At 46.9% G+C, this 72,089-nt stretch overlaps 1 protein-coding gene across 2 annotated transcripts; it reads right to left on the bottom strand.

Moving 5' to 3' along the window:
• Nucleotides 1-12,735: 12,735 nt before the first annotated feature.
• Nucleotides 12,736-64,343, bottom strand: KBTBD12 (kelch repeat and BTB domain containing 12). 2 transcript variants are annotated; one of them, XM_029052255.2, is made up of 5 exons: nucleotides 63,171-64,343; nucleotides 58,813-59,083; nucleotides 54,706-54,856; nucleotides 29,812-30,009; nucleotides 12,736-13,896 (listed from the first exon to the last, which is right to left on the bottom strand). In XM_029052255.2, exons 1-5 carry the CDS (start codon nucleotides 64,238-64,240, stop codon nucleotides 13,721-13,723), a joined length of 1,866 nt encoding a protein of 621 aa, XP_028908088.1. In that variant the 5' UTR covers nucleotides 64,241-64,343; the 3' UTR covers nucleotides 12,736-13,720. The 2 variants fall into 2 exon arrangements, with proteins under 2 accessions (XP_028908088.1, XP_028908089.1); XM_029052256.2 differs by lacking the exons at nucleotides 12,736-13,896; nucleotides 29,812-30,009 and adding an exon at nucleotides 53,784-54,229.
• Nucleotides 64,344-72,089: the final 7,746 nt, after the last annotated feature.

Genomic DNA, 72,089 nt, shown 5'->3' with positions numbered 1-72,089 from the left:
ATGCGATTCCATTTGTGTCTCCTTCAGGGGCTGGCCACCCACCTGCCTGGGCATACCGTCAGAGGGGGTAAAGACAGTAGCATTTCTTAAGCTCTTGGCTCACCCCTTAGGAGAAGCGGGATGGCGAAGTGGGAAGAGCACGGGCCCGGGAGTCAGAAGGTCATGGGTTCTAATCCCGGCTCCTCCACTTAATAATAATAATAATCATAGTAACTGTGTTGTTGGTTAAGTGCTTACTGTGTGCCAGGCACTGTACCAAGAACTCAGATGGACACGAGCAAATCAGGTTGGCCACAGTCCCTGTCCCACGTGGGGCTCACAGTCTCGATCCTCATTTTCCCGATAGGTAACTGAGGACCGGAGAAGTGAAGTGACTCGCCCAAGGCCACGCAGCAGACAAGTGGCAGAGCCGGGATGAGAACCCACGACCTTCGACTCCCGGGCCTGTGCTCTCTCCACTATGGCATGCTGCTTCTCAAGGTAATAATAATAATAATAATGTTGGTATTTGTTAAGCGCTTACTATGTGCAGAGCACTGTTCTAAGCGCTGGGGTATACAGGGGAATCAGGTTGTCCCACATGAGGCTCACAATCTTCATCCCCAGTTTACAGATGAGGTAACTGAGGCACAGAGAAGTTGTGACTTGCCCACAGTCACACAGCTGACAAGTGGCAGAGCTGGGATCCGAACCCATGACCTCTGACTCCCAAGCCCGGGCTCTTTCCACTGAGCCACGCTGCTTCTCTGCACAGGTCACACCTGTCTGCTGTGTGACCTTGGGTAAGTCACTTGACTTCTCTGGGCCTCGGTTACCTCATCTGTAAAATGGGGATTGAGACTGTGGGACGGGGACTGTGCCCAACCCGATTTGCTTGTATCCACCCCAGCGCTTAGTACGGTGCCTGGTACATAGTAAGTGTTTAACAATTGGCACAGTTATTATTATTGTTACTATTATTATTACCCCTTGGAGCCAGAAGGATCAGGGTGTGTAAGTGGAGGCCTCTGCTGACAGGGCAGAGCCCCTGATCTGGCCCCAGGACCTATGGGGCTACCAGGGCCCTTCCCTCGGTGGTGGGCTAAGCCCTCGCCGGCCTCACCTCTCCGCCCCTCAGGCCACCCTCACGCCACCTCCGCTGTTGGGGGCCGCTGTTTGAAAATATTTTTACTTTCCCCTTTGGCTGGCTTTCATGCCATCCCTAACCATTTGGGCAGCAGCGTGGCCTAGAGGACAGAGCTGGGGCCTGGGAGTCAGAAGGACCTGGGTTCTAATCCCGGCTCCACTGCTTGTCTGCTGAATGACCTTGGGGAAGTCACTTAACTTCTCTATGCCTCAGTTATCTCATCTGTAAAACGGCGATTAAGACTGTGAGCCCCATGTGGGACAGGGATTGGGTCCAACCGGATTAGCTTGTATCTACCACAGCACTTAGAACTTGACACGTAGTAAGCACTTAACAGATGCCATCATTATCATTATGATTTGGGGCATCAAGGAAGGAAAGTATCACCTGGGTCCTTCAAACACCCTGGTTGAGACAGAATACTGGACTGGCTAGGCCATTAGCAATCCGGTAGTGGCCACGGGCTTATGTCCAAGGAATGATTGGCTAGAACGAAAGGGAATCTTTCTGAAGTTTAAGATATCTTGTCAGATCTCAAGAGCCTTTTCTTAAAGGGGATTCTTTAGTCCACATTTCTGGCAGTGTTCTCTTTCTCTTCTCAGCCCAATCCCGCCTACCCTCTGAACAAGTTCGCCATTGGGGAAATGCTGCAAATTGCTGAAATAACTGGCTTTCATATTTTCCCACAGTTTGGGATGGCCTCATCTCTCAAACACGACCCCAGCGGGAAAGAGCAAGCTGAACTAAGTCAGAGTTTTGAGGCGGTAACCCCTGTAATTCCTTATGACAAAAATGGTTTCCAGAAAATCATCTTCAATCTGGAACTTCTGGTACTTGTCTTAAATGCCACGTATGACCCTTGGTCTCTTGAGCAGATGGCCAGAATTCTTTCTAGGTGGGTGGTTAATGTTGCTTATTTATATTGCTTTGGCAGGTAATTCAGAGTGTATAAAAAGGTGGGAAAAATACACAGAAAAAAACAACCTCCCATAGGGTTTCAAAGTTAAACTCACAATGGTCAATCTTTATATCAATGATCTCCTGCTTTCACATTCACAGAAATTACCTACCTATTCATCCCAGACCTGTTTTGGCACACAAGCTTGGGCATTTTCCATCTTAAATTTTCGCTGAACGTCAATATGGCCAAATTACTTTCTTTGTCCCCAAAGTGAATGTAGCACTCAATTGAAAATGCCTAGAACTTGAACAGCATCCAGCACAGGCTGGTGTGTCTCTGGATCAGGCTTTGAATTTTCTTAAACACCTAAAGAAAACAGCTACTAAATTCAAGTCACAGTACATCCTGGATAATCTTGGCAGTTTAAAATGGAAGCTCGATGCTTAAGCCCTCAAAATGTCTGCATTTGCCAGTACTTTTGCAGCTGCTCTAGGTTCGGGCCACTCAGCACACAGCAATCGGTGTGGTTTAGTGGTTAGAGCGGAGGGCCGCAAGTCAGAAGGACCTGCATTCTAATCCCGACTCCGCCACCTACCTGCTGTGTGACTCTGGGCAGGTCACTTCACTTCTCTGTGCCTCAGTTACTTCATCTGTAAAATGGGGATTAAGACTGTGAGCCTCACGTGGGGCAGGGACTGTATCCAAACTGATTAACAGCGTGGCTTAGTGGAAAGGGCACGGGCTTGGGAGCCAGAGGACGTGGGTTTTAATCTCGGATCTGCCACTCTTCTGCTGTGTGACCTTGGGCAAGCCACTTAACTTCTCTGGGCCTCAGTTCCCTCATCTGTGAAATGGGGATTAAGACTGTGAGCCCCATGTGGGACAACCTGATTACCTTGCATCTACCTCAGAACTTAGAACAGTGCTTGGCACATAGTAAGCGCTTAACAAATACCATCATCATCATCATTATTATTATCGTTATTATTAACTCTTATCTACCCCAGTGCTGAGTACAGTGCCTGGTACATAGTGCTTAACAAATACCATAAAAAGTGCTTTTTTTTTCCCCGTGGTATTTGTTAAGCGATCACCATGTGTCCAGCACTGTTCTAAGCGCTGGGGATGCCGAAGGAGGAGGACTGTATTTTGACCGATTTGAAGACGATGCTGATGATGGGAGGATGATCAGTTTTCTGGTTTTCAGCCTGTCTCTCCCTTGCCCAGTATGGATTTGGCATTGGATGTCTCTATGTCTGGTATTTTTATGTTCAACGCCCAGCCTCAGAGCAAGTAGGTGGCTTGTTTTGGTAGTAGAGGTGACGGTTTGCATTGAGTCACCCACACACTCTCTCCCCGTACCCCTGGGCTCTTTCTGGAGTCCCAGAACAGAACATCTCTGAGACCTCAACAGCAGTAGACACCACCGTGCCCTTCGCCCATTTCAAAAGTCATCTTGGTACACAGAGTAACCTAGGAGGGATCGGGGGGGGGGAGGGGGTCTTTTCCATTTATTGCAGAAAACAAAACACAGAACAGCCAGAACAGCAACAGTAATCATCATCATCATCATAATTGTGATATTTGTTAAGCACTTACTAAGGGCCAAGCACTGTACTAAGCACTGGGGTAGATACAAGAAAATCAGATCTGACACAGTCCCTCCCGCATGGGACTCAGAGTCTAAGCGGGAGGGAGAACAGGTGATTCATCTCCATTTTCCAAAGGAGGAAACTGAGGCCCAGAGCAGTTAAGTGACTTGCCCAAGGTCACACAGCAGGCAAGTGGCGGAGCCGGGATCAGAACCCAGGTGCTCTGACTCCTAGGCCCGGGATCTTTCCACTTGGTCCCGAGGCAGGAAAAACATGGAGTCATCATCCATACAACCAGATCGGAAAGCAGCAGGATCCTCAGAGCCTCAGCAGTGAAAGCAGTTGTTTCAGAAGGCAGTAGCGCTTAGTACAGTGTCTGGCACATAGTAATTGCTTAACAAATACCATCATTATTATTATTATCATTATTGCAACACCAGAGAGTCACACCTACCGCTGGGCAGGCCCGGAAAGACCATACCCAGCAACTGTTTGACTTAATGTGTCTTTCCCCACACTAAGGTGCATCCAGCTTGGCTCAGGGAGCCAGGCCAGGCGCCCTCGCCCACGGTTGGGATTCTGACTCCACATCCGGTCACCTTGCCCGGCGCCATCCCTCAGTGTTTTGGTCAGAAGGGGGTATAATATGGAAGTGGCACTTTTGGCTGTAAAAGCAGCATGGCTCAGTGGATAGAGTACGAGCCCGGGAGTCAGAAGGACCTGGGTTCTAATCCCGGCTCCACCACGTGTCTGCTGTGTGTGACTTTGAGCAAGTCACTTCGTTTCTCTGGGCCTCAGTTACTTCATCTGGAAAATGGGAATTAAGACTGTGAGCCCCATGGGGGACAGGAACTGTGTCCAACCTGATTAAGTTGTATCTATCCCAGGGCTTAGAACAGTGCTTGGCACATAGTAAGCGCTTAACAAGAAGCAGCATAGTGGATAGAGCGTGGGCCTGGGAGTCAGAAGTACCTGGGTTCTAATCCCGGGTCCACCTGGTGTCTGCTGTGTGACCTTGGGCAGGTTTTGTTGGAAAATGCTGCCTAAGTAGCAGAATGCAGGGACGGTATTCTGAACTGCCAGTGAAAATCTTGATAAATATCCATTCAGTCATCTTCTTCAATAGCTACCTGTATAGCTTGACATTTTGTAAAGTTACAACTAAAGTACTCTTGATTATTTCCTGTATATTTTTATTATCTGCCCTGCATTAAGACATTGCCCACTGGTCAATCAATAGTTTTTATTGGGTGGCTACCGCGTGTACTCTGGGTTAGGGGAGGACAATAGAATTAGTAGACAGGATCCCTACCCTCGAGGAGTTTACAACCTAGTGGGAGAGACAGACACTAAAATAAGGTACCGTTAAGAAGTAATAGAGTGTAAAGATATATTTATTGCTATCTTGATTCTATTTATTGCTATTGTTCTTGTCTGTCCATCTCCCCCGATTAGACCGTAAGCCCGTCAAAGGGCAGGGACTGTCTCTATCTGTTACCGATTTGTACATTCCAAGCGCTTAGTACAGTGCTCTGCACAAAGTAAGCGCTCAATAAATACTATTGAATGAATGAATGAATGAATGGATATATCTCTAGACTGTAAGCTCGTTGGGGACAGGGCAGTGTCTACCAACTCTGGTGTACTGTACTCTCCCAAGTGCTTAGTACAGTGCTCTGCACACGATAAGTGCTCAACAGATACCATCGTGGATAGATACAGAACGGCTGTGGAGGTGTTTTCAGTACTCACATGCGTAAGTGGTGCAGCGTGGAGGAGATGTGATTTCAGAAGGCCTTTGAAGATGGAGAGATTAGCGGCCTGCTAGATGAGAAGTGGGAGGAAGTTCCAGGTGGTAGGGAGGGTGTGAGCAGGAGCTCAGCAGCAGGAGAGATGAGAACGAGGCACATTGAGTAGGTTGGCTTGAGAGGAACGAAGCGTATGAGCCGAGTGTATTGGGAGAAAAAAAGAGAGGATAAGCTGGAAGGAGAGGGTTGACTGAGCGCCTTAAAGCCAAAGGACAGGAGTTTCCACTTGATGAAGAGAGGAATAGGCAATGCTTGTGGGATTTTGAGGAGTGAGGAGATGTACGCGGAGTGATGTTTTAGAACAATGATCCAGGTGGCAGAGTGCAGTATGGACCGGACCGGGGCAAGGCTGGAGACAGAGAGGTCAGCGAGAAGGCTGATGCGTAGTCGTCGGGACGTGACGAGTGCCTGGACCAGCGTGGTGGTCGTTAGGATAGGGAGGAAAGAGGATCGGGGATGTGTTGCGGAGGAAGAACCTGCGGGATTATAGAGGTCGAACGAGACGGAGGAGGCAAGAATAATGACAATGTTACAGGCTTGAGAGACGGGGAAGATGGTGGTATTGTCGACTGTGATGGGAAAGTCATGGGAGGACAGGGTTTGGTGGCGGAGGGGAATATAAGGAGTTCTGCTTCGGACGTGTTAAGTCCGAGGTTGTCGGCGGGACATCCATTTAACGACGACCTGGAATCAGGAGGAAATGTGAGATTCTAGAGGAGAGAGGTCGGGGCTAGTGAGGTAGATCCGGGAGTCATCCGCAGAGAAGTGGTAGATGAAGCCATGGGAGAGGATGAGTTCTTCCGCAGAGTGAGCGTAGATTGAAAAGGGAAGGAGGTCCTTAACTGAGCCTTGAGGGACACTCACAGTTAGGAGATAGGAGGCGGAGGAAGAGTTTGCAAAGGAGATTGAGAAGGATCAGCCAGAAAGATAGGAGAACCAGGAGAGGACCGTGTCAGAAAAAAACAAAGTTAGTTAAGGTCGCCACTGAATCACGTCGCCATCTAGAGCTACGAGGTGACTGTGGATGAGCAGAATTAAAAATGGTGCCAGGGGCTGTAAGCAGCAAATGTGACATCAGCAAAGGATGAATTTTACATGTGCACAGTGTGGAAGAAGTCGTGGGTGTCTCTGAAAAGACTGCGTGTTCTCGACAATCACCGATGACACCTTTCACTGTCAGTAGCGTCAACTCTGAACCGAAAGGACTTGGGCATAATGAGAAATAAATGGTCACGTTGATGATCGCCCCCACACGAAGGACACAAACCAGTGGGTCCAGAGTGTGAGAAGGAAATTGAGAGCAGATATCATGTTAAGTGTTTTGACAGTCAAGTCAGTGGAAACACTGCCACTCTTCCTAAAAAGGTTAAAGGATCCTCCCACATGAAAGGGTTTTATGAGCAAATGAGACAAGCACACAAAGGAATTCATTTTGCCTGAAATGCTCAGGCACAAAATGAAACAGCTAGAATGGGATGGTCTGGAGCTCCAGGTCAGAACTTTTAGCCATTTTTTTTTAATCTGAACACCACTTTCAGATAACCTTTGAGCACCTGTAGCAATCAGGGCAAATGTAGTCATAATAATAATAATTATTATGGTATTTGTTAAGTGCTCATCATGTGCCAGGCGCCGTACTGAGCGCCGGGGTCGATACAAGAAAATCGGGTTGGACCCAGTCCCTGTCCCACATGGGGCTCACGGTCTCAATCCCCATTTTCCAGACGAGGTAACTGAGGCACAGAAAAGTAAAATGACGTGACTTGGCCAAGGTCACACAGCAGGCAAGCGGCAGACCTTCCGACTCCCAGGCCCGTGCTCTACCCACTGGGCCATGTTGCTTCTCTAGTAGCAGTAGTAGTAGTGAAGCAGCATGGCCTAGCATGACCTTGGCCAAGTCATTTCACTTCTCTAGGCCTCAGCTGCCTCATCTGTAAAATGGGGATTAAGATTGTGAGCCCCACGTGGGACAGAGACTCTGTCCGACCCAATTAGCTTGTATCTACCCCAGCACTAAGAACAGTGCCTGGCACACAGTAAGTGCTTAACGAATACCACAATTATCATTATTAGTAGTAGCAGCTGCCGTAGAAGTCATGGTGTTTATTAAGCATCTACTGTGTCTAAAGTGCTGTACCAAACAGTGGGAAAAATACACGGGTGAGAATAAGACATGGCCCCGGGGCCCCAAGGCACTTACGATCTAAGAATAAGGGTGAGGAGAGGGGAGTTGTGCCAAACATCTAAGGAAAGATTAAAACAGTGAAGGACAAAACAGCATAAAAAAGAAGACCAAAGATAAATACAAGAACTAAAAAGAGCAGTAGGGTACTGGGAGCTTCGAGCTCCTCGCAACTCAGAGCCCGCCGAAGTCAGAACAGCAATAGCCACCACATTCACGGCAGCTGCCACAGCCTTCCCGACATTCTACATTTTATGGAGCCCCTGGGCTGATGCTAATTTTCTTCTTCCAACCCGTGCAGGGGCAGAATGGGGGCGTGGCCCCAAGATAATTGCTCCTCCCCACTTCAAAACCTCATTGAAGGCCCATCTCCTCCAAGAAGCCTTCCCTGACTAAGCCCTCCTCTCCTCTTCTCCCACTCCCTCTGCGCCGCTCTTACTTGCTCCTTCATTCATCCTCCCTTCCATCCCCACAGCACATACGTATATATCGGTAACTTATCTATTTATTTATTCATATTAACGTCTTTCTCCCCCTCTAGACTGTGAACTCGTCGTGGGCAGGAATGTGTCCGTTTGTTGTTATATTGTACTCTCCAAGCGCTGAGCACAGTGCTTTGCACACAGTAAGCTCTCAGTGAATACGATTGATCGACTGATGGTTCGGAGGGTGGGTGGGGGGTGGGGGGCAGTGTGGGTTAACGGCAATGAAACTCAGAGGTCGGATGGGGAGGGAAGCCAAGTTCTCGCCGACACGCAGCAGGTTGTCAAGAATGTAGGGTCGGAGATACCGGCGTTCCCCTGGGCTGGGAGGCTGAGGTCACGTGCCGTTGCTTTTTTGGGAAGGACGGAGGCATGCAGTGTCCCCTGAAGGAAAAGGAGAGATTTTCCTTCCAAATGCCCCAGGAGGAGAGTGCCAAATTAGCCGAAAGATATTGAACATTCACTTCCTAAACCGTCTTCCCCTCCACACCCTCTCCCTTCTTGAAATCAACGGAGACCTCCTGGGGAAGAAAGGGGTGGGAGTAATTAAGGGATAGGTAGGTGAGAGGTGAGCGGTTCTGGCAGCTTCTGAAAGTACCAGGCTTTCATTTTGAGTGTGGGGGTGAACAGGGGGCAGGGATTTTAGGGGGAACTGGAGGGCACTGACTTCAAAGAGCGAACAGGCCGGAAAGCCACCATCATTTCAGTTCTGGGAATCTTCAGTTCTTGTCAGAAATCTGGGGTTGAGTGAGGCAGGTGTTGGGGTTCAGCTCAAAATGCCGGGGGAGGGCCACCGTCCCCATGGAATTGGCACCTCTACTCTGCAGTGACCCTTGTGGAGGAGAGCCAGGTAGGAGTCAGCCATGCCATGCCCCCTGACCTGCGGTTCACCAGCCAGTCAGCCAGTCAGTCATTCGCATTTATTGAGTGCTTACTGTGTGCAGAACACTTCTCTTAGCGCTTGGGAGGGTACACCACGACAATAAACGGACACATCCCCTGTCCGCACCGGGCTCACAGTCTAGAGGGGGAGGCGGACATTAATATAAATAAATTACAGATATGTCTATAAGTGCTGGGGGGCTGGGAAGGGGGGGATGAATAAAGGGCGACGCAGAAGGGAGTGGGAGAAGAGGAAAGGAGGGCTTAGTCAGGGAAGGCCTCTTGGGAGAGATGTGCCTTCGATGAGGCTTTGAAGACGGGGAGAGTCATTGTCTGTCAGATATAGCTAGCTAGTTGGTAAAATCCTTTTCACCCCCTCCTGCACTGTTCACACGTAAGGATAAACTAATGTGTTTTGTATAGAGCCTAGCTCTGTTTCTGAGCCACAAACACAATCTATACTGAGTCTTGACTCAAGGTGAGGGCCTGTCTGCTGCCGTAGTCCTTGTATTGTTCATTCTGTCCTCTTGGCTCGCGTATGCTGCCTTTCAGTTCACCACACAATAACTCCTTAGGTATTCTGTTTGTATGTCCCGCCCACAGGAGCTGTATTGTTAATAATAATAATGATGATAATATTTGTTAAACATTGTGTCAAGCACTGGGGTAGATACAAGTGAATCGGGTCAGACACGGTCCCTGTCCCACGCGGGCCTCACAGTCTAAGTAGGAGTCAAAGATGAGGAAACAGAGGCACAGAGAAGTGACTCGTCCAAGGTCATAGCCGTGAGCAATGATTCGGTGCTGGCCAGCTGACTGCGTTGTAGAACATCATTGTCGGTCATCTCGCCCTGCCGTTTGGTTTTGAGTAGGGTTCATAGGTGACGCCGGTGAAACTGCTCTAGAAGCTCTATGTGTCTTCTTTAACAGGTCTGGGTCTTCTTTAACAGGTCTGGGTCTCCCAGACAATTAGGAGATTGGGCTTCACAGCTCGGCGACTGCTCTAAGGTCTGGGGATGAAAAGCGCCGGTGATGTGTAGAGTGAGGGCCGGAACACAATTGCCGTTTTCTCCACATTTATTTTCATTCCGTAGCGCCGTGCTAAATCTGCAGAGCAGTTCATCATCATTTGCACATCTTCTTGTATGTGTGTGCCTAGAGAGTGTGGTCATTTGCATGGAGAAGCAGCGTGACTTAGTGCATAGAGCATGGGCCTGGGAGTCAGAAGGTCATGGGTTCTAATCCTGGGCTCCACCACATGTCTGCTGTGTGACTTTGAGCAAGTCACTTCACTTCTCTGGGCCTCAGTTAACCTCATCTGTAAAAGGGGGATTAAGAGTGTGAGCCCTATATGGGACAGGGACTGTGTTCAACCTAACTTGTATCTACCCCAGCGCTTAGAACAGTGCCCGGCACATAGTAAGCGCTTAACAAGTATTATAATTATTATAAAGCAGCTCCGGGCCACTGTCTTAAAGACTTTTGAGGATGTCGGTAGCCTGTTGAGATGGAAGGGTTTCCCAGTGGAGCAGAAGCATATTTGGACTCCAGCTTGTAGACACCTCATTGCAGCAGGTTGAATTTCACTCGGATGGGACAAAGATCAGGCGGGACACCGTCAACTCTGACTCTACCAACCACTCCGACTTGCCCGAGGGTCTCGGCGAAGGTCCCAGGGCAGCCAAATGTATCTATTAATAATGTTGGTATTTGTTAAGCGCTTACTATGTGCAGAGCACTGTTCTAAGCGCTGGGGTAGACACAGGGGAATCCGGTTGTCCCACGTGGGGCTCACAGTCTTAATCCCCATTTTACAGATGAGGTAACTGAGGCACAGAGAAGTGAAGTGACTTGCCCACAGTCACACAGCTGACAAGTGGCAGAGCTGGGATTCGAACCCATGACCTCCGACTCCAAAGCCCGTGCTCTTTCCACTTTCCAGGGCCCTGGTCTGTTGATGGGGTTAAACGTTTTTGTAAGATTAATGAACACGGTACTGAGGTCTGGAGACCACCACCTACTCTGCACTTTTCCTGCACTTGTCTCAGTGCAAAAACCACAACCGCTGCTCCGAAAGCAACGCTCTCAGATACCCAAGCACATTCAGCGTACACGAGCACAATCAGTGGTATTCACTGAGTGCTTACCGTGTGTGGAGCTCTGTACTAAGCGCTGTATTAAGTCCAGTATAAAAGAGTTGGTAGATGTACCCTGCCCAAAACGAGCTAACAGTCTAGAGGGGGAGACATTCATACGCGCCATTCGTTCAATTCATTCAATCGTGTTTATTGAGCGCTTACTGTGTGCAGTTGAGCGCTTACACACTCAGAAGGACGAAGCTGGTTCACTGCAGCCCAGAAAGGAGTGGTTCTTTTTGAGCAGAAAAGTTTGGAGAGGACTGTGAGCCTGAGGCAAAACTGAGGACGGCAGCAGGCCCTGCAAATAGCAACACATCAGTAAGGCAGAAGAATGACCTTGGTCTAGTGTGGTTGGGACTGTTGGCCCCACTTTGGCCTTTTCGGTCACCTCCATGGTTTAATTTCACTGTCAGTCGGGTCATCTGTGACTATCAATCAACGGTATTTGAGCGCTTACTGTGTGCACAGTAGCGTACTAAGCACTTGGGAGAGTAAGCTGCAATAGAATTAGCAGACACGTTCCCTGCCCTCAACGAGTTTACAGTAGAGACTACGAAGGACAATCTGGAACTTGGTAAATAGTGGAAAGAGCTCGGGCCTGGGAGACAGAGGCCCTGGGTCCTAATCCCAGCTCCATCACTCACCTGCTGTCTGACCTTGGGCAAGTCACTTCACTTCTTGTGCCTCAGTTTCCACAACCGGAAAAATGGGGATTCACTACCCGACCTCTCTCCTCCTCGGACTGTGAGCCCCATGTGGGAAACGGACTGTGTCCGGCCTGATCGTTTTGCTTTTATTGACCCCAGCGCTTGGTACGGTGCTCGGCACATAGTAAGCACTTAAATACCACAGTTGGGATTATAGGTTGCGGTTGGGGATTGCCCTTAAAAATCAGGGGGCGAAGACCCAGAAAGAATTAGGGGAGAGAACGACTAACACCTAAAGAACTCTGTGGAGTAGTTTTAGTTGGTTGAAATGTTTGGGACCCCTGAGAAAGCAAGTCTGTCCATTTGAGATGTTTCTGTTTCGTGGCCGTTAGAGCCCAGCACCACGACTTGGTTCATTCATTCAATCGTATTAATCGAGCGCTTACTGTATGCAGAGCACTGTGCTAAGCACTTGGGAGAGTGCGATATAACAATAAACAGACACATTCCCTTCCCGCAATGAGCTTGCAGTCTAGAGGGAGTCCCCGGCGCACAAGCGGCTGGAGAAAAACCTATGCCAATCTCAGACTGCTGCTATGGATTTGGAATTCTCCCTAGATCACCTATTGCTCATCTCTCATCATTTGCCTCGGCGCTATGACTTTCCAAACCTGGACGGGTCAGTGAGGAGGGCCAGCCTCAGGGATAAACGGACGGGCCTCTTATTACCAATTCTGCCATCTGTTCTCCCAGTTTTCAATCAACCGTGCCATAAAGAAGATGACACTAAGCAGGTTTCAAACCAGACCCCATCTCCGAAAGCCAACCTTCACAGATGGGGTCAGCATGAATGTCCAGGTGGCAGCTGTGGGCAAGGTAGCTGCAGGCCACGGAGTGCCTTTCGCTCAGCCCGAGGGGTGGTCCGATAACACAAAATTCAGACGGTGAAGCAGCTGCAGCCCACTCGGGCCAAATACAGACTTATTAAGGAAGAGGTGGCGCGATAAAGCAAATCAATTTTCAACCGGTCGCTTTCTCCCGGGGAAGATTCAAACCCCTCCACTCGCGCCAGAGTTTTCCCTCAGGAGGCATTAAAGCCCCTGCCATTTAGCCTTCTGACACTTGCTCACCTCATAACTTAGTCTTCAAATTGAGCATGGTGCCAGCAATTTCTTTTCGATACAGTTGTTCAATTTGAAACTTCATGGTTAACTTCATCCGCTGCCTGAACCACTAGATTACAGCAAGCAAGGCAGTGTTAGCAACCTTTAACTATGCCTCCAGTTGGGTCGGAGGGGGCTATCAAAATGCGGTGTAGCCGACGTGACTCCCAGGTCGCTGGGGAAGGGTTGAGATCATGGGAGGGTCAGCTAAGTCTAGGCCAATCCCAAAGTGGATCTAGGAGCGCCGAACTGGGGCCCTCTCTACCACATCAGTACCCACCCAAGATCCGACCTGCTGGTGAGTTGGCCACACTGATGTGGTTCTGGGCTAGACTGAGCCTTCGGAAAGGAGTCAAGGGTGACCTGTCATTTGCCCGAATCAAGTTTGCCAAGCCATATTGTCACTGCTGCCTTGGTGCCACTTGACGCCTCCCCCCGATCCCGCCTCCTCTTTGCCAACCATCCCCAATGGCACAGTCTGAATGGGACCAGGGCCAGGCAACTGAGTTTATCGGGTGCCCGCTCTGCGCATACCACTGTACGAGGCCCCAGTCCAGAGGATCGTTATTAAAGCGGGAAAAGAATCTACATGAAGAAGATATTACCTAATAGGGAGAAAGCACAACTCTAGGGTATGCTTGTTCTTCAGATGAACGTCAAGCATCCAGCTCCACAGAAAATCCACTTCCAGTCCAGTCCTGCGTGAAGGCCAGATGGGGTGGAGCGCTGTGTTCAGAACTACCCAGTTCAAGCAAAATCTGGCAGCTCTAGAGGAGCATCATGTTCACTTTACTTCTGGCTATTTTCTTTCTTCCACTAAATCCGAAGGTGGGGGAATGAGATCTCTTGGATTCATTTTAGCAACAAGGCAGACATCATAGCTATCGTGCATGAGGACATCGATGGCGATGACATTCCACTGGTTTTCCCAGGGGTCCAGTTCTAGGATTTCTTTAGTGATGACTTCGTGGCGATCTGAAAAACAGCGAAGGTGAAAATCGGCTTCGTGGCTATCTTTTAATTCACTAGGTCAGATGTTTTCAGAGCCCAAATCAGTCGATCGATCGTTATTTACTGAGTACTTACTGTGTGCAGAACACCGTACAAAGCTCTGGGGAGAGGGCAAGAGAGTAAGTGGGCGTGATCCGTGCTCTCGAGGATGTACGTATATGTATGTATGTACATATGTATGTACCTCAGCATGCATACACTCACAGTCCCCATATAACACTGTAGACTCTAGACTGTAAGCCCGTTGTGGGTGGGGATTGTCCCTATTGTGTATTTTACTTTCCAAGCGCTTAGTACAGTGCTCTGCACACAGTAAGCGCTTAATAACTACCATCGAATTAATGAATGAATAACCCAATGATGATGATGAGTTGTTAAGATCTTACTGTGTGTCAAGCACTGTTCTAAGTGCTGGGGTAGTTGCAAGTTAATCGGTCAGGATATTGTCCCTGTCCCACCTGAGGCTCACAATCTAAGTAGGCAGGAAAAGAAGCACAGGAACCTCATTTTATAGTTGAGGAAGCTATGGCACAGAGAAGTTAAGTGACTTGCCCAAGCTCACACAGCAAGTAGTTGGCAGAGGCTGGGTTAGAACTGAGGTCCACTGACTCCCAGGCCCAGGCTCTTCCCTCGAGGTCTTGTTGCTTTTCAATGCGTATACACTGTAACACCAAATTGTTGGAATTTGTAGATCTGAGGATATTCAGTTAAGTAGTCTTGGACTATGCCTTTAATTCCACCTTCCTGTATATTAGCTGTTCTAGTTCACCTTTTTTGGTCAAAAAAGGTTAAAAAAAAACCATTCAGAGCTTTACCTTGCTGAAATCATTAGCTGGCATATTTGCTTCCTATCAAAAAGAAGCAATATTTTGTCATCCTTATCTTGTTCCTGATGTGTTTACTTAACTTTTGGGTTCTTTCTCTTCATTTATTTGACGAGGAACATTTTTCCACCCTCTTTCAATTTTTCCAATTTTACCCCGACAAACTTTAACTGTTTCTCTTTTTGGTATCCTCTGCCACTCTGACCCAAAATTCCATTTTCTGTGATGTGTCCATTCCATTAACTTTTGCTGGTTTTTTTCTTAGCCAATATTTTCCTTCTACTTTTCCCCATCTTATGGGTAGGATTAATTTTTCCTAGGGCCTTAAAATGGTTTCCTTATTATGCTCTGTAAAGAAAGCCGATGGTATTATTTGCACACATTACTAATTCACCACCGATTGCTACTTACAGTGAACAAGCCTTCACATAAAACCTTTCAGGAGAGGAGGCAAACGCATCAGGGAAAATTGAATCTGGTGGTCTGTCAACCTTATTTAATGCATCACAAAATTTCATGATTGACAGTGTGCCCGATAATAATAGAGGACTGGAATACCAAAACATCTCCCAGGTCAGGATATAGACAGTCCGTCGGTCGATCGAATTTGTTGAGCGCTTACTGTGTGCTTACTGTGTGCTCAGGGCAACTGAGCGCTTACTGTGTCCCCTTGGGAGGGGACAGTATAACAATATAAAGGACACCTTCCCTGCCCACAACGAGCTTACAGTCCAGTAAACTGGTATACTGGAAAGCTCTGTGAAGGGTGCTTGTCAATATACAGCCCACTTAATTTGGTTTTCTATTAAGGAAAAGGGAAGATAGCCTGGATGAAAGAAAGCCAAGCCCTGCTTCGATCTGCTGTTTGGTTTGACTTGGTTTGCTCCTGATTTGGTCTGTGGTCTCTCACTGGTCCCCTCTAGAGCTTCGGCAGTGTCCTTGCTCAATCGGAGGGGACGGCGAGGGGAAATGAGAGGCGGCGGGTATTAGATTCCAAGGGGCAGCCGTGGCCACGGTGCAGCTGACACTGCCTCTCTCCACCGCCATCCCAGTCCCGTCTTGGTAGCCGGGCTGGCTCAGCAGAGGAAGGGAATACACGAGGAGAGAAGGGAGGGCCCCAACGAAGATGACATGGCTAAAAGTGGCTCCGTGGCCTGGAATGGATGACGGAGGACATGTGGGATCTGGCGTTTATACCAGCCGCTGACCCACGCCCAGAGGCCACCATGGCAAGAACTGATGGCTTGGGGTGAAGCCGGAGGGGAGGGGAGAGGGGAATGACACCCTCTGGCTTTTGACAGCGATACTCAGCATCTGTTCTAGCGGTTATTTCTCCCGGTGTCTAAAAAAATACCTCAACCTTGGGAATTACTGCAGGGGGATGGGGACCAGACTAGGTAAAGAGGGAGTCGTTCCAGAAATGGGCTTGTCTAGAGTTGAGTTTTTGTGCCGCTTCTTCTCCGGAAAAGCCCTGAATTATAGATTGCTATTGACGATGCGAACGTTGTTAAAAAAGCCAGTGAGGCGCATTTCCATGCAGATGCAGTGTAACGGCTTACCAGTGATTCAGTGGCTTTGACAGAGTATTCAGGGACAGAGTCCATTACAAAAACCCTTGGCTCCTACATCAGATTTATCAATGGGTGATTTATTCAGAGCAAAACTGGTGGCTGGGAGAACTTTGAACATTTGTTTCAAATGGAATTGGACTGAGGAATTTGAATGAACAGCTGTGAGCTGCTTGCTTCATTTTACTTGGTCACTCTGCAGGGCAACTAAGATGCTGTTTCGGTTCCAAGTCTGCATCCTCCGACTTTACCCCTACAGTCGTTGCTGTGCCGAGCCCCTTCATAAGTCTAAATTTAATTGATTTCACTAAGGTGCTGTGAGTACTATAATCAAAACTGAGCTTAACAACGTTCTCAAATCTAAATTACATAATGGATGAGAGGAGGGGAGCAAACCTTTATGGGAGATTAGCCAAAAAAAAAAAAAGATCCTTTAAGCTACTCCTCACCCAGAAAACAGTGATGCTGAGATGCAAACTCGTTACCTTAGCAAGATGTCAGCAATTACAACGAGCTCACAGTGTTGTAAACCAAATGCTAATGCAGTGTATTTTTTCGCTTTCGGGGGGGCAGTTCAACAAGATGGAGAGACGGTTCCATGCATTTAGGTTGGGCCATTTGCAGAGGTAGAGCTACAGTTATGAAATTAATATTTCTCCTGCACACATTTAGTTTCACCTTTTCAAGCCCAAGGAAGATTTTCATCTTCGGAATGAGTCAAACAGAAATTAATCTTGACTGGCCAGTGAGCAGGCAGCTTTGTAAATATGAAACAGAGCTCGTTATGGGCAGGGAATGTGTCTACCACGTCTGTTACACTGCACTCTCCCAAGCGTTTAGCACAGTGCTCTGCACACAGTAAGGGCTCAATAAATACCATTGATTAATCGATTGTAACAGGTATCCCTCAGAACCTCTAGGGAAGTAGGGCAGGTTATTTGTTTGGGCCACAAAGACAGAGCTCCCCTCACCCAATTTAGAGCTGCCAATCCCTGGAGGTGATAATAATCATGCTACTTGTTAAGTGCTTTCAATGTGCCAAGCACTGTAATAAGCGTTGAAGTAGATACAAGATTATCAGGTTGGACACAGTCCCTGTCCCACGTGGGGCTCACAGTCTAAATAGGAGGCAGCAGGACTTAATCTCCATTTTACAAACTGGGAAACTGAGGCAGAGAGAAGTGACTTGCCCAAAGTGGCAGGGCTGGGATTGGAAACCAGGTTCTCTGACTCCTGGGCCCGTGCTCCTTGACGACGCTCCGTTTCAAGTAAGAAAGACAAAGGAAAGATATGTACATAAGAATTTCATGCCACTCGACTGCAAAACGTGTGCTTTCAATCGGCAGGAACTGGGAAAAGACAGCAGAATATTTATTATTAGTTATTATTAGTAATAATAATTATTATTGTGGTACTTATTAAGCACAATGTGCCAAGCCCAGTACTAAATGCTGGGGCAGATATGAGATAATCAGGGCTCACATGGGGTTCACGGTCTAGGTAGGACGGGGAACGGGAATTGAATTCCCATTTTACAGATGAGGGAACTGAGGCACAGCGAAGTTAAGGGACTTGCCCCAGGTCACTCAGCAGACGAGTGGCCGAGCCAGGATTAGAACTCAGGTCCTCTGACTTCCAGGCCCGTTCTCTCTCCACCAAGCCACACCGCTTCCCCTCTGCTTCACTGAATCAATCAAATCAGTGGTATTTTTTGAGCGCTTACCATGGGCTGATAATTCTGATCTGTGCTCTATAGATTTGTCTAAGCCGAGATGGCAAAAGTATAAAGACTCTTGGCTTATGCTGTTGAGTGTCTCCCATGCCGCCGCTGCTCAGCACAGGTGAGTTTTGATTTGTAGCAGGGGGCCTTCCACTCGCTAGTCACTGGCCAAGCTGGGAATGGAATGGACAGGCCTCTGCTTGACTCTCCCTCCCATAGGTGACACTGGTAGAGGACTGGAAACTCTCCAGGTGCCACCCTGAGAGAGGGGAATGAAAATTTTTCCATTTCTAGCAGGGTGGGAGGGGACCCCGCTAATTGCTCTCCCCTCTGCGTCATCTACGCACTTGGATCTGTGACCTCTGGGCATTTGAAATTCGCCCCACTCTCAACCCCACAGCACGCCTTTAGATTTAATATTATATTTTAGATTAGATTAATATTAGATTAATATTAAAGATTTAATATCTTTAGATTACATATTATAATAAATATAATCATATGAAGAAATTCTTTATTCATATTAACTTCTGTCTCCCCCTCTAGACTGTAAGCTCGGTATGGGCAGGGAATGGGCAGGGAATCCCGGCTCTGCCACTTGTCAGCTGTGTGACTGTGGGCAAGTCACTTCACTTCTCTGTGCCTCAGTTACCTCATCTGTAAAATGGGGATTAAGACTGTGAGCCCCACGTGGGACAACCTGATTCCCCTATGTCTACCCCAGCGCTTAGAACAGCGCTCTGCACATAGTAAGCGCTTAACAAATACCAACATTATTATGTGTCCGTTCATCATTTTGGATTATACTCTCCCAAACGCTTACTACAGTGTTCTGCAGATAGCGCTCAATAAATACCACTGATTGATAATCCTGGCTGACGAGGAATGGGGAATAACGTGCGCGATAACGACTTATGAGATGTCCTATCCTGGACAGTAAATTAGCCACCAAATGACTGATTTGCTTACTGGAATTCCAGATGTGTTGAATTTATTGACAATTTTTCATCGGTTGAATATGTTACACTTTCTGGTGGGGTGGAGGGGCGGGAGGGGACCCCACTAATGCTGAAGAGGAAGAGTGTGTGAGATAATGAAATACGAGACGTAAATGAGTTTATCTCCTGCTTGGCTGGTTTCTTTACAGGAATTCCAGATGTATTGAATATTGAAATTTATTGAATATTTCATAGGTTAAATGGAAAAAAATCATCATCCTTAAAAAGTATCTGTTGAGCCCCATGCTCCTGCTACGTAAAAAAAGAGAAAAGAGTGAGGTGGGTGTCATGAATTTGCATGAGACCAAGCCGGCCTGAATAATGCGTATCTGCTCCTCGTATGCCGTGATGTGTTTGGGATGATTGAGGCTTGGGTAATGATTTGTGCATTCGGGGATGAAATATAAAAGGGAGAGAGCCAGATTCCAGTTAGTGTCAAGATGGAGGGATCTCTGTGACCGTGACCACCCCGACATCATCCTGCCCCAAGTCCGCTTGTGGCAGCATCGTCGTGAGCTTCCCCCCCACCCCCCGCCCCGAGGAACGGCGACCGTATCTAATTCCCACCTGGGTATTCTAAATAAATGTTATTACTCGTCGGTCGGTCAGTTAATCGGATTTATTGAGCAGTTACTGAGTGCGGAGCACTTTAAGCACTTGGGAGAGCACTAGATAACTATAAAAAAGACACATCCCCTGCCCACAACGAGCTTATAGTCTAGAGTACTACTATAGTACTACTTTTTTTTTTTTACGGTATCTGTTAAACACTTACTATGTGCCAGGCACTGTGCTAAGCGTTAGGGTAGATATAAGCTAATCAGGGTGGACACAGTCCATGTCCCTCAAGGGACTCACAGTCTCCCAGACTCAAAGTCCCCTTTTTCCAGATGAGGTAACTGAGGCCCAGAGAAGTTAAGTGACGAGCCCAGGGTCTCACAGCGGACATGTGGCGGAGCTGGGATTACTCCCTGAGAAGAGAGAGGAGGCAGGGGAGTCAGCGAGGAAGATTCCCCGACTGATTCCTCATTTACCCTACTTGAATGCACTGTGCCCTTGGATCTGTACCCTTTAAGCACTTGATAGTCCCGTCCCCCCGGTCCCCCGCACCCCACTCGGCCCCACAGCACTTCCGTGCGTAGCCCTAATTTATTTGCATGTCCGTCTCCCTCGCTAGACAGTAAACCCCTTGTGGGCAGGGAACATGGGCCTGCTAATTCTGCTGTACCATAACGATGATGATGTTGGTATTCGTTAAGTGCTTAGTATGTGTCAAGCACTGTTCTAAGCCCTGTAAGTAGAGGCAAGCTAATCAGGTTGGACACATCCCCTGTCCCACATGGGGCTCACACTATTAATCCCCATTTTACAGATGAGGTAACTGAGGCCCAGAGAAGTGAAGTGACTTGCCCAAGGTCACACAACAGACATGTGGCGGAGCCAGGATAAGAACCCAGGTCCTTCTGATTCCCAGGCCCGTGCTCTATCCACTAGGCCACGATGCTTCTCTATTTTAATGATAATAATGATAATTATGGTATTTGTTAAGCACTTACTATGTGCAGAGCACTGTTCTAAGCTCTGGGGTAGATACAGGATAATCAGATTGTCCCACGTGGGGCTCACATTTTTTTAATCCCCATTTTTGTAGACGAGGTAACTGAGGCACAGAGAAGTTAAGTGACTTGCCCAAGGTCACACAGCAGACAAGTGGCGGAGCCGGGATTAGAACCCATGACCTCTGACTCCCAAGCCCAGGCTCTTTCCACTAAGCCACGCTGCTTCTCATTTTACTCTCCCAAGCTCTGCACACAGTAAACGCTCAATAAATACCAATGATTGACTGATCGTCACCGACAGTATTTGAGCGCCTAATGTGAACGAGATGCTTAAGGGATCCTCAACAGCACTTAGGCCCCCGGCTGGAAATGGTTTTGGTTTAACCACGTCTGTGTACGCCGGAGCAGGGGGCTGCTCTGGAATTCCTCTCAGCCCCTCACAGGAGCAAGTGTCCTAGGTGAGGAGAACCCCAGAGCCTCAGCCTGGCAGTTGGGTGCCTCCATTCAATCAATCAATCAATCATCGATGGTATTTATTGAGCACTTATTGTTTTCAGAGCACTGGACTAAGCGGGCAGGGGTAGATACAAGGTAATCAGGTTGTCCCACGTGGGGCTCACGGTCTTAATCCCCATTTTACAGATGAGATAACTGAGGCACAGAGAAGTTAAGCGACTTGCCCAAAGTCCCACAGCTGATACGTGGCGGAGTTGGGATTAGACCCCACGACCTCTGACTCCCAAGCCGGTGCTCTTGCCACTAAGCCACGCTGCTTCTAGCGCTTAACAAAACACCATCATCGTCATGTGGGAGAGTCCAATCCAACAGAGTCGGTGGACACGTTCCCTGCCCACAAGGATCTTCAGTCTAGAAGACTCCTGGGAGGTTCACATTAGGAAGGGGAAAACTTTGCATCTGTCAGGCAGGAACTCGAATACCGAACTAGGTATCGAAGTCAGGCCCGGATTAAAGCCCCAGAGGAGCCGTTCTACAGATGTTAATGGGAGGATCTCCCGACGGGGCAGCCGTTTAATGAGTCAGCCTCAAACGCTAAAATCCCACACATGCACCGCCGTACGGAATGGACCTACTTTCACATTTTGGAAGCTGGTGACTGCCAGCAGGATAAACAGAGATTACCATTTAAATGAAAAAACTTTGTTTTGGAATGGTATTTACATTTGATAGAATAACCTGAGCCAGATTGTGTGTTTTTTTGGAATAAACACGGCAAGAGTATTAACGGGTCTGTGCAACATACGGAGAGCAGAATGTTGATCAAATCACATCATTTGGAAATTGTAGATTTCCGTTTGTCGATCTGACAGTCGCACAGCTAGTAAGCAGTGGCCGTATCATTACAAAATCACCCCCCGCCCCCCCCCCCCCCGATCTCCTATCATACGTCCGTTGGATAGAATACCGGTGGGGAATTAGGGAGAGTCCCTCTAAGACTGTAAGATCCTCTTTTTTATGGTATCTGTTAAGCCTTTACTGTGTGTCAGGAACTGTACGAAGCGCTGGGGTAGATGTGAGATAATCAGTCCCTGTCCCACATAGGGCTCACAGTCTTAATCCCCATTTTACAGATGAGGGAACTGAGGCACAGAGAAGTGAGGTCACTTGCCCAACGTTACGCAGCAGACAACTGGCGGAGTCAGGATTAGAACGCAGGGTCCGACTCCCAGGCCCATGCCCTTTCCACTAGGCCACGCTGCTAACGCTGTTGTATTGTACTCTCCCAAGTACTTAGTACTCCCATGCCATCCCATCCCCTCTCTTTAGGCGTGGCTCAGTGGGAAGAGCCTGGGCTTCAGAGTCAGAGGTCATGGGTTCGACTCCTGGCTCTGCCATTTGTCAGCTGTGTGACTGTGGGCAAGTCACTTAACTTCTCTGTGCCTCAGTTACCTCATCTGTAAAATGGGGACTGTGAGCCTCACGTGGGATGACCTGATTACCCTGTATCTCCCCCAGTGCTTAGAACAGTGCTCTGCACATAGTAAGCGCTTAACAAATACCAATATTATTATTATTATTATTATTTAGGGTTTTCCACCCACCTCTTGAGCTGTGGGCAGGAAATGCCTGTGAGCAGGGAATGGGTCTACCAACTCTGTTACGTTTTGTGCTCTCCCAAGTGCTCAATATAGTGCTCTACACACAGAAAACACTCAAAAAATGCATAAAGCGCTCAATCAGCTCAGTCCATCCCACCTCACCTCACTCATCTATGCATCAATCAACTGATTGATAGGATTAGACTGTAAGCCCATCAAAGGGCAGGGACTGTCTCTATCTGTTACCGATTTGTACATTCCAAGCGCTTAGTACAGTGCTCTGCACATAGTAAGCGCTCAATAAATACTATCGAATGAATAGTATTCATTCGATAGTATTCATTCACTATTACTATATTGAATATTGAATACTGAATAGTGAATATTGAATACTAATATTCAGTAGTATTCGCGGTCCTGGAATGCCCTCCCTCCTCACCTCAGACAATCTAATTCTCTTCCCTTCTTCAAATCCCTACTTAAAACTCACCTCCTCCAAGAGGCCTTCCCAGACTGAGCTACCCCCTTTCTCCCTCTGCTCCCTCTACCCCCCCTTCACCTCTCCGCAGTTAAACCCTCTTCTCCCCCCTTTCCCTCTCCTCCTCCCCCTCTCCCATCCCACCCCCTCAGCACTGTACTCATCCGCTCGACTGTATATATCTTTACCACCCTATTTATTTTGTTTATTTTGTTTAATGAGATGTACATCACCCTGATTCTATTTAATTGCCATTGTTTTTATGAGATGTTCTTCCCCTTGACTCTATTTATTGCCATTGTTCTTGTCTGCCCGTCTCCCCCGATTAGACCGTAAGCCCGTCAAACGGCAGGGACTCTCTATCTGTTGCCGACTTGTTCATTCCAAGCGCTTAGTACAGTGCTCTGCACATAGTAAGCGCTCAATAAATACTATTGAATGAATGAATGAATGAATATAGGCTTGAACCAAATAAGGAAAAGGAGCAAAGAAAGAAAGCCCAAAGAGACGATATCTGAGACAGGCAAGTCCGGAAAAACTGGGGAAAGGATGCATGGACTGGGGAGTGAGGGAGTGGACAGAAGGTGAAAGGAGTAGGTGGATGGAAAAGAGCTCAGGAGGTGGGCGGAAAAACCTAAAGATAATAATGATAATAGTGGTGGTATTTGTTAAGCGCTTACTGTGTGCAAAGCACTGTTCTAAGCGCTGGGGGGATACAAGGTGATCAGGTTGTCCCATGTGGGGCTCACAGTTTTTAATCCCCATTGGACAGATGAGGTAACTGAGGCACAGAGAAGTTAAGTGACTTGCCCAAAGTCACACAGCTGGCAAGCGGTGGGGCCGGGATTCGAACCCATGACCCCTGACTCCCAAGCCCGGGCTCTTTCCACTCAGTCAGAGGAGATGGGATGGCAGGGGAGTATCCAGAGGGTAAATGAACCACAGATTGCTAAGATCCAAGCAATTCCAAGCAGAGCCGATCCTAATATGGTATTTGTGAACACATTCATTTCACTAGCGATGGGTTTGAAAGAATCTATAAGAACCAGTAACTAACTCCTCACAGTCATGACCAAACTCCTTTAATCACTATGGTTAGCCTTAAGGGAATGAAGTTAGGGCAAAGTCGCACACTGGCCCTGATCCTCTCGGGAGGAAGATTGCTGCTTCCCTTCCCTTGGCAGCCCTCCCCATTCGCCTCAAGCACTGTACTAAGCCCTGGGGTAGATACAAGATCATCAGGTCCCACATGGGGCTCACAGTCTAAGTAGGAGGGAGAACAGGGATCGAATCCCCATTTTGCAGATGAAGGAACTGAGGCACAGAGACGTCAAGTGATTTAAGTGCCCAAGGTCCCACAGCAGGTAAATGGCATAGTGGAAATTAGAACCCACGTCCTCTGACTCCTAGGTCTGGGTTCCCTCCACTAGGCCACGCTGCTTCTCATAAACTGCATAAACCAGTGGAGCGAAGCCCCTGCCAGGTTACACATTCTGCGTGGCTCATTGGAAAGAGCCCGGGCTTGGGAGTCAGAGGTCAGGGGTTCGATTCCCGGCTCTGCCGCTTGGCAGCTGTGTGACTGTGGGCAAGTCACTTAACTTCTCTGGGCCTCAGTGACCTCATCTGGAAAACGGGGATGAAGACTGTGAGCCTCATGTGGGACAACCTGATTACCCTGTATCTATCCCAGCGCTTAGAACAGTGCTCTGCACATAGTAAGCGCTTAACAAATACCAACATTATTATTATGGGCCCACAGGGACGGGTGGGTGATTAGGGCTCATTTTTATCATTTGTTCTTTTAAATATTAGGCATTTATTCCTCCGTAAAGTACTTTTGAATTTTGATATCACTACTGATACGATAATATCATTTGGCTGACTTGCTCTGAGGAGGTATTCCAACTCCTGGCAGCCTCGGGCCGAGCACTGTACTAAGCGCTGGGGTGGATATGAGCAAATCGGGTTGGACACGGTCCCTGTCCCACATGAGGCTCACGGGCTCACTCAATCCCCATTTTACAGATGAGGTAACTGAGGCCCAGAGAAGCAAAGTGATTTGCCCAAGGCCACACAGCAGACAAGTGGCAGAGCTGGGATTAGAACCCATGACCTTCTGACTCCCAGGCCCGGGCTCCATCCACTGCACCATGCTGCTTCTCTAAAAGCTCTTACTATGTGCCAGGTGCTGTACTAAGCGCCGGGCTGGATACAAGCCAATCGGGTTGGACACAGTCCCTGTCCCTCAAGGGGCTCACAGCCTTCATCCCCGTTTTACAGATGAGTAACTGAGGCCCAGAGAAGCGAAGTGTGAGGCCCAAGGCCACACAGCAGAAAAGTGGCAGAGCCGGAATTAGAACCCAGGACCTCCTGACTCCCAGGCCGGCGCTCCATCGGCTACGTCGCCGTGCTGCTCCACAAGGCTTTGGGTCTCTCCTCCCTACTCCATCAACTCGATCACCGCTCTAAATCTCAAACAACAGACTATGTCACCCTTGCTGTGGCCGGCTTGCGCTTGGCTTTTAGTTAATTGATTCATTGCCTCCAAATGCATGTGAAATCGAATGTTTGCTCACATCTTTTCCCGCAATTTCTCTCCTCTTGTGGCAGTCTCCTGAAGAACAAAGGGAAAGCTTGCATTTTACGGTTAGGCTCATTTCTTAAATGAATGTAGGCATCTAAAAGGTTCTGACTTTCTTCCAGTATCGACTCTGTCTTTATCTGGCTCCGTGCCCAAACATGTCTTCCTCAAGCATGTTTTTCACGGTTAGGTTAGCAAAGTGCTCCTCTTTAGTGAGGTTAGAATTAAACAGTTAGTCATCTTGAATCTAACTGCTTCATTTACCGCTTCAACTAATCAATCTCGGGAGCCTTTCGCTTACTCCGTTTCGGCTTATTTTTAAATCTGACTGCTACACGTTGAGGGATAATGAAGTCAATGCAAATACAGTGATGTGTCATCCAAATTAGTCCTTTCACGTCATAGGCTCATAAATGAGACATTAAAGAAAGTTGACTAGATGATAAGTACATTAGATATTATTTTAGAGGCAGTTTCAGATAATTCGCTCAATGGTTGTTAAATGAGGCTAAAATAGTCGTGTGAAGTGCTGAAGTTATTGCACTTACAGGAAAAGCCGAGGTGAAATAGAGTGCTACCTCTCACCAGACCTCTATTTCCACACTGCCATTCACTCCACAGGCAAAATAATCCATTTAGAAAAAGCTGGATCTACGAGGCACCGATATTCGGGGACACTATTATCACCCAGCTAGCTATTCTAGGACTTCCAGCTAGTTATTCTAGGACTACAGCAACTTCAGAATTGTTAGCAAGAGAACCAGCAGTAGGTGTCACAGATTCCTAATATTAATTGTGGTATCGGTCAAGTGCTTACTCTGTGCCAAGCACTCTGCTAAACCCTGGGGTAGATGCAAGGTAATCAGTTTGGACACAGTCCCTGTCCCACATGGGGCTCACAGTCTGCGAGGGAGGGAGAAAGGGCATTTAATCTCCATTTTGCAGATGAGAAAATGGAGGCACATAGAAATTAAGTGACTTGCCCGAGGTCACTCGGTAGGCAAGTGGCAGAGCCTGGGTGTCCTGACTCCCGGGCCGGAGATCTTTCTACTAGACCGCGATGCTTCTCAAATGGACAACTCGACACTTTGCACTCTCCCTCCCTACTCCCCTCACTACAGAATCTCCCGGGGAACACTGGAGTCCAAGCAAATACATCCAGTTCTGCCGTAACGTGTATTTTCACTATATTCATTCATTCAATCGTATTTATTGAGCGCTTGCTGGATGCGGAGCACTGTACTAAGCGCTTGGAAAGTACAATTCGGCAACAGACAGAGACGATCCCTGCCCAACAACGGGCTCACGGTCTAGAAGGGGGGAGGCAGACAAGGAAACAAAAACAACTAGACAGGCATTATATATTTTGACTAGAACATTGGTAGGAAATTAGAGAATGCTCATCTGACAGTGCAAGCCTGTTTCAACATGTCATGGCCTAGTGGAAAGAGCACCGGCCTGGGGGTCAGAGGAACGGTGTTCTAAACCTGACTCTGCTACTTGCCCGCTGTGTGACCTTGGGCAAGTCGCTTAACTTCCCGGGGCTTCAAGTTTCCTAATCTGTAAAATGGAGATTAAATACCGGTTTCCCTCCTACTTGAACCGTGAGCCCCACGTGGGACAGGGACTGTGTCCAACCTGATTAACTTGTATCTACCCTGGCACTTAGAACAGAGCTCAACACACAGTAAATGCTTGAAAACAACAACAACAATAATGATGATAACTGAAAAAAAAATCAATCAATGGCATTTATTGAACGCTTACTGTACTAAGTGCTTGGAAGAGTATGACATAGAGTCGGGAGACACATTCCCTGCCCACAAGGAGATCGCAGTCAAGAAGCGCTCAATAAATATGACTGAATGAATTAAGGAATGAAAAAAGGGGAATAATGATAATGAAATTGTCTTGTTCCCCGGGGAAATGGCTTGTCTGCATTTGCACGTGCACAGCTCCGGGAGGGATGAGTACTACAGTGCAAATTTTCCTCAATACGGGGTTTTACACCAACTCCTGGCAACGTATTGGAGAACTGGATACATTATAAGACAACAAATCCCAGAACCACGTGCTTTCCGCTGAGCATGATCGGGCCATGGTCGTGCTTTTGGGAGCCTTCTAAATAGCTGCTGGGAGATGAGGATCTGTTATCCCCATTGCCCCAACTAGGCCTATTGTATTTGCCATCCGGGCAATGATAAGCATAATGGTGGTATTTGTTAGCGCTTACAATGTGCCAAGCACTGTTCTAATCGCTGGGGTAGATATGAGGTAATCAAGCCATCCCACGTGGTTACCCTGTATCTACCCCAATGCTTAGAACAGTGCTCTGCACATAGTAAGTGCTTAACAAATGCCAACATTATTATTTAATAAGGCTTCGAAGGCCGGGGAGAGTAACTGGCGCATTAGAGGAGGGAGGGCGTTCCAGGCCAGAGGCAGGACGTGGGCCAGGGGTCGGCGGCGAGACAGGCGAGATGGAGGCACCACTGAGACCTGGTCCCAGCGGGCAGATCCCAGCCGAGAACCCAGATCTCCAGGTTTCCAGGGTACTGCTCTTTTCACTAGACCAACAACAGGGCTAAGGTCCTTAAAGGAACCCCACAGTGGCACTGCCCTTGGGACAGCTCCGCTTTGCCACCTCAAAAGTTACACTTCTGATCCCAGTTTAGTGAAGTCAGTCACCGTGAGCAGAGAGGGCTTTACCCGACACCGAGAGTTACAAGGACAGCCGAAACACGGTGTCTGCCCTTAAGGAGTTTATAATGGAATGGTGACAGAACTAATGTCAATATGCAAGCATAAAAATAAACCTAAAACATGTGACGGTCATATTACCCGCTCCACACTAGCTACGTTAGCCAACTATTTTTTTTAGGCTTCTTGCCGGGCCTGTCCACTTCTCTGACCGCCCTAGCCCAGACCAGAAAGCCAGTTGGGAAGCGGCATGGCATAGTGGATGGAGCCCGGGCCTGAGGGTCAGAAGGTCATGGGTTCTAATCCCGGCTCTGGCACTTGTCTGCGGTGTGGCCTTGGGTAAACCACTTTACCTCTCTGTGCTTCAGTTACCTCCTCTGTGAAATGGAGAATAAGACTGTGAGCCCCATGCGGGACATGGACCGTGTCCAATCCGATTTGCTTGTATCCACCTCAGCGTTTAGTACAGTGCCTGGCACATAGAAAGCACTTAACAGATGCCATCATTATTATCAGCTTCTCAGGAAGAATCTATGCATATGTGGGCTGTTCAGAAATTAAGCTTCTTGGGGGCAGGGAACATATCTACCAACTCTGCTATACTGTGCTCTCCTAAGCACTTAGTAACAGTACTCTGCACACAGTAAGCGCTCCATAAGTACCACAGATTGATTAAATTATGCTCCACTTTGTAGATGGAGGCAAAGATGCTATCTATGCTGGTATTTGTTAAACGCTTACTATGTGCAGAGCACTGTTCTAAGCGCTGGGTTAGAGACAGGGTAATTAGGTTGTCCCACATGAGGCTCACAGTCTTAATCCCCATTTTACAGATGGGGTAACTGAGGCACAGAGAAGTTAAGTGACTTGCCCACAGTCACACAGCTGACAAGTGGCAGAGCTGGGATTCGAACCCATGACCTCTGACTCTCAAGCCCGTGCTCTTTCCGCTGAGCCACGCTGCTTCTCTAATAATGTTGGTATTTGTTAAGCGCTTACTAAGTGCAGAGCACTGTTCTAAGCGCTGGGGTAGATACAGGGTAATCAGATTGTCCCACGTGAGGCTCACAGTTAATCCCCATTTTACAGATGAGGTCGCTGAGGCACAGAGAAGTGAAGTGACTTGCCCACAGTCACACAGCTGCCAAGTGGCAGAGCCGGGATTCAAACCCATGACCTCTGACTCCCAAGCCCGGGCTCTTTCCACTGAGCCACGCTGCTTCTCTAAGTTCAGTTAACTTGGGCTGGGAAGATTCTAAAGCACCACACAAGCTTTCAGGAGAAAATACAACCATCTATCTGTCACCCCTTGAAAAAGGGTGAGGGAAACAGCCGCAGACCACAGTACATGTGTTTGGGAGAAGCACACTTTTTTTTTTTGTCTCATCACCTACCCGCTCCATGAAATCCCCCGCAGATGTACAGCTTCCCATCCACCGCCCCTGCATTCGTAGAATTGGTTCGCAGTGAGAGGAGAGGAGAGAGCAAAGGGGGTCCCTCCCTCCAAAAATCACCATCAGGGTTATAGATTTCCACAGCATCCAGGCACTTGCGCACCTGACCCTTGTCTCGACCCAGACAGCCGATCCCACCTGCAAAAGATAACGTCCATTAATGAAAGCTTCGCGAAAGGAAGACGGAAACACCCCCACTCCCCACCCCCGCCTTTCCCCCAGTCAGACCAGTGTCATCATTCAAGTGCTCTTTGTTTGTACTGTCAAGTATTTACCGGTAGACTATATACCAATGATGTATGAGAGGCTCTAACATGTTCTTAAAACAAGAAGTAGAATGATTGATGCTCTTTCAAAGAATTTTGCATCTTTGTTTAATTTAATACCTTAGAATCACTGTGGCGGGGCTTTTTACATAGTGGATGCTGTGTAAGAAATAACGGTTCCTCTTTTGGAGTTTCAATACCCACTGTAGCATCCTACCGCTGGAAGAGACCTTGAGAGAATATCTGGTCTAAACACTTAACCAGGTGAACACCTGAACCACCTCAGATGGAAGATCGCCCCTTCTATTTTTTAAAGATCTTCAGGGATTGCAATTCTACTACCTTCCTTGGTCTCCCTGAATGTCAAGAAGGTTTCATATTTAATTAAACTCTGGCTGCAATTTCAGTTCACTTTCTTCTGTCAGGTCCTCTTACCAGTTGTCCTCCACTTTCAAAATCCACCTCATTTAAAACAAAAAAAAGAATCCTCATACACCTATTACAACTTAATCAAAATGTGACAGTTCCAACTCCTTTAACCTGTCCTGACACCTGGGCTTGCCTCCTTCTGGAAGCCTTCCCTGACTAAGCTCTTGGGGGTGTTTGTGATATTTGTTAAGGGCTTGTTTTCAAGACTGTACTAAGCAGTAGGGCTCAGCTCAGGTTTGTCCCTTGGATTCATACCCTTCACTCACCTCATCCTTAGCCCCACAGCACTTATGCCTTGTCTCGGCTTACGCCGTCGAGTCGTTTCCGACCCAAAGCGACACCACGGAGACATCTCTCCCAGAACGCCCCGCTCTCCGCGTGCCATCGGTCTGGTAGTGTATCCAGAGAGTTTTCTTGGTAAAAATCCGGAAGTGGTTTACCACTGCCGCCTTCGACGTGGTAAACTCGAGCCTCCGCCCTCGACTCTCTCCCATGCCGCACAACACTTATGTACACACCTGTACTATATTTATTTATAGCGACGTCTGTCTCCCCCTTTAGACTGTAAACTCCTTGTGGACGGGGAACGAGACTACCAATTCTGTTACACCCAAGAGTTTAGTATGGTGCTCTGCATGCGAAAAGTGCTCAATAAATAGGATTGATCGCTCGACTGATTGGCAGAGTCCCTGCCCGACATGGGGCTCACAGTTCCACCCCCTAAGCACTTAGGGACTGCTCCCCCTGCCCTATTCCTCCAACTTTTATGTACATATTCTTATACTCGGTTGCTTCCCTTGCCCGTAATTTATCTTAGTGTCCGTCTCCCCTGTGTGCCTACTTACTGTACTGTACTCTCCCAAGCACTTAGTACAGTGCTCCGCACAGAGTAAGCTCTCAATATATACCATTGATTAATGCTTGTCCACGGCCTCTCGGCCACCTTAGTAATGGCAGACACAGACAGGGGAATGGTGAGGACCTACGAATGGCAATGGTGAGTGGTGGGATTTTAAGCAGAGTCTAGCCAATGACTAGAGACCATTTTAGTGTCTGAGCCCACTAGATTGTAAATTTCTCCTCTACACTGTAAGCGCCTCCAGGACAGGGACTGTGTCTACCTAGTCTATTGTACCCTCACAAGCACTTTCTTCAGTGGTCTGCCCACAGTACGTGCTTAATAAATACCCCCCACTGACTGATTGATCGACGGATTACCGAAGAGCTGCGGAGGTTTGCTCTGGGGCCTGCTAACAAGGGAAAGGACCTTCTACTTTTGTTTTTTCCAAGCCAGGATCCCAATATTATTTCACTGTTCTCCCCGGATCTTCTTGGTGGTGCCATCTCCTCAGTTGACAGACTAGAATGAATAACGCATCTTCCAAAGATGAGCAACTCCTTCAAGCTTTGCCTACAATTTTCAAATGAATGGAAGAAATCATGGCCACTTTTTAACTAATGGGAAAATGGAGGCAGAGAGAACTTGTCTAAGGTGACATGAGGCCTCGGCAGAGCGAAAACTCCAGCTCCTCAATGCCCAGCAGGGATTTAATGTCAAGAAACTTCAAAGGCCCACATTATTTTTTCAAAATCCATAAAAACAAATGTTTCTCCCGGTAACACGTTGTCAGGTTACATCTTAAACAAAGTACATATTCTTTTTCCTTTCTTCTATCCGTTCCTTCAACTCCACCTACCCCGTCTTACACTAATAAGTCCTTTAATAATAATTACGGTATTTGTTAAGCAGAAACGTTGGGGTAAATACAGATCGACACAGTCTCTATCCCACGTGGGGCTCGGAGTCTAAGAGGAAGGAGAACAGATCTTTTATCTCCATGTTACAGATGAGGTTACTGAGATCAGAGAAGTGAAGTGACTTGCCCAAGGTCACACAGCAGACAGGTGGCAGAGCTGGGATTAGAACCCAGGTCCTCTGACTCCCAGACCTGTGCTCTTTCCACTAAGCCACACTCCTTCTCATTTATTTATTCATTCATTCATTCATTTGTTCATTCAGTCAGTAGTGCTTACTGAGTGTCTACTACGTGCAGAGCTCAGTACTAAAGTCTGGGTGAGAGTACAACCCAGGATAAATTAGACATACTCGCCAGACCACACAGGGGCTCATGATTTAAAAATGACAGGTGAGCGGGGGTAAAGACAGCGGACACACAGGTACACATAGGGGCATAGAGAACAAATAAATATAATGGGAGAGATGGGGTTATGGCCCGGGCTTCATCTTAAACCGGAGCCAAATTCTGGTCAGTTCCAGCTTACGTGAAAGACTGGGTCCTTGTTTTCTTCGGTGGTTTTGTTGCTCACTCTTTTCCTGTGTGTCTGCTGCCTTTCCCCGGGCCCCCCGCCCCCGAATTCACCTGTTATTTTTAAATCATGAGCCAGGGATGGTATCTAATTTATCCGCCGTTGCAACCCTTCCCCAGCGTTTAGTACAAGGCTCTGCCCAGAGTAGACACTCAATATTGATGCTATTGATGCCTGTTTCCTTGTTTTGCTGTCTCCCTCCTTCTAGATAGTAAGCCCATGGTGGGCAGGGATTGTCTCTATTGCTGAATTGTACTTTCCAAGCACTTAGTACAGTGCTCTGCACACAGCAAGCACTCAATAAATACCATTGAATGAATTGAATGAATGAATAAGCACTATTGAATGCCCTTTCCACTAGACCATACCGCTTCCTCTCAGGGTCAGTTCGCTCTAACGTCTGCCCTCCTGCCTCAGCCTCTTCTCTGCCAGCCAGCGGACAGGACGGCCACGGGCCGGGGAGCCACCTCCTGCCCCCCTGACTGAATCAGGGCCCACAGGGGCACCGTGCTGGTGGCACGGACCCACACAACCGGATGGAATCACGTGGCCCGGGGATTAGCTGGCTCAAGAAATGGCCCTGAACTCAGCCCACCTGAAGTAGTCTCCTGGGGCGTGTGGCTGTCAAATGATCATCTCCTTCTGGAGCTGTGCAACCATGGGCTTGGTCCCACCCCAATATCACTGCTTCCTTGGGCTATTGTTCCCGATAGAAATGGTCTAATTAATCGCATTTTACCGTACCCTTGCGGGAAGGTAGGAAAATTGGATTTGAGCCATTTTCAAGATCAATAAGCTGAGGCAAACAGAGGTTAAATAATTCTCTAAAGGCCACACAGTGAGTCAGACGGGGCAGACGAGGCACCAAAAATCACGAATTCCGAGTCGGAATTGCTGCTCTATCCCCTGGAGAAACTCTCTCCGACGCAATGCATGCAGTGGGTTCTATGTTTTTTGCATTTTTGGATAACTGGGTGCTTGTCAGGTTCATCTTTCGGTTCCCCAAGTGTAAGTAATCATAGTGCTCAGAGTCTCCCGTTCGACAGATGTCCTCTGGTTTCATCGGCCGATAGCTCAGATGTTCGACTAAGAGAGGAAAATAGGTTAGTGGAGCCCCCAGTGTGTTCTGAAACCCATTGCTCAATAAATCAATGGTATTTATTGAGCACTTGCTGTGTGCAGAGCACTGTACTAAGCGCTTGAGATAGTACGCTACAACAGAGTTGGTAGGCGCATTTCCTAGCCACAACGAGCTGACAGTCTAGAGTGGGAGACAGACATTAATATAAATAAATGAATTATGGAAATGTATCTATCCATACATAAAATGCTCATTTAATTTAATTTAATTGTATGCTTATATTATTTTTGGCTTATAAAATGCATAAAATACATAAATGAAAATTAATGCTTAAGAGTTTTTCTGTCACACTTGGGTGTTCTGTAATCCCGCGCACTTTCAAGGATACTCTGCTACAGCAGTTCTAATGAATTTCAAGCTTAACTCGAATCTCTGTTAAATAACGAAATCAAGCACACCATCTTTATGAACAAACCGGTCCTACAAGGCTCATCTTTTGGATGAGAGAAATCATAGGGTAGGTTATGTGATCAGCACAGCTTTGGAATTTTAATGAGGGATCTACAACCCTCCCTTATCTTCCTGTATTATCAGGCCTGCTGACTAAATGTATTGATAGCTCTGTTGCATTTGAGCACAGCTCTTCTCACTCCGCCAGAATAAATACAATAGTTCTGAGTCACGCCCAACCCAAATTATGGGGAGAAATTTATTCTCCCCTTTAGCGATAAGAGAAAAGAGCATTTCTTAAAAAAAGCCCTTGATCTTTCTGGGTTTGTCTTTGTCTTCCGGGAAGATGAGACACATTTCCCTCCTTAAAAACCACATTTTGGTTTGGCAAAACCCCGTTTGGGTGAGGTGGTTTATATGCATAGTACACACGGAGATGCCCGGTACCTGACAGGTAGAGGTGGAGGTGCTTTAAGGTTGACGATGGTCAGTGGCAAACCCAAGCCTAGAACCCAGGTTTCTACCACCTAAGGGAGCCCTGTCTCTCTTATACGATGTGATCTGTTACAGAGGGGGCGGTAAAAGCTGTGTGGGGCCAGCATTTTTATCGTTTCCCCAATTCGAGAGCTATTATTTCTTTTTTTAGGGTATTTGTTAAGCACTTTCTATGTGCCAGTGATTGTTCTAAGTGTTGGGGTAGATACAGGCTAATCAGGTTGGACACAGTCCATGTCCCACATGGGAATCACAGTCTCATTCCCCATTTGACAGATGAGGTAACTGAGACACCGAAAAGTGAAGTGACTTGACCAAGGTCACACAGCAGACCAGTGGCGGAGTCAGGACCAGAACATGGGATAAGAACCCTGGTCCTTCTGACTCCCGGGCCCGGGCTCTATCCACTAGGTCCCAATGCTCCTTGTTGCATTTGTTCCTCATTTCCTTTGTATCAAGAATTGTAATGATTATTGTGGTATCTGGTAAGTGCTTTCCATGTGCCAAGCACTGTTCTAAGCACTGGGGTGGATACAAGATCATCAGGTTGGACAAGGTTTCTCTCTCACGTGGGACTCACAGTCTAGGAAGAAGAACAGCTATTGAATTCCCATGTTACACTTGAGGAAACAGAGGAGTGAAGTGACTTGCCCACGGTCACCCGACAGGCAAGGGGCAGAGACGGTATTGGAAACCAGGTCCTCTGATTCCCAGGCCTGGGCTCTTCCTGCCAGGCCATTTTACTAGGGAAACGTTCAAGGATATCGCATCAGACACATACCTGGCTCACAGGGAGACAGGAAGAGATAGACACCTTGGGAAAAAAATAACTGGTACAACTCAGTTAAAAAGAAGAACAAGAAAAACCCCCAAATAACCCAAATAACACAGTAAGAGTAACAATGAGAAAAACAGCAGTGATGGACTCTTCCTGAAAGAACAAGATGACTCGCCCGAGGTTGCCCAACAAGCAAGCGGCAGAACTGGGATTGGAAGGTGGATCCTCTGATTCCCTGGCCACTAGTCCATTGAACTGGGGAAAAGTTCAAGGATACTGAATCAGACACATCGCTGGCTCACATGGATAAGATAGATGCATCGGGAAAGAAATGATTGGGAACCGGCACAGAGGAATCGGTTCTCGTGATCGTGGTTTGCGGAGCGCCGCTCACACTGTCTTGCCCTCGTCATTCATGGTCTCGCTGAGGCGCGGAGGGCGACGAGCAGGCGGCGTCTTAAGTTCTTGGTAGTCACCCCACAGCACTTACGTGTACATCCATAATTTCCTTTAACGTCTGTCTCCTCATCTAGACTGTCAACTCCTGGTGGGCAGCAAACGGGTCTACCGACTCTGCTGCAGTGCACTCTCCCAAGCGCTTAGTCCAGTGCTCTGTACAGAGTAAGCGCACAATAAATGCTTTGATGCCTGTGTCCCCCCTTCTAGACTGTGAGCCCGGTGTGGGCAGGGATTGTCTCTATTTGTTGCCCATTTGTACTTTCCAAGCGTTTAGAACAGTGCTCTGCACACAGTAAGCACTCAATAAATACAGTTGAATGAATGAATAAATACCCCTGACTGATCGATAGGAAGGTGGGCAGGGGTGCAGCACACCGCGATGAGCACATCAAGTTCGTTAAGTGCAGGACCCAATTATGGCCGAAGTGACCCCAGGAGAGGGTCATAATAATAATAATAATAATATAGGTATTTGTTAAGCAGTTACTATGTGCCAAGCACTGTTCTGAGCACTGGGGTAGATACAAGGAAATCAGTTTGTCTCATGTAGGGCTCACAGTCTTCATCCCCACTTTACAGATGAGGTCACTGAGGCTCAGAGAAGTTAAGTGACTTGCCCAAGGTCACTCAGCTGACAGGCGGCGGAGCCGGGGTTAGAACCCATGACCTCTGACTCCCAAGCCCTTGCTCTTTCCACTAAGCCACGCTGCTTCTCATAAGCGTCCTAACCTCGTCGGCGGTCGCTTTGAGAGTCGTTCTGGCTTTTTTGTCCACTTTAGCCAGCTATTTTACAAGATTTCCGTGGTGCCCCTCCACCCTCGGAGAACACCCGAGGTGGCTCTTCAGTCGGAAGCCTCCCCCACTGATGGCAGAACCAGACTAGAACCCAGGTCTCTTGGTTCCCAGAGCCGTGCTCTTCCCCTTGGATCAATGGTGGGACCAAGAGAGCAAAACGTCGTTATTGGGGAAAATAGTCCTCACTGCTTCTCACTGCTCCAGGCGGGGTCATCCTTCGTCTAAACAAGTTACGGCTTTCCCGACGACCGAAAAGGTAGAAAGGTTGGCTTCTGGCCGGCAGTGTGGGGGCAAGGAAGTGCCGTGTCTTCAGGAGCCAACCCGTGGACTCGAGAGCTGTGTTGGTGGGAAGCAGGGGTCCAACGCGGCTGCCCTCAACTTCGGCCTGGCGGGCGAGAACAGAAGGGGAAGGGCATCCTGACTTTAGTCAGTCAGTCAGTCAGTCAGAGGGCGCTTACTGTGTGCTAAGCCCTTGGGAGAGTACAATAGAACACTAAACAGACTTTAGGCACCAGGCTGCCAGCCCGCCCCGCAGGCGGCTTTGACTGCAGAGAGCCATTATGGCCCTTGAAGCCCCTGAGGGGACTCTCCACTCCGAGGGGAATTTTACAATGATCAGAATGCTCAAGCCCTTCCAGGCAGTAGGGAAGTCAAGCTGTATGTGCAGTTCCCCAGGAGGCTGCCGCCTGAGCTCTGACTAGCTAATTGCTAGCTAATCTGACTAGCAAACCATCCTTCCTTTCAAAACAACTTCAGCGCTGGGAGATTTTCAACGATTGAACCTCCCCTCATCTCCCTCCCTCGCCTTACTGCCTCCCCATACTTAAGGATAGCCAGGGTTCAGCTAACAAGCCTCTACAGCGACTTTATTCCTAACTACGCTGTCCTCGTGAGCCCTGTGCATAGGCTCTTTCTGGGAATGGATCCCCAGGTTAGCCGGCATCTCCCATTTTCCCAGCCAACTGGATAGCAAACTACCACTGTGTTGTCACAGTTGAATGCATTTCCCGAATTTCTTTATTAAAGCAGCCTTGGACATGGTTTCCAAGCTATCAGTCGATCCCTAAACCCTGCCCTCATTTACTAATGCCATCCCACCTAGTCTTGAGCCTCCCCATACTAGACGCTGGCTTCACCGACACTGTCCTTTCCTGGTTCTCCTCTTATAATAATAATCATGTTGGTATTTGTTAAGCGCTTACTATGTGCCGAGCACCGTTCTAAGCGCTGGGGTAGATACAGGGTAATCAGGTTGTCCCACGTGAGGCTCACAGTTAATCCCCATTTTACAGATGAGGTAACTGAGGCACAGAGAAGTTAAGTGACTTGCCCACAGTCACACATCCCTCTGGCCGTTTGTTCTCAGACTCCGTCGAGGGCTACTCCTCGGGTTCCCCCGCCCGCAAATGTGGGGATCCCTCAAGGTTCAGTTCTGGGTCTCCTATTTTCCATCTACGCCCACTCCCTTGGAGAACTCATTCGCTCCCATGGATTCAACTACCGATTCGATAACGACGATACCCAAATCTACATCTCCAGCCCTGACCTCTCTCCGTCTCTGCAGTTTCACATTTCCTCTTGCCTTCAGAACATCTCTTCTTGGGTGTCCCCCCGACACCTCAAGCTTAACGTGTCCCAAACCGTGCTCCTTATCTCACCACCCAAACCCTGTCCTCCGCCTGACTTTCCCATCACTGAAGACGGCACCACCAATCCTTCCTGTCTCACACGCCTGTAACTCTGGCGTTATCCTTGACTCCTCTCAACCCACATGTTCAATCCATCACTAAATCCTGTCAGTCCCACCTTCACAACATCGCTAAAATCTGCCCTTTCCTCTCCATCCAAACTGCTACCACGTTAACCCGACCCTCTCCCACCTGGATGACTGCATCAGCCTCCTCGCTTGACCTCCCGGCCTCCTGTCTCTCCCCCACTTCAGTCCATTCTTCACTCCGCTGCCCAGATTATTTCTCTTCAAAAACGTTCAGGAAATGTCTCTCCACTCCTCAAAAAACTCCAGTGGTTGCCCATCCACCTCCACATCAAACAAAAACTCCTCACCGCAAAAACTCCGTAATAATAATGATGACGATGGCATTTGTTGAGCGCGTACTATGTGCAAAGCACTGTTCTAAGCACTGGGACTCCGTCCCCCCTCACCTCGCTATTCTCCTACTACAGACCAGCCCGCACCCTTTGCTCCTCTGTGGCTAACCTTCTCACTGTGCCTCAGTGTCATCTATCTCACCGCCGACCCCTCGCCTACATCCTGCCTCTGGCCTGGAACGCCCTCCTTCCTCATATCCAACAGACGATTACTCTCCCCTGCTTCAAAGCCTTATTGAAGGCCCCTCTCCTCCAAGAGGCCCTCCCTGACTAAGCCCCCCTTTCCTCTTCTCCCACTCCCTTCCGCACCGCCCTAACTTGCTCCCTTTGTTCTTCACCCCTTAAAGCCCCTCAGCACTTATGTACATATCTGCAATTTATTTGCTTATATCAACATCTGTCTCTCGCCACTCTCGTCACTCCTTGTGGGCAGGAAATGTGTCTGTTTACTGTTGCGTTCTATTTTCCCAAGCGCTTAGTACAGTGCTCTGCACACAGTAAGTGCTCAATCAATACGACTGAATGGATGAATACAAGCTAATCAGATTGGACACAGTCCATGTCCTACATGGGGCTCACCGTCTTCATCTGAGAAGTAGCGTGACCTAGGGGAAAGAGCGCGGGCCTGGGTTCTAATCCCGCCTCTGACAACTGCTTGCTGTATGACCTTAGGCAAGTCACTTAATTTCTCTGTGCCTAAGTTCTGATTTTCCATGTGGGACAGGGACTGTGTCCAACCTGATTAACTTAAATCTACCCCAGCACTTAGAACAGTGTTTAACATATAGTAAGTGCTGAACAAATACCGTAAGAAAAAGCAGTCTTGCGAGAAGTAGCTTAGAGTAGTGGCTAGAGTACGGGCCCGGGAGTCAGCAGGACCTGGGTTCTAAATCCTGGCTTTGCCACTTGTGTGCTGTGTGCCCTTGGGAAAGCCACTTAACTTCTCTGTGACTCAGTTCCCTTGTCTGTAAAATGGGAATTAAGACTGTGATCCGTGGGCCCCCCCTCCCGTGTGAGACATGAACTGTGTCCAACCTGAATAGTTTGTATCGATCCAAGCGCTTAGTACAGTGCCTGACACGTAGTAAGCACTTAAATACCACAGTTATTATTATTATTATTATTATTATTATTATATCCGACAGACAAATCACTCTCCCCACCTTCAAAGCCTTATTAAGAGCCCATCTCCTCCAAGAGACTTTCCCTGACTAAGCCCTCATTTCCTTTTCTCCCACTCCGTTCTGCATCACCCTTGCATGTGGCTTTGTACTCTTCATTCACCCCACCCCCAGACCCACAGCATTTTATGCACATATCCATAATTTACTTATATTAATGTCTGTCCCCCCATCTAGACTGGAAGCTCACTGTGGGCGGGGAATGTGTCTACCAACTCTGTTATAGTGCACTCTTCCAACTTCTTAGTATAATGCTCTGCACATGGTAAGCTCTCAATAAATACCATTGATGGATTGTACTGTCATGCTTGCTGTTCATAGTGCCCGATGCCGTTTCCATTTTTGCCTCCCATTCTCTTGATCCTGATAAAGCTTCTGCTCAAAAACAGCCCTTCCTCTTTTTTAATTGCCATCCCCCATGCTGGTCTATCCACGGCAATTTTCAGCTGGAGTGCAGCGTTGTCCAAGGCTTTGTTTTACTGTACCTTAGCTTAGGTTTCCCCTGAATCCCATGTGTTGTAGACTGGGTCCTAGTTTCAGGTTTAATCGCTCCCCCAACCCCCATCCACTGATATATTACCTCTTTTGCCATTTTCTCTGAGGATCGAATGATGGGGAGAGGGATGTCAGAAGAGGATTAGTGTATCCTGTCTTTGTTCCTCTGTTTCCTTAGACCATTTTAGGTAAAATCAGCCTCTGCTGAATTGAATTTAACTACAATTCTGAGAGAATAATCTATTTCTTGGCTTTCAAATTGAGACATTTAGAGCTGTAGTCTCATCGGTGCCCCGAGGATGGTCATTACCCTTGGTCACTGAAGTTCACGGCTTTTGGGCTCTCTCAGCTCTAAAGCTGCTCTGAGAGTCTCAGGGGCGGATTTGGCTAGAACTTTCCTTTGCCACCAGCTATTCGAAATGGAGATTACAAACTCTCCTCCCAGACTTAGCCTGTGAGTCCCATGTGGGATAGGGACTGTTTCCAACTTGTATCTACCCCAGATCTTGGGACAGTGCTTGACGCATAGTAAGTGCCTAACAGATCCCATTAAAAAATGATGAGAACCTTGTACCTCAGCCATTTGCTACACTTTATGATGCCCAGGCTGGACACCTACAACCCTTGAAGACTGCCTAAAAGCCACAGCCAGTATAGAATAAAGTAACTCAACCACTGAATGCTCTCTACAGTTTGACCATAGGATGTCAATGATCTGCACTCTGTTCTGGCTTCCTGTTTCCTCCAAGGTAAATTCCAAATGATGACTAGATTTGTGAGGCCCCTCTTCCTGTGCACTCCCCTGGCAATTCGGATCGTTAAAGGTGCTCCTGCTAGAAGTCCTCCCTCCTTATATGCGACAGGCAATTACTCTCTCCCCCTTCAAAGCCTTCTTGAAGGCACATCTCCTCCAAGAGGCCTTCCCTGACTAAGCCCTTCTTTCCTCTTCTCCCACTCCCTCCTGCATCGCCCCGACTTGCTCCCTTTATTCATCCCCCCTCCCAGCCCCACAGCACTTATGAACATACAAACCCCATCTAGACTGTAAGCTCGTTGTGGGCGGGGAATATGCCTGTATATCGTTATATTGTCTGCAGTGCTTTGCACACAGTAAGCGCTCAATAAATACGATTGAATGAATGAGTGAATGAAAAAGTCAGTCAATCGTATTTATTGAACATTTACTGTGTGCAGAGCACTGTACTAAGCACTTAGGAGAGTACAATATAGCAATAAACAGACACATTCCCTGCCCACAGTGAGCTTACGGTCTAGAGACAAGCTTACACTCTAGAGACGAGCTGGTAGTTATTACTGTGTGCAGAACACTATACTAAGCATTTGGGAGAGTACCATGCAATAGATTTGGTAGACACAATCCCTGCCCATAAGGAACTTATAGTCTAGCGGGCATTTTAATCAATCACTTAATAAATCAATAGTAATAATAATAATATTGGTATTTGTTAAGCGCTTACTAGGTGCAGAGTACTGTTCTAAGTGCTGGGGTAGATACAGGGTAACCAGGTTGTCCCATGTGAGGCTCACAGTCTTAATCCCCATTTTCCAGATGAGGTCACTGAGGCACAGAGAAGTTAAGTGACTTGCCCACAGTCACACAGCTGACAAGTGGCAGAGCAGGGATTCGAACCCATGACCTCAGACTCCCAAGCCCGGGCTCTTTCCACTGAGCCACGCTGCTTCTCTACTGAGCACTTATTCAGAGTAGAGCACTCCCGGCTCTGCCACTTGTCAGCCGTGTGACTGTGGGCAAGTCATTTAACTTCTTTGTGCCTCAGTTACCTCATCTGTAAAACGGGGATTAAGACGGTGAGCCTCACGTGGGACAACCTGATTACCCTGTATCTACCCCAGCGCTTAGAACAGTGCTCTGCACATAGTATGCGCTTAACAAATACCAACATTATTACTAATAACTTGGGAGAGTACAACAGAATCGGCTCAAGGAGCTTATAATCTCATTTACAATTTTCCACAGAAGGTTCTTATTGGCAGAGCCTCTTATCCAATCTGGTTTCTCATGTCCCTATCTTTATTCCGCTGACCTTCAAGATGTGATGCAAGAGGTACCTTTTTGCACTGACATTTTAGTTTTTCGTTTTCGTTTTCGTTGGTTTTTTTTTTTTTGCTGCTCTATTTTAACTTTTAATTTCTTGGGGTTTTTCATACTTAGCCCCTGAGGCGATTTTGTCATGAAGGGCATAATTTTAAAAGATCTAATATGTTAATAAATAGTCATAAAGAGCTGCTCTGTTAGAGAAATATTAATACATTTTATTCAATTGTTTAAAGTTCAGAAGAGTCTTTAAAGAAAGCACAGTGAAGGTGATCTAGAAATCAAATAAGAAGAAAAATCAATATAATTTGAAGTAGCTCTAATTCCATTAAATAGAAAAGGTTATAACAAGGGCTCACCATATAAGTTATAAAGGTTATACGGTAGGTGGTATCTTTTGAGTATTTCCCAATTTCCCAAACTAAAACGAGTAGGGGATTGGGGAGGGAGGGAGTTTTTGTCCCAAACCCTTACCTTGTTAAGCTAGGAACCTAATCCTACTCGGTCTAGTGGAAAGAGCAAGGGACTGGGAATCAAGAGACCTGGGTCCAAGATCCAGTTCTGCCACTGGCCTGATGTGTGACCTCAGGCAAGTCACTTAATAATAATAATAATAATAATGTTGGTATTTGTTAAGCACTTACTATGTGCAGAGCACTGTTCTAAGCGCTGGGGTAGATACAGGGCAATCAGGTTGTCCCACACGAGGGTCACAGTCTTAATCCCCATTTTACAGATGAGGGAACTGAGGCACAGAGAAGTTAAGTGACTTGCCCACAGTCACACAGCTGACAATTTATTGTGTCAGCCTTCTCTCTGATTTCCCTTCCTCCTGTCTCTCCCCACCTCAGTCTATTCTTCATTCTGCTGCCCGGCTCATCTTCCTGCAGAAATGCTCTGGGCATGTCACTCCCCTTCTTAAAAACCTCCACTGGTTGCCTATCGACCTCCGCACGAAACAAAAACTTCTCACTCTAGGCTTCAAGGCTCTCCATTACCTTGCCCCCTCCTACCTCTCCTCCCTTCTTTCTTTCCACTGCCCATCCCGCACGCTCCGCTCTTCTGCCTCCCACCTCCTCACCGTCCCCCGTTCTCGCCTATCCCGCCGTCGACCCCTGGGCCACGGCCTCCCGCTGTCCTGGAATGCCCTCCCTCCTAACCTCCGCCAAACTCATTCTCTTCCCTTCTTCAAAGCCCTACTGAGAGCTCACCTCCTCCAAGAGGCCTTCCCAGACTGAGCTTCCCCTTTTCCCTCTGCTGCCTCTCTACCCCCCCCTTCACCTCCCCTCAGTTAAGCCCCCTTTCCCCCCCACCTTCCCTCTGCTCCTCCCCCCTTCCCTTCCCCTCCCCTCAGCACTGTGCTCGTCCACTCATTTGTATATATTTTTATTACCCTATTTATTTTGTTAATGAGATGTACGTCACCTTGATTCTATCCATTGCTATTGTTTTAATGAGATGTACATCCCCTTGATTCTATTTATCGCTATTGTTTTTGTCTGTCCACCTCTCCCGATTAGACTGTAAGCCCGTCAGTGGGCAGGGACTGTCTCTATCGGTTGCCGATTTGTACATTCTACAGTGCTCTGCACATACTAAGTGCTCAATAAATACTATTGAATGAATGACAAGTGGCAGAGCCGGAATTCGAACCCATGACCTCTGACTCCCAAGCCCGTGCTCTTTCCACTGAGCCACTCTGCTTAACCTCTCTGTGCTCCTATTTCACCATCTGCAAAATGAGGATAAGATAGCAGCTCTCCCTCCCTCTTAGATTGCGAGCTCCATTCAGCAATCCACCATTCAATCAATCTCCAATATTTCCGGAGCAGTTGCTCTGTGCCGAGCACTGTACCAAGGGCTTGGGAAGAGTTCTAAAGTTAGTAGACATGTTGAACGCGGTCGATAGAGATTATATCTGATCGAATTATCTGGTATCATCCTCGGTATTGTTAGTATAGTGTTAGGTTCAGAATAAGTGTTTAATAAATACCGTTAATCATCGCCCTCAGCCAATTATCTGTGGATGGGTGCAAACCAGAGGAACAAGGGTGACCTCGGAAAGGTGACGCGAGTTGAGAGGAGAATTCTGCAGACAGAGTCCAAGAAGAGATCGGTCTTGCCCCGACGAGAAGGGAGACTGACAAGGCACCCCCTGGAAACAGCCGAGGACGGTCAAGTGGGGCCTTGGACAGTGTGGCATCGCAGTGGAAAACGGGTCAATAGTTATGGCAGACGGAGCGGCGTGGAGCGCGGCAATTCAGACAGGAGTAGCTCTTTTTGAGCAGATGCTTTGCGAGGACTGGGAGACAGAAGCCAAAGTGGAAACAGAGCCAGACCCCGCAAACAGACACCATGGCACTACAAAGGCCGATCTGCATGTGTGTGTGTCTGTCTGCGTATGATTCGGTCTTGGCTGGGGGTCACACATTAGCCTTTTCAGCGATACACGCAGCCATCGGGTCAACTTAAACTCTTTGAAAATGAAGGGCAACTATATGCAGATATACGTATATATGACATTTCAGGAGATCTTTCCCCCCTCGGTCCTAAAGCGGGCTCTGGACAGCCAGTCAGTCAGTCAATCAAATTTATTGAGCGCTTACTGTGTGCAGAGCACTGTACTAAGCACTTGGGAGAGGACGATATCACAATAAACAGATATTCCCTGCCCACAGCGAGCTTACGGTCTACAGGGGGAGACAGACATTAAATAAATAAATGACAGATACGTACATAAGTGCTGTGGGGCTGGGAGGGGGAGGTGAATAAAAGAAGCAAGTCGGGGCGATGCAGAAGGGAGTGGGAGAAGAGGAAAGGAGGGAGCCTCTGAACGAACAGGAACGGTGCCTCTATCGTGCACTTGTCCTGGTTAAGTGCGACTGGCAATCTTTTGATCACCAAATTCCATTTCTTGAAGCCCTGGAATATATACAGCATTCCCAGGGGACCTCAAGGGGTCAATGTCCCCTTGATGCTCAGAATGAAGAAATAAGTCCCCTGGGTCTACAGGTCCCTCTGCCCCTCTCAACTCCTTAACGTGAAGCCCTGCCCCCACTAGCAGAGCCAGATTTGAGGAGCAGGAGGTGGGATGGGGTGATACGGAGGAGGAAAGCTCTCTGGGAAGGGCTGATAGTCTCTACCCTGCTCTATTTTCTGAGGAAAGATTCTCCCCATCAGTCAGGTTCAACCGTTTCTCCCACCTCAGCTTCAGCCTGAAAACGGCTTCCTCCACTGGCCCCAGGAACCCCTCTCTGCATCTCCCAAGCTCACTGTAATATGAGGAGCGGCTTGGCGTAAGGGATCGAGCACGGGCCTGGGAGTCAGAGGGTCATGGGTTCTAATGCCGGTTCTGCCACTCATCTGCTGTGTGACCTTGGGTAGGTCACTTCACTTCTCCGGGCCTCAGGTACCTCATCTGAAAAATGGGGATTGAGACTGTGAGCCCCACGTGGGGCAGGGACCGTGTCCAACTCGATTTGGTTGGACCCAGCCCACCGCTTAGTACAGTGCCTCGCACATGGTAAGTGCTTAATAAATACCATAATTCTTATTAGGGATTCAAAACGGCACCGAGGCAGACTGAGGAACAAGGGGTCAGGTCCCCCGTGCAGTGCTGGGATTCATAGTTGGCCAGAAGCTGAAGGAATCGGCATGGAATATCGTTCGTAAAGAAGGCAGCGTGGCCCGGGGATGGAGCGACGGGAGTGTGGCGTACAAGCAATGGGAAGCAAATCCTTCCTTACCCACTGCCCTGCACTGCTCGGATCCTTATTAGAATGTTCCATAATAATTATAATAATTACAATCACTGTGGTATTTGGTAAGTGCTTACCCTGTGTCAAGAATTGTGCTGAGCGCTGGGGTAGATACACGATAATCGGTCCCTGTCCCACACCGGACTCCTAGTCCAAGAGGTAGGGAGACCGGGTAATGAATCTCCATGTTACAGATGAAAAAACTGAGGCATGGGTACAGGCAAGTGGTGGAACCCAGGTCCTCTGACTCCCAGGCCTGTGATCTTTCCACTAAACCACGCTGCTCATCGTCCTTTAAAAAGGATGGGGAGAAACTTGAGAGGTTCCAGAGAAAAGTGAAAACGTGATTAATGGATGGAAAATCGGTCCTGGGAGAGTTGTTGCTTAGCCTAAGGAAGAGAAAGCTAAAGGATGACTTAATAACTCTTTCAAGAATATGAAAGAGTTGTATGGGAAGGATGCTGATCTTCATGTTCTTCATGTCCACGGAGGAACAAATAAAAGGAAATGAGTTTGAATTACAGCAGAAGAGATTTGGATTGGAAACAAGAAAGCAGTTTTTGATTTTCTGGGTGATGTCATGGCTACTAAGGATCGTGGAGTTCCTGTCTTTGGAGATCTTTATCATTCACAGCCTCCTTTCCTCCCTCCAAGGAGGGTCCCTTCTCCTGGCGTACCCCGGGCCAAGGATACGAGCTGCTCCCGTGCGCTCTCGGACCCCTCCATCCCCGCTGAGAAAAGCACGGCGGTAACTGTCGCCTTCCCTCCCACTACCGAGGGTCGCTACTCCGGACATCCTCTGTGCGCACTGAGCCAGGGATCAAAGCTGCTCCCGCACGCTCTTGGACTCCTCCCCTCTGACACTTTGAACCTATCAGTTCCTTTTGTGTTTTCATGTTTCACCACTCCCGCCGTGTCCGTCTCCAGTTCCCTCTCCCCCCTTACGCTCTTAGATTGCGAGCCTCCTGAGGGACAAGGATGCTGTCTAATTCCCACTTGTGCATTCTTTCCCAGCGCTTAGTACAGGGAAGGAGGGGCCCCTGCATATGGCCTTTGGAGATCAGAAGACTGAACCTCCCTACCTCCTGCTACAAGCCTGTCTCCACGGCTGCCCCTTTCTCCATCACTCCTGCCTCCTCTGCCTGGCAGAATAGAGCCCTAGAGGGCCCGGTTCATTGGTTCATTCATTCATTCAATCGCATTTATTCAGCGCCCACTGTGTGCAGAGCACTGTACTAAGAGCTTCAGAGAGTACAATATAACAACAGACACGTTCCTGCCCACAAGGAGCTCATGGTCTAGAGGGGCAGGCAGATATTAATAGAAACAAATAAATTATATATATATATATAGGTGCTGTGGGGATGGGAGGGAGGATGAATGAAGGAGGGAGTAAGAACGGCACAGAAGGGAGTGGAGGAAGAAGACAGGAGGGCTTAGTCAGGGAAGGCTTCTTGGAGGAGATGCGTCTTCAATAAGGTTTTGAAGTGGGGGAGAGCAATTATCTGTCTGATATGAGGAGGGAGGGCGTTCCAGGCCAGAGGTAGGATGTGGGCAAGGGGTCGGCGGCGAGACAGACGAGATGGACGGTTCGCTCAGGGCTTCCATCACCATCACCGCCACCATCTGGGAAGAAGCGCCAGCAGTGACATGGCCCGAGATGGACCAGTTGATCTGAGGCCCCTGTTGCTTCTGCTTGGGCAGCAGCAGAAAGAAGCCTTGGCCCAATGAGCCAGGCCAGCCAGCCAGATCTTGGCATCTATAAGGAGTTGGAGTCTATATCCTGGAATTCCCCCAAAGGAGCTGAAAAGATAGCATCTTAGTAGGCAGGAAATTATTCAATAACGTTTTTCAAAACTGGGTGCGTGATGCAGTAGTTAGTTCCCCAAATGGCCTGGGTCTGGCTCTGTCGGTTAGAAGGGGCCTCCCACCCCCCTCTGGGGGCAGGACCAGAAGTGGCTTTGAAGGGAGGGGCCTGAGAAGCAGCGTGGGGCCTAGTGCGAAGCGTATGGGCCTGGGAGGCAGAAGGACCTGGGTTCTAATCCTGACTCCATTTGTCTGCTGTGCGTCCCTGGGCAAGTCACTTCGCTTCTCTGGGCCTCAGTTCTCTCATCTGTAAAATGTAGATTTAGACTGTGAGCCCCATGTGGGACATGGACTGTGTCCAACCTGATTAGCCTGTATATACCCCAGCGTTTAGAACGGTGTCTGACACATAATAAGCACTTTACAAATACCATAAAAAAAAGTCTGGGGCATTCACTGGGCTCCCCATCAGCTGTCCACATTAGGGTGGGACGGAACTGAACGATCAGCAGCTGGGAAGAGTAACTGCCCCTGGGGGTTTCCATGCTGTCTGTGGTGGAGAAAGATGAACAAATGCTCTGTAAGAATCGCACACGAGCAGGTTAACTAAGTAAATCAGAGCAGGCCAGTAATGGCAGTGAAGTCTGTCTGCATTACTCTCTGTCTCTTTCCCGCCTCTTTCCTCCCTTTCCCCTTGCCCTTTCTGGGGTCATTGGCTCCACCCTCGAGAAACCCCTCCCTCTGCTCAGAACTCACCGTCGTCCACCCCCCGCTCCCAAAGGAAGATGTCAGCACATGCACCGGAATCCCCGAAAGGGAACGGTGGTCCCTTACTAGAAGGAAATTCCCCAAGAGCTCATCTCTCAGTGACTACGCAGATCCGGTTGTCTTTTTACCGAGGTTGAATTTTTATCAAAACAAATTAAGGTGGGGGAAAAGGGAATTCACCAAAAGGAAATGGAAATTTAAACCTTCCCTTACTATAAAAGAATCCACCACTAAATTGATCTTTGGAATGCACAGTGGCTATAATGACTCGAATCTCTTATGTAACTTTTCCCTTCATTACTCTTTAATAGCATTCAAGCTGAGAGGCCGACCATTTACACTGCTGTGCCACTCTGAGAAAACCAATGCAACACAAATGGATGCCGGGAGAAAACAATAAGGCTAAATATCACCAACCTCTCAAGAAAATGAAATGAAAAAGCATTAGACTTTCTAACTCCCAATGAGAAATGCAGCCTGGTGGCTTCTGACCTGATAGGAAGAGAGGATTGGAGAGACAAATGGGTTGCCTTGCCAAAAAAAAAGAAAAAGGTTCTCGGTGCTTTAGATTCACATTCTATCTTTTGGCTGTGGCCCACAGGCTGTCTTAGAAGAGCAGCTTTTGAAGAAAATTTGACAGTTTTCATGACTCAAAAATCCCAAGTATATTTATGAATAGATATGTTTACTTCAGAAGCAGTATAATTTATTCAAAAGCATAGTTAATAATATGAAACCCCCCCAAAATTCTTCTAGTTCCTCCTACACAAACTTTTTTTTCCCAGAGAGACCCGTGAGTACCATATTCAAATCAGTATCTTATGATGATATATTCTGAATTTAATTGAACCTCATTTAACTGCTTAAAACTTAAAAAAAGAAGCTCTCAGCAAGAGCCCCGGGGAAAACTAGGCTTTAATGAGGTGGGACGAGAGACCAAGAAGGATAAACAAAGAATCTTTCATCCCCAAAGCTTTACTAATAGAATTCACATTTAATTCCTTTTATTCCTGATTTATAAAAACAAGGATTAAAGTATAAAAATAGTACAAAGTTCATATTCTTATTGGTGATGTGACACCTCATCCACTTGACCCGTATCTTGCAGACTGTAATTTTGAAAAGTTCTTAGAAGATGGGGCACTTCTTTTGGCTATCAGTTAGGAGTTTTCAGTCTTAACAAGTTTTTTCTTTTTTTTTAAACATTAACATTCATGACCTTAAACAAAGTACTTCCCTCTCATTTCTTTCCAAATGTATCACAATTGGTTCTGTTACTGAGTACATAATGCCTCTTATTTCTTGTACTTCTTAACTAATTTAGTTGTGTTCCTGGGAAAATATTCGGGATAAAGCTAAAACCAGCCAATTCTAAACAGAGGGAAAGATTATGACACATTGGAAAGGGTTTTTTTTTGTTGTTTTCTCTCGTGGATTGCCATAGGTTTCCGGTACAACTTTAAACTTTAATGTCCTTTATAGCACTTGATTTAAAAAAAGTAAATTTTAAATGGCACTTAAAAGCAAAATCTTTAAATTACGTATTGTAAATTATTTATTTATCTTAATGTCTGTCTCCCCCTCTAGACTGTAAGCTCACTGTAGGCAGGGAACATGTCTTCCAGTTCTGCTGTACTGAACTCTCCCGAGCGCTTAGTACCTGAACGCGGTTAGGGCTTAACGAATACCGTTGATGATCATGATAACTCCTAAAGTTCTGTTATAATGCAGGTGTGTTTCTACTCACGGCCATCGTTGACTTGTGCAGTCAACCCCAGCCCACAATTACCCTTCTCTTCTACCACTGCCAAATGTGTAAATCAGAGATTGTTAAATTAAAATATGGCATTTAAAATGTATGGCTTGTGGATAATTTTCACACTGCTGTACTTTTAAATGCCATTTCAACTGTCTTTTTTGATTATATACATATATATGCATATGTATATATACAAATATGTATATATATATATATATGTCTACTATATTAAAGTTGAAAGCTGCCCAAGAACTTTATGCTATTTAAATTCATTCAATCATATTTCATTCAATTGTATTCATTGAGCACTTACTGTGTGCAAAGCACCATACGAAGTGTTTGATAACCTTAGACCCTCCAGGAAGTTACCCGTCAGAACAGTCAATGCCAGTGTGGTATGAGATGGCAAAAACCACATCGTTACTGGTTTGGAAAACCATGAAATCACCTAACCCAGCAATGTAGCCACCTCATTTCCTTTGTTAATGTAAGGAAGACAACTTGGAGATTGTGGGCAGGGAATGTGTCTGGTACGTTGTTGAGTCGTGCTCTCCCAAGAGTTTAGCACAGTGCCCGACGCAGAGAAGCAGCGTGGCTCAGTGGAAAGAGCCCAGGCTTGGGAGTCAGAGGTCACGGGCTCGAATCCCGGCTCTGCCACTTGGCAGCTGTGAGACCGTGGGCAAGTCACTTCACTTCTCTGTGCCTCACTTACCTCATCTGGAAAATGGAGATTAACTGTGAGCCTCACGTGGGACAACCTGATGACCCTGGATCTCCCCCAGCGCTTAGAACAGTGCTCTGCACATAGTAAGCGCTTAACAAATACCAACATTATTATTATTATTAAAGTAAGCGCTCAGTAAATACGATTGATGGATTTCCAATGTAGGCCACCCAACATCAGGACAGTGTTCCCCTTAGCTTGCCTGCTGTAATGCTAAAAGCTGTTTGCATCTGAAGTATTCATGGGAAATGTCTGTTCTAACACTCTACCTCAGAAATAAACAATTCACACAACTATGAGCTCTCTCCCCTCACCCCAAAAAACAAATAAATAAGTAAATCTCCAGTAGCACATTATCTTCCCTAGGGACAGTATTCCAATTTTGCTTTTCATCTTATATTTCTCTCCCTCCTTATGTAATGAGCATAACTAGACTGAAAAACTATATTTAAATGGAACTTAATTTAACTCAAGATTTTGCAAATATACATTATAACATGAACCATATATTGTCAAAGAGTTTGGGGGAATCCATATTGCATCTAAACCATACTGCATGTAAATGTTTCTCAAACAGTGCTTGACACATAGTAGGCCCTTAAATACCATCATCATCATTATTGCTATTATCATTGTTATTAATCTAATCCCCAGCATCCTTCAACAGAATTAAAGCCCTGATATTAAATGTTTTTCCATGATTTTTTTAGTGGACTCATATTGATAATAATAATGATAACTGTGGTATTTGTTAAGCTCTTACTATGTGCCAGGCACTGTATTAAGCACTGGGGTCAGATACAAGGTGATTGGGTTGGACTCAGGCCCTGTCCTACATGGGGCTCACAGTCTTAATCCTCATTTTACAGATGAGGTAACTGAGGCACAGAGAAGTGAAGTTATTCACCCAAGGTCACACAGCAGACAAGCGGCAGATCTGAGATTAGAACCCAGGTCCTTCTGAATCCCAGGCCCGTGCTCTATCCACTACGTCACGTTGCTTCCCACTAGGTCAACATCACTCTCTCTCCCTCTCCCCACTCTCTCTTTCTCCCTCCCTAATTTCCAGAAAGTAGCTATTCCCCTTTCTCTTACTCTTTCAGATGTGAGCCTTTCCATTCACACATCTACTCTTCTCCACAAACTTTCATGGACCCCTCTTGCTGCTGCTGCTGCTTCCTTAAATAACTGCATTTTCACAGTGTAAGCATCAGATTATAAAATGGTCCAGACCAAGAAACTCAAAAATAAAGGCCGAGACCCGTGCATACTGAACTTTTCAAAGACAGCCATCACTTGCTAATGGGGGATGGGAACAGCCTCGCCCCTGCTTTTACATGGGACCCTTGTGCTCAGAACTGAACTTTCACATTTCCTGCTTTTGCTTCCAACATTTTGGAAAGCCCAGGGTGCAGTTTGCCAATTTAGAGCTATGAGGGGAATTGAGTCCACTGGGGAATTTCCATTTCGGCACAGTCGCTCCCCGCTCTGGGACACTCTGTCCTCTGAGATACTTGCTACTAGATCAAAGTTCCTCGTTCTTTACCCTAGCCCGCCGCCTGACCCTAGGTGCCACCTCATCAGGATGGAGATCCGGCTACAAGAAGGAGAATCATCACTATGTTTGAAACCATTTAAATTACAATTGAGCCTCATGATTAAAGTACCCAATCTTCTAAAAACCACCCGCTACTATTTCAGTGCCTTCGATCTTAGGATGTGGATGTTGTTCTAACAATTAAACTAATACTCAAGCATGTGAAAAATCTCAAAGATTTATACCCCTCATTGTCTCCTATTAGTGGGAAGGCATCTCCAGGGATGAGTTCAATACGTCAACCAAAAGGTATAAATCCAAACCAAGGAATAAAACAAAATATCTCACAGTACATTCATGAGGATTGCTTTCAATCTCATGATTTTAGAGAAACTAAGGGTTTTCTTTTTGCTATTACCACACTTTTCTAAAATCCTATGGGCTATCTGATGCTGTGCCCAATTGTCTCCATGACTATTCATTCATTCATTCATTCATTCATTCATTCATTCATTCAATCGTATTTATTGAGCACTTACTGTGTATAGAGCACTGTTCTAAGCCCTTGGAAAGTATAATTTGGCAACAGAGAAAATCGCTACCCAACAACAGGCTCACAGTCTAGGAGGGGGAGACGGACAACAAAACAAAACAAGTAGACAGGCATCAATAGCATACCCACCTATGCAGCAAAGCTGCCTTGGATGGGCATAACTGCTTCAAGCATACTACATGTTTTGCATGGAGGGGAATCACTATGGCCTGCAAACAACTTGTCGAATTCTCAATGGCAACAGAAACAATTTTTTGGCTGTCTAAACAGTTCCTAGGAAAACAGTTTCTGGGAATATACAATGCCTTTCTAACATGCTTGCCTGACATGACCAGTAAGAAATAGTTTCTTTCTAATCAAAATGAAAATAATTAATTCCCACTGAACGGCAGCTAGATAGTTCTTGATCATGCAGAGGCTGTTTAGCCAGTTACTTCTCTTGCCTCTCCTCGACACACGCCCCCCGCCTTTGCTGGTCACCTTTTGGACATTCCTTGCATGTCAGCACCTCTATGAGAGAATGGGTAGGAGAAGAGAACAAAAAGATTAAACTCGATTCTATTGGTTAGGTTATTTTAAGAGTAGATTTCAGTTGTTCATGATTTCCCCCTCGGTGGCTACTATAAGAAGAGAGAGAGTTTGTTATATTTGGTAAAGCAACAGCTCAGACAAAAACTCTTTCCTAGGTCAAAATGTTTTACTTTTTAGTGTTTCCCAACCTGGATATTCCAAGATATTATCTTTCACATGCAACATACTAGAGAATACCATAAACAATACACCTTACATCAGAACAACGGACTTTCATTTAACCTGATGTGGCTCTGCTGAAGAAAAAGAGTAAACAAAACACCCATTCGGCTCTTCCTGTTTTCTCCTGGTTCTCTGATACAGGATGAAGGGCGAATCATTCAATTTACTGAGGCAAATTGCGGAGGAAAATAAAAAGTGGTCAGAACTATCTGTAAAAATCTGCTTGTTCTTACCCAAAACATAAATCTCACTGTTGACTACGGCTGTACTGAAGCGATACTTGGAGAACTTCATCGGGGCACGTTCTGTCCATTTATCTTGGCCAGGGTCATATTGCAGTGTTCGGTTACTTAATCGATCAGGTTCGTCGTCGGGAAGATCCATCTGAATGAAATATGACAGCCATATAATAACGCAACTCTTAGAAACCTCTGTGAGTGCATGAATGCAATTAATCAAAGCAGTCAAACAGATAAATAACACAAGCACATCAACTGCTATATAATTGTGAAGTGATTCATGCTCTCTACAATGGAACAGCTCTTAACAACTCTCATGACTGGTGGTTATAGTATATTTCAAGAGCAGAGGAATTTGTATTCCAAACCAATGAAGCTCAGGTTTGAGTTTATAACAATCTGTGGACACAGCCGAGACCCCGGGAAGCTTTTACGAAAGGCAACAGAGAAGCCTTAAGAGTGAAGACAAACTATTTTAAACTCATTTTGTCTCCAAGTTCATTTATATTTTGTTAAGTGCTACAGTGGTTGTCTTTAATGAAGTACGTTGTCTTTAATGAAGTACTCAGAAGACTAAATTTTTATTCAGCATTGTTCCATGTGTACTAAACAGCTGAAAATATATGATATAGATATAGCTCTATAGCTCTCTCTCTCTCTCTCTCTCTCTCTCTCTCTATATATATATATATATATATACACACACACACATACTTATATGTGTTTGACAGATTGAGGTTTAAATATTTTTCATGGTTTTAATGATGAATGAATATGTCCCCATTGTATATTTATATATAGTATATATATATATATATTTCTCATACTATTATTTATTATAATGAGTTTTTTTAGTGTTTCTATTAGCCCAGTATCCATTTAGACTATGTGGTACTCAAAAAAGAGCTGTCTGGTTTCTGTAACTCTCTCTGGTCCATAGTTGCAACAGCTGAAATGTAAATCTTGTTGGCCTTCAATAAATATGACACTACTGACTTAAGCGCTGTGGTCCTTTCACTAAATATTTGCCTCCATTAATGGGAAATCCTATAATCTCAAGCTGGGCTAGAATCTGTGTCTTGATTAATCAAGAGACTTCTGTAAGTTTTCAGTGCTTTTAAGATTGATCTACTATCAAGAAGGAACTTTGAAGTTCATCAGTTCTTACCTAGAGCCCACAGAATCTTGAACCCAAGTTTTGGTAAGGAAGGAAGGCAAAAAGTAATTTTTCAAATGCGGGTCTGAAGGAAATTTAACTCTGGACATGTTCCTGGTTGCTAATTTTGCATCTTCTTAAATGATGTTCATTTTGTTAGAATCTGGTTAGAACGACACCTCAGAATGTCGACTCTGTTATAGTCATGCGCAGTCTGGTTCCAGAAATGTAAACTTTAGGGGCGGGACCCTCTCCGTACAACATTCATCTCTGCCAACATTGATTTCTCTGGGCCTTGTCTGTTGCTCGACCCAAGTTGTACTGTACCTTTTTACAGTACCTGAAATGAGGCAAAATGAAATGACCCACTTCCTGTATTCTTTCACTTGAAGCACTGCCTTTATATCATGTTGAAAGTTTCAAGAATTTAAAATGTGTGGCAGCATATGTGTACGGTTAATTACTTTAGTAAGCATGCTACTAGGAGTAAAGTCCAGAAACGGAGGACTCTGTAGTCTTGGTGACCCACCTTTCTAACAAAGAAGACTCAAAAGTCATCCCATTGGAGCTGTGGACTAGAGAATAAATGAAAACATAAGCTCCCCGAGGGCAGAAACTATGTGTTTTACGATGGGCCTCAGCACAGTTTGGTGTGCTTTGGAAGTGCTGGAGAACCAAAATAACGACAGTGTCTAAAATACACTTTGGTGTTTTGACTCAGAAGTACTGACCCTCATAGCTCGGCCCCAATATTATGGTTAATTCTGAGGTGAAATATATCATTTCCAGCTCCATGCAGGCCGTCATCCTTTAAAGAATTAGTACTGAGGGAGGAAAGTCATTAGCTTCATTCCCAAAGTATCGGGGGCTTTCTTTGGAGCCAGAAAGGGATGCAAGAGCAGTGGAGTTCTCAGCTCAACTTCCTGCCCCCGGCTGGCAAGCTGTGGCCCTGTTTGGGCTGTGCCCTGCTTGGTCGTGGCACCGGTGGAATTCCCATTGTCCTCGCTAGGATCCGGGGACAGACCGGAGGCTCCTTTCACCCAGGCAGCGGTGGAGCCTAGTGAGGGCAAAGAATGCACACGCCTCACTCCTGGTCTGCCCAGACAACTCATTGATTGATTGGTTGATTCATTCATTCGATCATATTTATTGAGCGCTTACCGTGTGCAGAGCACTGTACTAAGCGTTTGGGAGAGTACGATATAACAATCAGCAGACCCATTCCCTGACCACATGGGCTTACAATCTTGGGGTATGTTTCAGGGATTTGGAGTCACTGTGGCAGCTGGGGAAACCCCATGGGGCCAGATTGTACAGCCACCATGCTGCTTTCTAGCCCAGAGCCTGCTTATTTTGCTGCTCCCAAACCCCAGCAGCTCCAGATCAGCTGGCCTCTCCTGGGAGGCTGCCAGAGACGCTGTCAGTTGACTGGTGATGGCACCTGCGATGGAAGAGATGACACCACGGGGGAAGGTAAAATCCTCTTTCCTTCCTCTCTCTTCTCCTCCTCCTCTTCCTCTTTTTCTCCCTCTTCCCCTTTCCCCTCTGGTTCCCCCTTTGTCTCTTTTCACTTCTCCTTCCTCTCCCTTCGAAGTCCTGAACCCACCGTCCAATTCCCCTCTCCCTCAGAGCTCTGTCCCAAGTTCACCTCTGTTCTCAAAATGAAGAATTGGCACCCCTGTGGCTTAATATTATTAGTTCCTAAATTAAACACACTCTCAACCAATCTTTTGTCCAATAAACAAGCCAACGGCTTTTCGACCATTTTTCTTATAAACAATTTGGAGAACTATCTAGACAAAAATTGAGTATGTAAATTTTGGTTTTGCAATAAGCCTCCATGCTTAAAGCTTTTTAAAGTCACAGATGCTAAGTTAACCAGCCACCTTATTAAATATGTTCACATTTTCATTCTTCCACATTTAATTATTTGATACCCATTTTAGGGAAAGAACAGATTCTGATTCTTTCTTTAGGGACTTTCTCGTGAAAGTCCCGAAACTCAGCTCTTAGACTCGGAATCAATTTAACAGGTCACAGAACAACTAACTGTGATGAAATCCTCAGCACAAATTCAAAATGTCACAAGATTAAGATCTTTTCATTCCCAGTAATTACCCTTTCCCACTGACCAAACTGACTCTTGGCTTGCTAAGTTAAAGCAGACTCTGTCAATTACACAAAAGAGCACATTTGGAATAACTTACATTAAGGCAAAAATTCACTTTATTGGATCTATTTTTTTAATCCCCATCAGTGAAAGCTTCTAGGTTTTGATAAAAATTTCTCTCTTGCCCTCCAGCTTCTCTGATAATTCCCAGAAAAGATATTTTTGAAACGTTGTTTATGAAACCACAATCCATTTCCATGGAAATTAAGCATCACCAATTCAGTCTTATGACTTCAGTTCAGAAAAGACAGTGTTTCCCCATGCTAGCAATACTTTAGCACAGATATTCTTGAAAATTAGAATGAGTGGGAAGAAAAATGAGGGAAAACAGCATGAATGGTGAGTGAGATCACATCTAATACCCGTGAAAGTTTCCTTGGTTATAATTTCCTTAAGTGGCCATGAATGATGTCAACCCCAACACTTGAAGAGATTATACAAATGCATTTTTGCCCAGATGTACTGCTTTCCATTTAAAAGGCAGAGCCCCTTTGAAAAATGCCAGTAGAATGTCTATTCTGTGAACAAAGGCTGGGTGACTCCCTGCAAAAGTTTAACGATTGAACAAAATCAGGCACACACCTGTCCTACAAAAGCAAACTAGATTGGGTTTGACTAGCCAAAGGTTTGATGACCTAAACAAGTCTCATCTCCAATTCATTTGGATACTCAGTATTCTACTGTATGTTTTATCTCAATTAAATTTACAGTCTCCAAATTGAGCCACCAGGTTGCACACAAGCATGCCAACTAGATGCCCAGAATATTTCTTAACCTGTGGGGTCCATCCTCCAATCACGTAAAGCTTATTATTCACTGTCACCACAGCATGGCAAGCTAGTTGAAGCGGGAGGGGAGACACTCTTTTCCAGCTGTCATGTTCTATGGAATACTTATCCACACAGTTGGTAATAAGATACTGGTTCTTCATTTTCATTTGTCCTCCTATAATATAGAGATCATTATAGACAGTGCCCAGGGCATACAGCTCCCGGAACTCAGTAGTGCACAACTTTTCCCAAAATTGGCTTCCTCGATTGTGGTACCTGTAAGTCAGTGAATAGAAAATCAAAATTAGAGAGAGAGGCTTCATTTACAAGATCAAAACAACCTGCCCCTGAAACTCACTTCAGTTTTTAGTCCATAATTTGATACATATCCCTACATTCTAGACAAACATGTCAAGAAAACACATCTGGTTACGTTCTTCTGAAGCAAAAAAAGATAGCTTCAAGATTGTCAAACCATTTTTCGAAGGGGCTGACGCATGTGATGCAATTTAAAGTGCCTAAAAAGATGAACTACTCAGAATTATAATGGAAAAATACTATAACCCAATGACAAGAATTTATGAAAGTCAAGACACAAAGGCACAATGGGGAAAGCATTAATTATCAAGGATAATCTTGATTTTTCAATACAGGAAAGCCTCTCCACCCCCAACCAAAAAAAAATATAATTGTATATCAAGGATAAAAATGGGCAAAGCCTTTAAGCATTAGCTGTAAACTCAGTACAGAGGAGAATTCTCTGGCAAATTGAAGTATCTAACACATGTCACTGTTTATGAAATACATCTTAAGTACCACTACAAGTTAAATGGGGTCTGGATTAATTTTGGGACTGCATAAAGAAGAGTAACATAAAGATCTTGACAGAACTTTCAGCCCCATCAATCATTCAATCAATCAGGGGTATTTCTTGAACATTTACTGTGTGCAGAGCACTGTACTAAGTGCTCGAGAAACTGCAGTACAATAGACTTGGTGGACACGAACCCTGCCCACCAGGAGCTTACAGTCTTTAGAACATAGGGGTAGTGTTTCTTGTATTTATTTTTAATGTTCTCGCGCTTTGGGAGGGGCCATGGAAAAAGGAAAAATGAGAGCATTTTAGACAGGATTTCTGAAAGGGTGTTTGCTGGACCCGTAGAAAGGTGTAGTGGTCATTTCCTCGGTTGCCTGCACGTGAGCCCCAGATGAGGAAACTGAGGGACAAAGAGGTTGAATGATTTGCCCAAAATCACCCAACAGACCAATAACAGAGCTGTGGCTCAGAGCTAGGTCTCCTGATTCCGGACTTCCATCTACTCTTTCCATGTTGTCTCATTTGTTCTCAAGAGTTTTGACATCCCCTTTGTACTTGATTAACTTTCATAAACTTTCAGTAAGAGCTGCAAACCAAGTTCACCGGCTAAAAGACAGGCTAAACGACAGGCTAAACGTGCAACAGGCAAGGATTCTGGTGGAAGGGCCGTGGATAAGGTTCGGTGAAGGCAGTCTACCTAACGTTCCGAATTATGACCTAGAAAATCAAATTAAAGAATGCAGAGTAAAAAGTCTATTAACAAAAATGACTTGTGCCTTAGGTGAGTTCAGATATCACTGAGAGTTTGGATAGTCAAAACAAAATTGAGTTTGGCTATCTTGAATAGGCATTTACCCATTTCTCTTCAGTGTTCTGAACTTTTTTTATGATTATTCAAGCTAGCCTCAGTTTGGATAACTGGTTCTTCAAGAAATCCAGTGTTGGGATAGTCTTTCTATAAATGTAAGAAATTATTACTCCCTTCTGGCTAAGGACTATCAAGGTTTTAGAAATAGACAGATGCATTATTACTACTGAATATGAATGGATGACAATCGGAGTAGATTCTGGAAATTAGTGAAACTATTAATTTTATTGTATTTTGCAGTTATAATGACTGGTCGAGTGACTTGGAGCCAAACTGATGATCATCTGTGGCGGGGGGGTGGGGGCGGAATCCTGAAACCTTAGGCTTTTAAAGGAGGAAATGTTCAAAACCTAATTCTCAATTCATCGGAGAGATCATCGACAGACTTTTCCCACCATTTATTCAGCTCTGCCTAAAGCCAATCGTGACCACAGAAATAGGTTGATTTCTATGGGTGAGGTTGTGGCCTGACTGGAATGCTCCAGTAGTCTTCAAGATTGACAATACTGGGGAAGGAGTGAAGGTGGAGAAGAAGGACCTTATCGGGCCCTTATCCCTTCTCATTATTTATCCACTAATGTGTGAATTCTTATCTGCTAGGAGGTCCTAATTCAGGCAACCGCCAAGCTGGGGATAGAAGCAATTTTCACTCAGACAGGAAAGTGTTTTCTCAGCTTTTCAGGGTTGTGGAGAAGTTGGGGGGATGGGAAAGAGAAGAGTGAGGGAACAGGAAAGGAGATAGAGGAGGTGGGTCCAGCCTGATGGGCAATCTGTCAATAAGACAGGGCTCTCCCAGCAGGCTTTGACACTGAACCCATTCCCTTTGCCTGAGGCAATCCCCGCAGAGCTTTATTTGGTGGGGGAGATTGTTTGTGTTTCATGCAGAACTGGGGCAAAACTGTGTATTCCGCTGTTTGGAGAGACTTTCGTAATGAGTAGACTTCATAATAATTGTGATATTTGTTAAGCGCTTACTATGTGCCAGGCATTGTACTAAGCACTGGGGTGGACACAAGCAAATCAGGCTGGACACAATCCCTGTCCCACTTTGGGGTCGCAGCCTCAATCCCCATTTTCCAGATGAGGTAACTGAGACCCAGAGAAGTGAAGTGACTTGACCAAGGTCACACAGCAGACAAGCGGCAGAGCTGGGATTAAAACCCATGACTTTGTGACTCCCAGGCCTGTACTCGATCCGCTAGGCCATTCTGCTTCAGACCGAATGGAAGGTTTACAGAGCTGTCGTGTAGTCTGAAATTCTATACTGCAGTGAGCGATGCCTGACGCTGAAGGGACATTTTTGCTCTGCTGCTGGGTGAAGCATGCCGTTCTTCCTGTTGAGGTAAGCCCGGCCCTCCCCACTTCGTGAGTTGCCATCGGTGCTGCTATCCTGCCATCCCTCCCGTCTCCGGGGACTGGGGACTTGCAAAACCAAGGGACTGGGGCTAGACTGGGGCAGGACGGGGGCAGGGCAGGGGGCCACATTCATCCCATTCCCCCCATCCCAGTCCAGCCCCAACCTGGCAGTCCTGGGAGGCGGGTGCGCAGAGCACGTCGGGTTTTAATCAATTAATGGTATTTATTGAGCACTTACTGTATGCGGAGGCCAGTACTAAGCACTTGGGAGAGTATAGTACAAATGAGTTGGTGACATGTTCCCCTGACCACTAGGAGTTTACCGCCTAGAAGAGGAGCTGAACGTCTAGAGAAGGAGCTTACAGTTTAGATGACCGTAAAATGAACAGAAAGGGAGAAGATAAGCCACAGGTGGGGCTGGATTGTCAGGATGGTAAGGCATGGGATGGAAGGGCGGAAAAACTGCCCCAGTGGCAACTCTATGCGCGGGGAGGGCGGGGAACAGGGGGCGGGGCTGGGCTTACCTACCTGGTTGCGGGTGAGTCCAATAAAATGGAACGCCGTGCGAAAGTCACTTCGTCAGAAAGTGAAATTTGCCAGGTAGTCGGGGAACGCTACTTTCGGCTCCTTGGGCAGTTCCATCGGCATCGCCTTCGGGCCATACTCAACATCAAGTGGCAAGACAGGATCACAGACAATCAAGTCCCGGAATGAAGTCGGTCTCCTAGCACTGAAGCTAGGCTCCCTGCGACACAGCTTCCTCCGCTGGGTAGGATATGTGAGGAGAGTGTCTGACCGTGGGATAGCCAAAACAGCTGCTGCACAGGGAGTTCAAATGGAGTAACCAAAAGCGAGGGGGACAGAGGACATGTTTTCAGGATGCGGTGAAGCGTAGCCTCAGACGAGGCGGTATCGCAACAGCGATCTGGCAGACAACTGGGGGAGACAGACTCGCTCGGTGCACCGGCAACAAGAAAGGAACAAGATCGGGTGACAGAGAGGCGAAAGCCAAACACCACACCAGGCGCTGCAACCGGCAAACAATCAGCACCCTAAGGGGCAATCTATGGATGCGCATGGTGGCGGCGGGGGCCGGGGGTGGTCGGCACTGTGAGTCCCACGTTGGACTTCTCAGTCCCACTCAAACCCACGGGGAAACTTCACTGCCCGCGGTAACATCTGAAGTTGATTGGACCCGGGAAAGTGTAGACTCTTTAAATAAGCACCTGCCCCACAGGACTCTCAGCCCCCCTTCTCCACCTAAGGAAACAATTATTGAAACCATTTTACACATGGTGGTAATCCCACCAGTTGATACACACCTATAGATTTCGACATTCTTCATCTTTTGTCTAGACAGTTTAGAAGCACTTGCTTCTCCGGCTACGATAACATCGTTGTTCTCTGTAACGACTCCGGTACACACGCTTCCTAAGCCCTCTCCGTACTTCGGAGACGAAATGAAGTAGGTCTTCCCCGTCGTGGGAGCGTAACAAAAACTGACATCGCCGTAGCTTCTGTGTCTTGACCTGATCCCCATAGAATTGTTGCCAATGCAAAGCAGAAGACTGGTGATTTCCATACCATACCGGAGGTTAAGAGGACGATGTTCAGATTTCTCGATAGCCTCTAACGCGCCCTCGATAATGTCGATGCAGTCGGCATCGCACAGAAGGACTGTGTTCCTCTTCAAAGCTTCTCTGAGGAACGAAGGGCTGACGAGCATCAGTCGCACTTGCCTCAAAAGTTCAACCAGGTGTTCCGTCCGCAGCTCTCGGCTATGGTTTACCCATCGCAGAACCAAGTCTAGGATGGTCTCCTCCCGGGAAATATTAAGATCGTCCGATCTAATGAGCATCATCAGTTGCTCCGCTTCGATTTCCAATATCTCTTCGTGTAAGCTCACCTCAGTGAAGTGTTGGTAGAGATATTTCTTGGCTTGATCGGATAGATCTTCCGCCACGATATGCTTCGCAAAATAGTAAATGCCTACACAGTTGGAAGCATCCATGTGGTCCATCATGTATTTCTGACACACACCGAAGACTTCTTCCATCTGCATAAAATAAGCAGCAATAGCAACGGACTGTACGTTGGCATTATTGATGTCCAAATCCACATTATACATGTAGTTGAGTATTATGGACACGCTTTCCGCGGTGACATCATAAAGTATAACCTCTCTTTGAGTACATTCGAGTAAGCCACAGGTGAACATGGCTTTGAAATAGGGACTAAATGCAGCCAGAATCAGTCTGTGGCAGGGAAATTTCTCTCCTTCTGCTACCAGCACCACGTCAATCATTTCTGCTAATTCTTTCATGTGCTTAATTTGGTTCAGTAAATTCAAGCTATGATGATGTTTTTCTTTTCCCTCAATCTTGAACTCCATGACACCCTCTGGAGCTTGTCAGTTTAAATCTTCTTCAAAATTTCCTTGATTTTTGAAGGACTATTTGCATGTTTGATTTCTCAAAAGCCAATATGGATGTCACGTTCCTGGAGGGGAAAAAGCATATCATTTCCTTAGAAGAGTGAGTCCTCTGACAGTTTAACACCAAATTCTCGTTACCAGAAATGGCTTCCCAGAGCTGGTTATAACTCAATAATATTTATTCAAACACACACAGAACAGTTTCATTTGCCAGAGATTAAATTTACATGGTTAAATCAGACGAAACACAGTCATTTGGGCTAAGCTTTCCTTTCCACGGCTTTTTTTTCTGCATGGATTTGGACTTTCGGGGGGCTTTGTTCCGCCCCAGATTTGCAGTGCTCGAAGTGATGCAACTGGGACCTCAGGTAGTTTGGCCTAGCCATGCGTTGGCATGGTCTCGTCAGCTGCAGCTCAGGGAGACGTCGGCAGACTCAGTTACACTCGAAGTTCAAGGAGCCACATCTTTCTGACTTTCCCCCAAGCTGCAGTCAAGTGGGGCCCTGTGAAGTCACCCGAAGCTTCGGCATCTGAAAGTTTTGGGTGAGATGGGCTGAGGTGAGATGGGACTGATTAGGAGGCAGGTTCTGGCTGCCAAGTCCCCGGGACTGCAGGGGCGAGAAGTTTCCAAGGGATCCCTGGGTCAGGGTTGGGGGAGCTGAGGAGGGATTTGGGGGAAACATATGAGCACTTCACCACCTTCACCTATGAGCACTCAGGCAGCCTCAGCTTTCAGGTGTGTATAGATGATAATAATAATAATGATAATGGTATTTTTTAAGCACTATGTGCCAGGCACGGTACTAAGCCCCGGGGTGGATATAAGCAAGTAGGGTTGGACACAGTTCCCTGTCCTATATGGGGCTCACAGTCTCAATCCCCATTTTACAGATGAGGTAACAGAGGCCCAGAGAAGTGAAGCGACTTGTCCAAGGTCACACGGCAGACAAGTGGTGGAGCCAGGACTAGAATGAGCCCGCACTGGGCAGGGATTGTCTCTTTCTGTTGCCGAATTGTCCATTTCAAGTGCTTAGTACATTGCTCTGCACATAGTAAGTGCTCAACAAATACTATTGAATGAATGAATGAATGAATGAACCCATGACCTTTTGACTCTCAGGCCCGCGCTCTAGCCACTCCACCAAACATATTTCCTGGGGAGCGTAAGAGGACTCTCTCACTTACTCTGCAATCCCACATTTCCTCTTGCCTCCAGGTTACCTCTATTCATTCAATAGTATTTATTGAGCGCTTACTATGTGCAGAGCACTGTACTAAGCACTTGGAATGGACAATTCGGCAACAGATAGAGACAATCCCTGCCCATCGAAGGGTTTACAGTCTAATCGGTGGGCTTACTCTATGGCAACTTAGCCTTAATATATCTAAAATGGAACTCCTCTTCCCTCCCAGATCCTCTCTCCTACCTACGGTTTCCATCACGATTACCAACCCCTCAACACAACCCCAGTGCTTAGTATGGTGCTTGAAACACGGTAAGCTCTTAAAACACACAATTACAAAAAAAAAAATCCTCTCCACTTCGGGGAGAAACTCTCAGCCAATGGGCTTTAAGGCATGCAGTCGGTTCCCTCCCTCTGATTTATTCACTCTCCCATTACACCCTGGCTCACACTCATCATTCCTCCCAAGCTAACATTCTCACTTTCTCCAATCCCTTGTGCGTGCTCTTTCTCTTGCCTGGAACTCCCTTCTCGTCAAAGCCCCCCTCTAGACTGTGAGCTCGTTGTGGGCAGGGATCGTCACTCTTTATTGCTGTATTGTACTTTCCCAAGAGCTTAGTACAGTGCTCTGCACGCAGTAAGTGCTCAATAAATCCGATTGAATGAATGAATGAAATCCACCAGACCAGAGATCTCCCCATCTTCAAAGCCATCTTGAAATCCCACTTCCCCGAGGAGGCTTTCCCAAGTAATTTTTCTTCTCCCCAGGAGAGTTCCCTGAACTATTCTTACACCAGCACCTAGGCACTCACCCCCACCCTAACACTTCTGTACATATGATGGTTATGCACCATACTACTTAAGCACTTAGTTACTCACCCATCCACCGATTATCTTTTCCCTTCTATCTGTAAATCATTTGGGGACTGTCTCTCCCTTTAGACTGTCAGCTCCTCGAAGACAGGAATCACGCAGCTCTACTGGACTCCCCCAAGTGCTTAATACAGTGCTCTGTGCACAGAAGGTGTTCAATAAATATTACTGCTTGACGAGTCTGAGGGAGGAGGAACTGGAACACTGGGAGAGAAAGAGCTGGAAACAGCCAGCTGAGTAGCTGTTGGAGCACCATTTCCCCTTCCTGAATATCTAAGCCTGGGCCATTTCCCACTGCTACTTGGCTCATTATTTTCCAGTGGAGGTCCTGATTGAGTCACTAAATTGTGACTCGCTCCATGACTGGGTAAAAGGCTATCGGCAGGGCAGGGATAGTGGAGCAACATCGAGAGGACTGAGGGGACACCCTCTCATTTTAGTCAGAGGGATCACAGGTTCTGGGACGGTGATTTTTGACTTCCAGGCCCATGAACTATTCACCTTCAGCAAGTGCCTTTCCCTTTTATTTATAGAAGTCAGGTGGCACCCATAGAGACATTTAGGGAGATTTCCCCAGGTGTTTAGAGGGGTTTGAGGTTTAGAGGGGTTTGAGGTCCTCAGGGGAGGTCTGGAGTTTGGGGATCTAGCACCTCCCCAAACTGGATTTCTGGGTTCATCATCAACAGCATTTACTGAGGGCTCGCTCCGTGTAGCAGCCTTGTTGTCGGGACACCGCTCGGAGAATCAGGCAGCTTGGGCTCTAATCCCACTTCCGCCCGTAGCTCGCTAACGTGGACGTTGGGGGTGCCTACAAGTTAATCAGATTGGACACAGTCCCTGCCCCACATGGGGCTCACGGTCTTAATCTCCATTTTACAGATGATGTAACCGAGATCCAGAGAAGTGAAGTGACTTGCCCAGGGTCACACAGCAGACCCGTAGAGGAGCCTGGACTAGAACCCAGGTCTTTCTGACTTCCAGGCCCTTGCTCTACCCACTAGGCAATGCTGCTTCTCGTGTGTGCATACGTGCCGTGGGGCTGAGGGTAGGGTGAATATCGAGGATACCGAGCCATGTGCATGGCTGACGTGGGCATAGTCAGGGAATGCCCTTGAAGATGGGGCGATATAGAGCCTGGTGGATTTGAAAGAGGAGGGAGTTCCAGGCAGAGGGAGGGGTGTGAGCAACAGGCTGTTGCAAAGACTGTGAGCTGAGGAAATAGGGGGTGAATAGAGCAGAAAGCTGAAGAGAGAATTGGTAAAGAGCCTTGAAGTCAGTGTCGAGAATTTCTGCTTAATGTGGAGAGAACTCGATAAGCACTGGAGGTCTTTGAGGAGCAGAGTAGCGCACTCCAAATCGCATTTTAGGAAAATGATTGTGGATGCTGAGTTTAGAAACGTAGCCTTGCAGAAAGACCATGGGTCTGAGGTCAGTCAGAGGAGCTGTGTTCCAATCCTGGCTCTGCCATTTATCAGATGTGTGGCTTTGGCCAAGTCACTTAACTTCTCTATGCCTCAGTTTTCTCATTTGCAAAATGGGGATTCAATACCTGGTCTCCCTCCTACTTAGACTGTGAGCCCTGTGTGGAACAGAGACTGGGTCCAACCTGATTATCTTGTACCCAGCACTTAGCAGAGTGCTAGTAACAAATACCAGAGTTATTATTATTATTATTGTTATTTCTAAAGCAGGAAGAGGTTGGAGGCAGAGAATTACCTCCTCAAAATCAGTTTGGAATTCCATCTATTATACCTTTCTTTTTTCCCTCAGAAGCAAATATTCTTTGCACTCTTCTGAGAGTCCTTACTTTGAAACACTCTGATATTCTTAACTTGGTACACACACACGCACACACACATTTTGAATGTCACCTTGGTTTTAACAGCTCGTATATTTGGTTAATTTGAAATGTGCCTATGTGCTCCCAATTCCACACTTAAAAAACGCACTGAGAATTCAAAATCAGGGTATGTCTATCCACTTCCTGATGCGCGAAACACTTTAGAAGCTGGGGGGGTGCGGGAAGAATTTTCCCTACTGTATTTTCCATTCCAATTCTATAATGAACATCAAGGTGAGAACAGATAGTTTGCTTGTGCCTGGCTAAAATAAGCCTTTGGCGTTTTATTGCCTTTCCCTGCTTTGTGCTAACATTGCAGCCTTCATTTGCAGAGTCCAGCTGTTTGAGATACTCCTTTCTCAGTTTATTCAGTGACAGTTACCTGGCACTTACGAATTTATTCCTCCCTTAGCCCCCCCGAATGCGTACGTCAGCTCAATTTATTTATTTTGAGTGTGCTGTAAATCATTTTTAAATGAGTCTCCCTCATTAAAGGGTAAACTCCATGCAGACAGGGAAGGCGTCGCTCCGTTATTCTGTATATCCCAAGTTCCTGGTACGGGGCACTGCGCCAAGCAGGAGCTCAATCGATCAAGCAATCGATGGTGTTTTTCGAGCACTCACGGTGTGCCGAGCACTGTACTAGGCCCTTGGGAGATTACAACACAACAGAGTTGGTAGACACGTTCCCTGCCCACGGCGAGCTTACGGTCTCGAGACAATAAATACTGCTTCTCGTCTGGCTTTCAGCTGAAACCTTTGAACCCGAAACCTTGTACCATGAGCCATCTCTGGCTGGAGACTTCTGGCTGTCCCATAGAAAACAGGCTCTCATCGCCCTCTCCTCTGGTTGGATTTATGCTCAGCCGCTCACTTCCAGGTTCAGGCTGATGGTAGGAATGGGGGGAGGGGAGGTGTGAGGGGAAAGCCGCCCCCTAAATCGTCCTTCCATGTTGTTACTGGGACCACAGGAACAATCCCATTTGCCCTGCAGAGAGCTGAATTGACAAGGTCACGCAGCAGACAAGTCGGGGAGCCGGGATTAGAACCCACATCCTCTGACTCCGGGCCTCCTCATCTCTCCTGTTGCCAACCACCCTCATTCCTGGAACTCCTTCCCCCATCACTTCGAAAACTGATCACTGTCCTCCAGATCGAGAAGCAGCATGGTGTAGTGGATAGAGCACGGGCCGGGGAGTCAGAAGGTCATGGGTTCTAGTCCACCCTGATTACCTTGTATCTACCGCAGCGCTTAGAACAGTGCTTGACACATAGTAAGCACTTAACAAATGCCGCCATCATCATCAAAGCCCTTGTGAAATCAGATCTGCACCCAAGAAGTGTTCAAGAGATGCTGTTGATTGATGGACGAATGTGCCTGGATCAGGGGAGTTGGGGGTCTTGTGGGAGGCACCACTGGGCTGCTGTATTGCTCTCTGGAATAGACTTGGGGGGCTAAGGCTAGGGAGAGCTCGGGGAGGGAAAGCTGAGCCGCTCCCGGTCGGCCCTGAAGCAAACCTGGGGAAACCAGGGGTGGCTTAGTGGGGGTGGTAAGTTCGTTATGGGCAGGGAGCGTGTCTATCGACTGTGTTATATGGTACTCTCCCAAGCACTTAATACAATGCTCGGCACATGGTAAGCGCTCAATAAATGCCATTGATCGATCGGGTGTAGGAAGTGGAGCTCACCTCCTCCAAGAGGCCTTCCCAGACTGAGCTACCCCTTTTCCCTCTGCTCCCTCTCTGCTCCCCCTCCGCCCTCTCCCTTCCCCCCTTCACCTCCCCTCAGCTAAGCCCCCTTTCCCTCTGCTCCCCCCCACCAGCACTGTGCTCATTTGTATATATTTTTATTACCCTATTTATTTTCTTAATGAGGTGTCCATCCCCTCGATTCTATTTATCGTGATCACGTTGTCTTGTTTTTGTCCATCCGTCTCCCCCGATTAGACCGTGAGCCCGTCATTAGGCAGGGATTGTCTCTACCTGTTGCCGAATTGTCCATTCCAAGCGCTTAGTACAGTGCTCTGCACACAGTAAGCGTTCAATAAATACGATTGAATGAATGAATGAATGCTCTGCTTTTGGCTGCATTCATTCATTCAATCGTATTTATTGAGCGCTTACTGCGTGCAAAGCACTGTACTAAGTCCTGGGGAGAATCCAATATAACGATAAAGAGACGCGTTCCCTGCCCTCGACGAGCTGCATGGCCCAGGCCTCTGTCAAGGGGTACCCGCTTATCTGTAGTTGGATCTGTCCGTGACCGAACAGTTTCTTCTGGGGACCTGAATATGGTCCAGAGATGGACCGGGGCATCTGGCCTAGATGGTAATGGGGTGTGCGTTTTGTGGGGGGTGGGGGCGAGGGAAGGTGGGCGGGAGTTGGAGGGAGGAATCCACGCTGGGCCTGGGTGACTTCAAGTCTACAGGAGCCCTGGATGGTCTCATTTTACAATTCCCAGGGAGTGAAAGGGAAATGGGTCCTCTGGCCTCCCTGATCCCAAACCTACACCCCCCGAGGTGACCTAAAGTCAACCCAAGGCCTGGGGATCAGGAGCTACTGCCGCGCTCCAAGGCCGGGGCCACCGAGGACTCGTCGGCAACCTGTATTATATTACGTCCAAGGGCCTAGGGCCAAGGCTATCCGCTCCTAGTCGAAACCTAGCTGGAGACAGACGGTAATTCTTTAACCGTTAACTCTTTAACCTGGCCCCGTTCGCGAGCCGAGCCCGGAAGTCACGGCGGTATCCACGGCCCGGGCAGGGGCTTCTTTCCCAGCCTGCACGTAGTAGGCGCTCGATAAATATGATTGATCGATAGCCAGACTCCAAGATCTCAGCCTGACTGGGTTTCTCTAAATGGTGTTCCAGGCCAAGAGGAGGCACGAAGGTCTAGGAAGTGTAAGGGGGGGTGACGGCGGGGAGGGAGGGAAGAGGAAAGCGGTTAGAGAAATAGCACATAAACAGACTGCAATAGCAGCCGCAAGCCTCCAGGATTGTTCGCAATGTAGGAACAGCAATTTTGCAGCTTTAAACAAAACCCACAGGGCTGTGTGCTGCCTGTTTATAAATAGAGCCCTTTATTTGGTCAGGGTAGATTTGGCCTGCCTTTCACATTCTCTTTGTGAGCTTGAAAGAATTTATCTGTCAGACTCTGTACTTGTGATGACTAGTTTCCTGTAAATTTACTCTGCTACTCAAGTCTCCCTTCCGTGGGGAACAATAGAAAGATACACTGATGGAGTTTGGAAAAGTCAAAAAAGATTTTTCCAAGATTGGTAAATGCCAGCAATAATGAACTTGCCTCTTTTGGTTTTTCTGGTGCCTAATCTTACGTAACCTTACTGTCTGTTGCTCCAAGGGGCGACGTGGTAAATCCTCTTTAAGGTTCATAAAAGCCACAGTGACATTTTCTGGCTTGTGGGGACTAATAGAATTCACTAAGCTGGTATAGTTTTCTCCAGTTTGACAGCCCCTCCCCCTCTGCTTTTTTGCCACTCAACCTCCTGCCTGCTCACCCATGCAATTTCTCCTTCTCCACAAACACTCTCACTTCCCTCTCCCTTCCACCTGCCTTTTCTTTCATCCACAGTTGATAACCACCCCCTCAGCCCCCCCACCGCCCCCACCCACTCAATAGGGCTGCCTTTCATCCTCCAGATTTACTCGGCATACAACGTTGGGGGATGGGGGAGGAGTCGAGGAGGAAAATCGGGTGAATTCACTTCTATTTTCCATTTCCCTTTATTTTTATCTTTAGAAATGACCAAGTACAGAGTTGTATGATTCCATGCCGTGCCCCTTTCGATTTGACCTTACAAGCATCTTTTTGAATGTAAAGAGAAAGATCAAGGCACTCAAAGGCTAAGCAAAAGCTCGTGCCTTCCAGGCTGGGGCTGAAAGCATCTGGCTT

The sequence above is a fragment of the Ornithorhynchus anatinus genome, chromosome X1, assembly GCF_004115215.2.
Source record: "Ornithorhynchus anatinus isolate Pmale09 chromosome X1, mOrnAna1.pri.v4, whole genome shotgun sequence".
In the NCBI taxonomy this organism is placed as follows: Eukaryota; Metazoa; Chordata; class Mammalia; order Monotremata; family Ornithorhynchidae; genus Ornithorhynchus; species Ornithorhynchus anatinus.
This window is presented reverse-complemented; position numbering and strand designations above follow the sequence as displayed.

What these genes read in the sequence shown, in the direction of transcription:
- KBTBD12 (XM_029052255.2), bottom strand. Translation starts at nt 64,240, where the DNA reads ATGGAGTTCAAGATTGAGGGAAAAGAAAAACATCATCATAGCTTGAAT. An exon ending in TTGGAGGATGGACCCCACAG is followed by an intron (nt 54,857 to 58,812) that starts GTTAAGAAATAT and finishes TATTTCATTCAG; the next exon opens with ATGGATCTTCCCGACGACGA. An exon ending in CAGTGAGATTTATGTTTTGG is followed by an intron (nt 30,010 to 54,705) that starts GTAAGAACAAGC and finishes TATCTTTTGCAG; the next exon opens with GTGGGATCGGCTGTCTGGGT.